This window comes from Sceloporus occidentalis, unplaced genomic scaffold (genome assembly GCF_023333645.1).
Source record: "Sceloporus occidentalis isolate IW3139 unplaced genomic scaffold, rSceOcc1.0.p SCAF_47, whole genome shotgun sequence".
NCBI lineage: Eukaryota > Metazoa > Chordata > Lepidosauria > Squamata > Phrynosomatidae > Sceloporus > Sceloporus occidentalis.
In genome coordinates, this window is record NW_028317027.1 from 4,144,297 (window position 1) to 4,204,800 (window position 60,504).

The 60,504-nt window shown below is 38.0% G+C and overlaps 2 protein-coding genes across 2 annotated transcripts; both read right to left on the reverse strand.

Annotated features, from left to right (window-relative positions):
* Positions 1 to 2,304: 2,304 nt before the first annotated feature.
* LOC149289242 (interleukin-1 receptor type 1-like) lies at positions 2,305 to 38,299 on the reverse strand. Its single transcript, XM_089490897.1, has 9 exons — positions 38,209 to 38,299; positions 10,513 to 10,750; positions 9,758 to 9,941; positions 8,301 to 8,469; positions 5,589 to 5,724; positions 4,980 to 5,122; positions 3,728 to 3,871; positions 3,283 to 3,444; positions 2,305 to 2,672 (listed from the first exon to the last, which is right to left on the reverse strand). Exons 1-9 carry the CDS (start codon positions 38,297 to 38,299, stop codon positions 2,305 to 2,307), a joined length of 1,635 nt encoding a protein of 544 aa, XP_089347023.1.
* A 13,508-nt stretch (positions 38,300 to 51,807) lies between these two features.
* Positions 51,808 to 58,043, reverse strand: LOC149289243 (interleukin-1 receptor type 2-like). Its single transcript, XM_089490898.1, has 7 exons — positions 58,010 to 58,043; positions 57,278 to 57,539; positions 56,343 to 56,523; positions 55,678 to 55,852; positions 55,492 to 55,557; positions 53,930 to 54,062; positions 51,808 to 52,033 (listed from the first exon to the last, which is right to left on the reverse strand). Exons 1-7 carry the CDS (start codon positions 58,041 to 58,043, stop codon positions 51,808 to 51,810), a joined length of 1,077 nt encoding a protein of 358 aa, XP_089347024.1.
* Positions 58,044 to 60,504: the final 2,461 nt, after the last annotated feature.

Here is a 60,504-nt window from a genome sequence, read left to right on the forward strand (position 1 = left end):
GCATCTTCCTTGATGGCGAAGATCACCGGCAGCTGCGGCTGTGACCGCTCTCCGGAGCGGTCACAGCCCACCGAAAGGTAAGTGTTTGGTGTCGCTGGATGCCTCCTGATCGAGGCATTCCAGCGACACCATTTAAGTTTAGGAGGCGATCGTTGATCGCCTCCTAAACGCTTTTAAAACGGGCGTCCGCCGCCATACAAAGTATGGCGGATGTTGACGCCCCGTGGAGGGGCCAGAGATGGCCCCTTCGTGCCGATCGCGGCGTTGCTGAATGCCTCGATGTCGAGGCATTCAGCAACGCTTTTTGGGTGCAGAAAGCGAAAGTAGATCGCTTTCTGCACCCGTTTAAAGACGTGCCGGTCCTGGCACGTCAATTGTCGTAAAGCACATGCTTTTCCGTGTCGTGCCAGGACCGGCAATTGTCGTTAAGGGGTTAAGCTTCTTTAAAACAGGTAGTTGGAGCGATATATATTGCACATTGATACTCTCTGCTGTAGATCTCAGTGTTGCTGAATGCCTCGATCGTAGATCGCATTCTACACCTGTTTAAACGCATAACCTGCCAGGCACATCAATTGTCGCCACAGATGTTTTTCTGTGACATCTAAGGTATGTCAATTGAAGTCAATGGATTACACTAAATAACAAATAGTTTAGTTCCAGTTACATATTTGTAGATTGACAGGTGTACTTCATTGGTTGATGGCAGAGGAGAACACTGCAGGCGACCAATAGAGTTGCTTGTACGGACATTTAAAATCCTGACGCCAAAGCTGCTGCGTAGTCCATACCGCGTTAACCCACGTATTAACCCCTTCTACAAAAAACTTAAAAAAACTAAGAAATGTACACGAATATCCACCCGAAGCGAACGGGCGAATATTCGCAGAATAGGAGATTTTTCCACCCACGAAGACGAACACGAAGAGTTGGCCGGCGCCCAAGTCTAGTTTGGATTAATTGAAGCCAGGGTTTCAGGGAAGAGGTGTCTGTTCACTGATTTGTTTTGTCGATGTGGAGCAACAAGGGTGGAGATGTGTATTGCTGGCAGGTACTGCATTTAGTAGAGACAGAGTTGGTACACTTGACATTATATTACTATTTAATGCTTTAGATAATAACCTCCCAGAATCCAAGTCTACCTTCTAAGTTAAGTTATCTACCGAGTTCAGCTTAACTTAGAAGGTAGACTTGGATTCAAGTGATTTTGATTATTAGTTCTTAAATATCATTCAAATAGTGACGTTACTACAGGGGTCCATGCCTCTAGGGGGCCCAGGGCGACCATCTATGACCCCTTGTTCCTGTCTCCACGTACCGGTTCAAAATTGTTTAGAAAGAGACAGTCTGACCTGGAGAAATCTTTTGCACCAGGACCCTGTGGTTTCTAGTTATGCCCCTGCATTCAACAGTTCAGCTAGTAGCACATTTAGTACCCAATTCCTGTCACAATGACTCCTATTACTGCATTCTGCCTCTGTTAATGTCATCTAAATTCAACTAAAAGCTACTTTATGAATCCCAGGAAAGTATAATAAATGTATAGTGAATCACAAATTGAGTCAAGTGTTATGAAAAAATAACTTTATTTATGGCACACATCAAAATGTATATGCATCACACAAACATAATTTGGACCTTGGTGACTAATGTCTGTAGTTACCAGGCTGGTGTACATTCCATCAACATCAATGGTGTGAATTAAACGTGATGAACAGAAAGTTATATTGAGGTAGTGTACTTGGAATTATATATAAAATGTTGGGGCCACCATACAGTTTGTGCATTACATTACCTTGTAATCACTTGGTGACTACCATTTTCATTGTGTGTATTGTTGTACAATATATTTATAGCAATTCTATACAGACAACACACACACACATTTAATTCCAACTCCATCCAAATGTAAACTTGCAGTGTAAATTGCATTTACACCTTGATATCTGCTTTAGTGTTATCAACTGTCTCTTTTTTATAAGTACACCCAAATGCCTGAGACCTGTCGTTTCTTCACTCCACAGTTTGCATTTAATCTGAATGCAGTGTTCTATCCAAAGGCCATGTATTTATACTTTGTCTTTATGATGCGTAAGATTTTCTTGCATTTTAGTATACCCTGCTTAGGTATTTAGCCTAAAATGCACAACCTGCATATTGCATCAGTTAGTAAATTACCACACATGGCTGGCAGCTGAAGCTGGATAACACACGCCAGTTAAGAACTATTTTCCTAGAGATGGATATTCATTCTGCTGGTGTGATTGTGTTTTGCTTTTTCCATCTTTTCACAACTGCCAGTAATTATAAGCTTTCTGAAGTAATGTAACCCATGCCTTTTGAATGTTTCCGCTGTTCTGGTGGCATACGATATCGAATATTTTTCCAGAATTTTGTTTTGGAGGAAAGAGATGCTTCTGTGAATTCTCCTTTCCATTGGACTACACCTTGCTTTTGTTTGATGTATTTGATAGACTCTGGCATATTTGAGTAATCTGTAATTTTTTCAAGTTCAACCAAGATTACTTTAGTTTTATTTCGGATTAGAGCATCATGCATGGCTATATGTTGCTCAAATTCATTCTCGAGTCGGTTTTCACTGGTTGTGTTTCCTAAAATAATGATCAGTCTCCTGCTTTGTGAGATAGCTTCTTCTATTGCATCAGTAATGGCTGTAAAACATAAATGTAAAAAACAAAAACAAATTTGATTAGTTCACCCTTTAATGGGGGTAAACAAGACACTCACATGAATTAATGTGATCGCACAGATTGGTGAAGACAGAGATAACGTCTGCCATTCCACAATGTATCGGGAACTGGTTTTTAACAATGTTTTTAGTAGGATGTACTACTGTAATAGTACATACTGAACATACAAAGGGGTTAATAACGCATAAAACCATTAATTATCCCATTATGCAATATTTAGGAAAGAACATATAACACCTAAATAGAAAACATGTACTGAAGTTGAAAATAAAAATGCAATAGCTAATTGCAATCATTGTAAAATGCTATACATTTAAGCAACTATAAAAAAAATATGACGTTTTTATTCAATCTGTAGATCCATGAACATATCCACAGCCCAACAGCCAAAAACTCCAAACCTACTGCTGTGTGTGTGCCCTACTGGTGACCTAACTACAGTGTGTGCGCTGCTAAAATACCAACCAATTCAAACTGACCAATGAAGACAATTAATTAGCAGTCTGTACACATTTGGACTATTTAGAAAATTGTCCCTGTTTTGTGGCAAACACAATGTGAAAATACTTGCCTTGTCCCGGTATGTCATCTCGTCCAAATATGAAAAGCTTATATGAACACTGCCCCTCTAAAACCTCAGGAAGAACTTTCAGTACAAAGATATCCACAGTATAACCGATGTTTCCATTTGTGTTTTTAGGATACATAATGTATGCATCATATTTCTTTCCATCTGCAAAGGAATAGAATAACGTCAGAATTTAAATACTTTTACATATTTACTATGGTATTAGTTTTATATACAGTTTTATAAAACTAGGATAACATCCAACAAATACTACATGGTAATTAGCCGAAAAATGTTGAACTTTTGTCTAAGCTATGTAATTAAAACAGCATGAAATCTAACTTGAAAATCAATATTTGACAAAATATATGGCTATATAATTTATTTGCTTTGTGAAAATTGTAAAATATTTTATTAAAAATAAGAAAGAAAAAAAAAATATATATACCTTTTAGATTTGTTTTAGCAAAGCAGGAGCGACGATAAAAGAGAACAATGTCAACTTTGAAAATTTTGAAGGCTATGACACAAATAATGACAACAAATACCAACGTAACAAAGAATGCAATTAAGAAATTCTGGTAATTGGGATCTGTAAATAAAATAGAATAAATTAAAGTTAGAGACAGTAAGAAATAGCAACTGGTTTAAAATATATTGTGCATATATATTTGAGGTTTGTAAATAAATATGTGACACATCAATAAGTCCATTAAAAAGTTTTTTCTGTAGTACAAATGGAAGATCAGGACTTTTAATATTTTTCTTTTTTATCGTTAGAAGTGTTACATAGCACTTTGTTCTGATGAGATTCAAACCCACTTCTCAATCACATGCAAAATGTGATTCTTTCTTAGGTGTTGGATGCTTTGAATTTGAGTACAGATTTTACAGTAATAGATCTGTCTGCTTTTATGATCTGGTAGTATGGAAGGTTTGATCTATATATTATTATTATTTCATAAATAAAACTGGAAAATACTGCAATTAATATTTAATTAGTACCCACGTATTTGTCACCAAAAATTGTGTGCCTACTGTATCTATGGCTTGTTAGGACTTCATTTTAACTGTCATTCATAATGTATTTCTTTCAAGATACTCTTAAGAATAATCCCCAGTTTTGTCCTCTACTTCATAATTAAGCTTTTTTACTAAATCATGGGCAATAAAATAATGTATCGGAATGCGGTACACTCCAAGTGCTATTCACAACTGTAAAGAGCACATTTTCGCATACAAGAAGTCTACTAGATTCTGTAGTCATAGCTACAATGACAAACAAATTTAATAAATGTACTACCCTTCAGGATTGCTATAAGCAGTAGTCATGACATCATTTACTGCTGGTTATGTGACATTATGTAAATGATCAAAGACTGACCATGCTAGGAATTGAGTGGCGTTTGCACTTTAAATGTATCTAAATTGCCAGGTAAAGTTAATCTTAAAATATTGATTAGGCCCTGTCAGTCATATACATTTAAGGCCTCTGACTCTTTGGAATTTAGAACGTTAACGGTATCCTCTTAATAAAATATGTTGGTTTAGTTCGTTTTTTAACATACAAACAAAATACAAAGTTTACATACAACATGATCTAACTTCACAGGAAGAAATGCCACGAACAATACCCTAATATATTTTGAAATCAGTTATATTTAAGGCAAATAAGTAAAAAAAATATATAAAGGGCTTACCTGGATGCTTAAACATCACATATGCAGTACTTTGTACTTTGGAGTAAATATTACAAACAAATTTCCTGTCATAGTCTTCTTCTTTAACCTCTGTGAAGTTTAGGTCTTGTGAAACTGAGCAACTGTCATTTATGAATTCACGTCTTAAAGAAAAAAAATAGGAAAAAATTATATGCAAATCTGGTTAATAGCAATATACTCAACAGACAAACTGTAAAACACAATTACATTATTGCATTGAATTATATATAAAAATATCTTACTGGTTTGGTTTATTTCATTTTATAATATCATTAATATGAATCACAATTGGTATACATCAGCAACATAAGCCGTGTTTCATATAAAACACTGTTCACTAACTTTTGTGGCATTACTAGTTAATAGTAAATTCTAAATATTAAAACTAGGGTATAACAACTTTTGAATGCAAGTGGCACATTTTAATAGATAGCCAGACCTATTAGAAAAGGGATCTTCTATACACTTTCATTATTTCAGTATGAGTTTTATACACCACATTAAAGCTATAAGCTAAAAAAATATCTAGGTCTTTAATATCATGCTGTACGTTTGTTATTTAATGCTGTAAAAGTGGCTGATACTTACTTTAATTCTCCACTTATTACTCTTTCATTAAAACCCTCATAAGAGTCGATGTAGGAATTATTGAACGACCAGTACATATGTATTTCAGATCCCCGTCCTTTGCACATCACTTCACATGTAAGGTGAACAGGAGATCCTAAGATAAAGAAAAACTTAATGTGTACAATAAGATAGGTACAAAAGCATTTTTATGGTCAACACAATGTCTACATGCTTATTATTGTGACAGATTGACAGACAGGGCTACCAAGGTACTGATGGGGCCGCTGTACCGGCAACAGACTCTAATCACCTGGAGCTAAAACCGGACAGCCTGTTCCAATGACCGTGTAAGTCCCTTAGATTAATATATTATGGGACACTTTTTGGTCCCATCAGGTGTAGCTTCCAGTGTCATGGAGCACTCTGCATTTCTCCACTCCTTGTTTTCTATACCCGTTATTCCTTCTTTTGAGTTTCACTGACCCTGGGCTGTATCTCAAGCCGCCAACCCCTCCAGCACAACCTTAGCTGAACCACTGCGCCCCCTATTGTACAGTGTAAAAATATCACCCCAAGATACCCAGAGATGGCTCCAGCCTGGCTTCCAAACAAAGAGAGCACAGGGAGGAACTTCATTGTATAAATAAATCCCAATAACAGGATTGCTGCCAGGGGGAAGATTCAATAGCTAAGGGGGATTAAAGGTTGGGTTGTATACGTGTATCTGTTTATCTATGTTACTACAATTCTGGGGATATATAAGGCTATGTTTTGCAACAATAAAATGTTCAATTTGTTCTTCACAATCATGGTGGTCGTGACTACTTTTGTGATCTAAGAAAAAGATCCATCTATTAGCCTACTGAGACTGGAAGCTATCCTGAGGAATAGGCGACGGGTTACTAGGGTATTCATAGTACTAACTAAGCAACCTGTTACACTTATGTTTAGCAAATCAGTATTATACTGGTAACACTGTAGCCAGGCACAGTATGTTCTTGACTTTCTGACTGCTTTATGGTGGCAAATGTATAACTTAGCATTATCGTACAGGTTTTTTTTCTAAGATTAGCTTGAACTATGCGATTTGTAAATATGTATTTGCCAATATGCATTTGGGGAGTTTGCTTGTCTTCATTTATGTATACCAGTGTACAAGAAGTACACAGGGAAATCAGTAACAGGGAACAAGCTTCAAAAATGATAACACATTTGAGAAAATGATATAACCCTGCCATGTGGTGACCTGAACCTGAAGAGCCACAGAACCCTAGCTTTAAGAATAATACTCACCCAATGCAACACTTAAAATATTATTTGTTGGACGTACAATGGAAGGAGGACTGCGGATTGGAATGGCTAAAAGGAAAATAATAATAATAATTAATAATAATATATATATTATTTTTTTTTAAAAAGCAAACATTATTGTCACTCAAGTTAGTGGTAACTGAACATTGTAACAGTAGGAAGCTCCATACAAGATCAATTAAATGTGGACCGATTGACAGGAACATTACATTGGTTATTGCTCAAAAATCAGTACATACAGTAGTCTAAGAATTCTGCTTTGTAAAGATAACCTTGAGGATTTTACACTATGATGAAAATCACACAGACTACTACTTTATTGCATCCTTATTGTCTTAATGATTGTTTTCAAGGTATAGTATATAATGTAGTAATAACTGGAATATTTGAAATTTAATGAAAAAAAGTAAGTAAAAGGTACTAATACTGTAGAACAGCCAAAGAAAGTACAGTTTTTATATTTTTATGTAAACATTTTTATTGTGTCTTAAATATAAAGACATGAGTACATAATAACTGTAGTAGGGGGACTGCAACTTTATACAACATGTTTATATTTATTGCTAAACTGTTTTTTTTTCAGCTGCACTAATACACAAACATAAAACATGTCTACAGTCCATTGCACTTCTATACGCTCACAATAATTTGGATTAAAGTGTTATGATAAAATACGCAGAAAAACAACAACATAGGATAGAGAAAGAAAATAAGGGTGGGATAGAAAGTGGTACTGTTTCTGCCTGGTCCTAAGTTTGTAACAAATTATACCACAATATTGGTAGATCATCCATCATAAGATAAAATAGCAGTGTGGCAGGTTGGAAAACAAGTGTACAGTAAGTGTTTGTCAGCAGTCATAGGAGAATAGTGATGATGAGGGTCAAGCTTGTTCCTAGTTGTTGACTTAATGGGAAGCTGTGTGGGTCATGTGTGTTGTTATGACATGTAATATTTTGTTTTGTATTAATATTATTGAATGAATCCATCATGATGGTCCCTGCACAACAAAACGTTTTTGTTTTATCTATCCACTCTCTTTAATCTGATTCTTTAATTTAAAATAAATATATTTGTTATACTTTTTGTGCATGTTCTACATATCAGGGGATACTCAGGTTTCAAGGCCAGACCAAGTTCAAACATATACCCAAGTACCTAAAGCACACCAGCCCATTTGATTTCTACAACTGAACAATTAGTGGCTTACCATGCAACTGCCTTATGGCTCTATGACCAGCCCTTGCCCACCAGAAAAAGTATCATAAACAAAAGAGAAGAAATGAATAAATACCTGCTCAGCATTAATGTAGGTGAGAAAAAAAGTGTACATATAGATTATAAAAGAAAAAGGATGCTTAAAAATTGTTTCAAAACAATTATGTGAAAACACTCTATAGTATTTATTTAAATTACTACCTTGAAGGTCCAGATCAATGGAACGTGAAATGGTATAACTTGTACCATTATAATTAAGTGGTACTTCACAACTATACTTTCCTTCATCTTGTTGTGTAACATTAGTTATAGTTAAGAATATATTCTCTACAAAATATTTGTTGCCATTGGTGTCCAGAGGAAGGCACTCCTGCATAGACAGACAGATCACAATACATGTTAAAGTACTACAACAACAAAAAATGAAGGCATTATTCACATCTGTTATGTTCATACCTGGAAACTCTCCGAGTTTGGCCCAGAGAACTCTTTGAGAAGCGCTGCATTTCAAGGTCTCTGGGTCAACTCCCCGGAGCAGGATCTTGACACGTCCCACTCCCCGCCCATTCCCCCCATTTAAATGGGGGTGTTTCCCATAGTGTCAGCAAGAACGCCCACTGAAGCCAGTGGGAATGTCCACTGACATCCGGGGGAATGCTCCCGATGTCAGCAGGGACTGCCAACTGACATCGGCTCCAGGTAGCCATAACCCGCAAGTTCATGTCTCCAGCTCAACAAATCTTATGAAAATCTCATCTGTGTATGCCTGTTCACACAGACAGCACAGCACATTGGTACTATATCTGCAATATACTTCCTATGAAGATGAAAGCAGAGAAGGTGTATCCTCTATACAAGTTAAATTGATCAGCAACATTGGAGCAAGAAATAATAGTTACTCATAATGCTTCATCAATCATATTATGTGCTGTATATCTTGTCTAACATGCAGGGTCAGCTGGATGCAAATGGCTTTGGAGAATGGAAAGACATCTACGTGTCATAGAAGGTTACACTAAAGAGAAATAAGCATAACTCATAATTTGGAAAAGAAAAACGTGAACAGCACAGGGTAACACTAAAACATATTATGAACAAGCTGCTTACACAACAGTGTCATATTTTTTTTGTACACAGCATTTATGTAATTGTACAAACCACTATTTCCGTTACGTTTGATCATTTCTCTTTTCAAATCATATATGCACACACTAGAGTATTCTTTAAATTTCAATATAAATAATTACAAATAAACAAATGTACCTCACCATGGTTCTATAGGGGTAAGAGGTCGTAACGTATGGCACATATTTCCTTTAAACCTGACAGCCACACAAAACTAATATTTTTTTATTTCTACAAAACCCAATGGAAAGGAAAATGAAACAGGACCAGCCCATAATACAAAAGATAGTTTCATAAGTCAATGCACCACGTAGAGACTTTTCTTCTTATAAAAGGGCAGTGACTTGCTTTGTTCTTTATGTCAGTTTGTAAACATGAAGATTTCTCAGGAACAGTTAAAGCTGAAAATGTCACATTTTCAGATGCCCTTTATAATAACTAAATATGGCACTACCAAACATGTCAACTGTACATAAAAAAAATCACAAAAATATATATACATTTATGACATACAAAAACATAAAAATAAATACCTTAAACCATTTTATATTAGTATCTTTAACATCAATGTAATCCTCCAATTCAGGACACGGGAGTTGAATGTTTTGTGTGATTTGTTCTGTAAATGGGTACAAGGTGCTTTTGTTATAGCATAGGTTCTCATCATACGTAAAAACGTCTACTTTTTTATGCTTTTGGATGCAGAATGTGGAGTTTCTGGAAGAAAGAAAAAAAATGATTAGCCATTGCACAAAGGATCAATGAATTAATCTGGCAATGAAAGGGTTGATTTATGTTAGTGTATTTAGACTTCTCTGTTCATAAGTTATCAATTTTACATGCGCTAATTTCCTACGGACCCTACAGATTTGCTTTAGTGTGTTTGTTTACAATAGCTTTCCTTTAGATTTTATATTTTAAAATTGCAATCCATACTTTTTTCAGCTCTTCTAAATACAATTGAGGTTTAAGGTCATTGAGTGAAGCTTACTGTCTCTGACACAGCATTAAAAATGTTAAAAATTTAAAATGCCAGTATATGGTTTCACTGTGCACTCGGCTACCTTATACAGGGCTCCCTATCTTGTAGCCATTCCATCTTCTAGCCTGCCTGCTAGACCTCTAAGAAATTATGGTGGGAGTCTTACATGTCTGCATAACACTGGGTAACAGTGCAAACAACAACAAAAAAACAAGTTGCTAGTTAGGGAAAAGTGTTTCAGCTCTACAAGTAAGTGTTTCATAGTCATTTTTCTCTGTATCACAATCAGTCTTCATTGATCCTTACCTTAAAACACAAGTATAATACTTTGAATCTTCTAGTCTTGCAGGGAGAAACTTAAGATAGTTTTGATTCTGATGAACTCTTGACTGTGTATTAAAACTAATTTCAGAGCCATTTAGATACCAAGTAATGTTAAAATCGCCTTCGTATAGCATGTATTTCAAAGGACAGTGAACATAAAGTGGCTCTCCTTCAGCAACATAGGACCTATCAAAATCAATATTTTCATCCTGGCATGTTTCTGCAAGACAACATATCAAACAGCTGTAATAAGTGCATATACATTAATGGTTGTAAAATCCTAAATATTTTATTCATCCCCCTCCGCCAATATTGGAATCCTTGGTAAATATGAGCGGAGACTACTGTGAAAAAATTATCTTTATTGTTTAACAGTTTGAACTTGTCTTCAACAAATACACAAAAATATTCTGCTCTCATGGATATCAAACAACACAGGCGTATCAAAAAAAGTGAAATATATGTGTGGCATAATTATTGGCACCCTTTTAGTCAATACTTTGTGCTACTTCCATTTTTTAAGATAAAAGAGTCTTCTCCCCAGATCCTTCAAATTTTGAGGCCAACTCTCCTTTTTCAGCTCACCCCACAGGTTCAAGTCAGAGGACTGGTATGGCCATGGTAGGGCCTGGATCTTGTGATATGTAAGCCATTGTAGTGTTGATTTTGATGTTTTTGATTTCTGTGTATGTTTTGTATCATTGTCCTGCTGGAAGATCCAACCACGGCCCATTTTAAGCTTTCTGGCAGAGGCAGTCAGGTGCTCATTTAAAATATGTTGATATTTCATAGAGTTCATGATGCCATGTATCCTAACAAAATGTCCAGGTCCTCTGGCAGAAAACATTAAAGAGCCGCTACTATATGGCTACCTCTCTGCAAAACCCACCTCTGGTGTTTATTACCACTCAAACCATCCTCTTCACAGTGTGTTGAGACAATATTGACACACATCCTCTTACAGGTTGATTCATAATATTTTCAGTTGACTGGAACTTCTTAATTATTGTCCTGATGTTGGAAATTGGCATTTTCAATATTGGCATTTTATGAAGCTCAACAACCTTTTGCTACACACACCATGGCTATATTCCTTGGTCTTACCTATTGACTAAGGGATTTTTAGCATATGTATGACCTAATAATTATATATCCGTGGAAAAAAGGAAGTCATGGTTGAACAATTTCCTCTTTCTAGTCACCCAGGTTTACTAAAAAATTTAAAATATCAATTGGAATATACTTTAAATCTATTTTTCATATGGGTGACACACATATACAGTCGTGTGAAAAATAAAGTTCCCCCTTTTTGAATTCTAGGATTTTACATATCAGGGCATAACAACATCTGTTTCTTAGCAGATCTAAAAATTAGCCAAAATGTGTGTTAACACAATGCCAAAGAGGAAAACCATCAGAAATGATCTTAGAGAAGCAACTGTTGCTGCCCATCAATCTGGGAAGGGTTATAAGGCTATTTCTAAGCAATGTAAATTCCATCATTCTACAGTGACAAAGATTATTGAAAAGTGAAAAACATTTAAGACATTTGCCAAGCTTCCCAGGAATGTACATCCCAGCAAATTCTCCCGAAGGTCAGACTATGCAATGCTCAGAGACTCTACAGGCCTCAGTTAGCATGTTAAATGTTAACGTTCATGACAGTACAATTAGAAAAAGACTGAACAAATGTGGTTTGTTTGGAAGGGTTACCATGGCTTAGGTTTGCAAAGTCGCATCCGAACAAACTGCAAGACTTCTGGACCAATGTCCTTTGGACAGATGAGACCAAAGTGGAGATATTTGTCCATAATGCAGAGCCACGTTTGAAGAAACCCAAACACAGAATATCAGCACAAGCACCTCATAACAACTGTCAAGCAGGGTGGAGGAGGGGTGATAATTTGGGTTTGTTTTGCAGCCCCAGGACCTAGGAACTTTGCAGTAATTGAGTCGACCCAGAAATCTTCTGTATACCAATGTATTCTAGCGTAAAATGTGAGGCCATCTGTCCGACAGCTACAGTTCGGACAAAGTTGGGTTATGTAACAGGACAATGATCCCAAGCACACCAGAAAAAAATCTACAACAGTATGGATGGATGAAAAAGAAAAGAACCTAGGTGATGCAATGTCACAGTCCAGACTTCATCCCAAATGAAATGCTGTGGCAGGATGTTAAGAGAGCTGTGCATAAACAAATGCTTGCAAATCTCTATAACCTGAAGCAATGTTGTAAAAAAGAGAAGGCCAAAATTCCTCCACAATGATGTGAGAGACTGATAAAATTGAAAACTTCAAGTTATTGCTGCTAAGGGTGATTCTACAAGTTATTGAATCATAAGGTGTACTAGTTTTTCACACATAGCTTCTCCATTTTGGCTTTATTTTTGTTGAGTAAATCATGACACAGTGTAATATGTCATGTGTTGTTCATCGGAAGTTGTATTTACCTATTTTTTATGTTAAACCATAGAATTCAAAGAGGGTATACTTTGTTTTTTACATGACTGTATTTAACAATGTTTTTGGTTTTTTTTGTAAACCTCTGTTGTGTTTGCAATTGTTTGATATCTTTGAGAGCAGAGTATTTTTTTAAGAAAAGTTCAATGGGTTAAACAATAAAGACAAATTTTCACAGCATTCTTTGCTCATATTTACCAAGTGTGCCAATATTAGTGGATGGCATTGGAACTGTCAGTGAGTCTACTGAGGTTCCCATACTAATAATGCTCAGATTATACCATGCAATTTAGCGATCAGAAACAATCCACATCATTTTACTAGAATTCTTTGTTATTCAAACATAAGTGGAATGGGGATATCGACCTATACATTAGGCTGACGCGATTCCCCAGCTTTCAATGTAGAGTGTTAAGATCACTGTCCTTGGAACTGAACCCCTCTTAACCCCTTCAGGGCAAATTATTTTGCTGCACTTGAGTGCAAAGAGTTTTTGCCACTTTTACTATATGTCTGTTAAACCATATGCATCTTTACCTTCTTCGATGTTTCCACATCAATTATATATCTTCTTTTTTTTGAGGACTAGTAGTGCCTTGTTTTTTGTTAAACTCTTTTTATCAATTTTTCAACAAAGAACAAAAACATCGTAACAGAACGTCACAGCTACTGTCTCAGAGACTTTAAGGAACAGTACACAGTCCCAGATAAGGGAGACAAGTGACACAATAACATAAAAAGAAAAACAAAAACGAAAACAAGCAATAATAGGATTGCCTTCAATGAGACTCAAAAAATAAATGCATTGATAAATGCATCAATTTGCATGTGATAAAATGCACTTGATCCAATGAAGAATGGATTCCAATGTGCATTTTAGATCAATTTATGGCTTAAGTTTTCCTTTAATCAAAGTTTTTATACACCATGCTTACACTCATGTGCCGTCCGCATCTATTGCATATTTTTTACCAGAAAAATTATGAATCTCTTTCATTCTGATGATGTAACATGCATGTTCCACAACCTTAGACATTCTAAAGTTCTTACTTGTTATTTCCAAAGAGTTAATATTGACTGACTGTACAGGATGTGGAAAGCATCTTGCTGAGAGCTGCAGGAAATGGTCTGTTTGGCATGACTGTTTAGACAGCTGGCCCGATATTTTTAAAAAATACCTTTTTACGGGATATATTTGAAATGTTTTACCCACTAAACTGAAACAACTATACAAGAGTTTACTTGTGCATCATTAGTATTGATAAGTGTACAGTATTCTTGATTACCAGTAACAGTGATCTGGAAAGTGGCTGACAGATTTTGTATATAGTAATTTACTTGTAACTATTTTTCACTAATTTTTTTTTTTTCACTAATTCTTCCCTAATTAACTCACAACATGAATACTATATATATATATATGTATAAACCCTCCAAACAAGGGCAGGGAATTAGGCCTTTAAAATTCTGCTTGCAGTACACAGACAGTAGCTGCACAGGTGGATCATGTAGACTTTCACTTGGGGTTAAAAAGTGCTGCAGTTTAGAACCTGAAGTAGAGGCCAGTGTGAGAAGTCTCCAGGTTGGTACTGTTTACTACCTGATTCCCAGTAGAACACTTATGGAAGTGAGTTGTAAACCCTCCTATGTGTGAAGAGATTTGTTTCCTTTTATTTAGTGGTTACGGACAAATTGTGAGTCTCCGCTGTTAAGAGACCATGTTTATTTGTCTGCACAGTGAAATAAAACAGGCTTTATTTGGAACCATCTGTGTCCTGTCCTGCTGTGAGAGTACCCTGCAGAGACACACACTACCACCATATATATTATTGTAATTTGGTTATACTACATAGTTTTATATGCAGGGGTGGACTGACCAATCGGCCATACCTGGGCGGGGAGCGAGGCGTGTCCAGACCCCGCTCCCGCTACCCGGAGGGTTCGGGTCTTGACACGCCCCGCTCCCCGCCCATTTTTCCTTGAAATGGGAACAAAAGCGGGAACTCCACCGACATCAGTGGGAACGCTGCCAACGTCATCAGGAACTCCCCCAAAGTCAGTGGGACCGCCCACCAACGTCAGCAGGACCGCCCGCTGACGTTAGTGTGCAGTCCTGGCTGCGTCCAGCAAGGGAAGGCTTCGGGTAGCCGGAGCCGAGAAGTTCCCAGGTATGCCAATGGCCCGTGAGGGTCAGGGGCAGGACCGGACTGGCCAACTGGAAAACTGGGAGATTTCCTTTTGAGCAGCTAATGTCTATGCTATGCCTTACGAGGCACCCGCAGCTTATTGTTTAAGGAGCAGAGGTGGCATAGGCAGGTTGTTTAGGTAGCAGAGGTGGCATAGACAGGCTATTTGGGGACAGAGACAAGCTGTTTGGGGACAAAGACGGAACAGACATGTTTGGTGGAACAGATGGCACAGATAAGCTGTTTGGGGGCAAAGGTGGCTCTGTGGGACATGTTTGCTACATTTTCCCTACATGGCCCTGTGGTTTCTAGTTACGCCCCTGGTGTGACGTGTGGGCACATGAGCTTTGACCATGCAATAAAATATATCGGGCTGGTGTCCAAATATTTCCAGGGCTTCTTTTTTATTCCTAGTCCGGTCCTGGTCGGCTGGTCCGCAACTGGTCTGCTGTAGCAGGACTGGATAGGGAGATCATAGATCTCACTGTTACTGGCCTAAAATCAAGGTTGCGGAAGGTCTGTATAACATTCCCTTGTGATGGGCGCTGGCTTCTTTTGGTGTGCACCGTTATTCAATGTCATATCCCAGCACTCAGCACTAAAGCCATGCCTACTGCCAGACCACAAGCCCATTTCTTAAAGAAGACAGAAAAGTAAGAAAAATAAGAGAAGGAAGATGCGAAACAGATTATGACAGAAGAAGAAAAGGTAGAGGACGAGAAAGAGGAACTCCAGGAGAAGAGACGCGGGAAGGATAAGGAAACATTGTAAGAGTGTTAGAATGCATGAAGCATGTATGTGATGGCCCTCTGATAGTGGTGCACAATAACTCCCATCTCTGATGAGAGTTATTGTGTACTACCATCAGTGCCAGGCTCAGCATAAAGTGATGGGAGTTAAGGTGTAGAGTGTACTTTAACTCCTATCACTATATACTGAGCCAGGCACTGATTGTGGTACCACCGACAGTATCTGGCTCAGTAAATAGTGATGAAAGTTATGCTATACTACCATCAATGCCTGGCTCAGTATATAGTGATGGCAGTGATGATGCACCACTGTTAATGTATGACTTAGAATAAACTGATGACAATTATGCTGTATCACCGTCAATGTCTGGCTCTGATTATAGTGATGGTAGTTATGCTCTACTGGGATCAGTGTCTGGCTTAGTATAAAGTGATGACAGTTATGCTGTACCACTGTCAATGTCTGGCTCAGTATAAAGTAATGGCAGTTTTTTGGTCGATATGATGATTGCAGTGCACTACATGCATTGATACGTATAAAAAGGTAACACTTCACTTTAAGTACATTTTTGTTTTACATACGTGCTCTGGACACCATTGTGTACGTTAATGTGGGGGTATGCCTGCAATGTTCCTCTGTAAAGATAAATGCTAGTTTTGCAGACCTCCCCATGCATTTGCAAAGGGGAGACAACAAATGTTTAATACAACCTCTCATCTTCCTGCCCATGGGTATGTTTTACTGAAATGTATGCAATCCTCTGCATAAAAAAGTAGGGCAAAACTGCTGTGTTGTATCAATAGGTAATTATCCTCTAAGTAGCTGCTGAAAGCCTGCTAACCACCTGCTTACCTGCTTTATTTGAAGCCAGACATGTAAGAGTTAGGAGCAGGATATACCATGTCAATGTCATAGTAGGAACCTACAAGAAAAGGTATTTATGGTTAGAAACATTCACATAATGTCACTTATTGCTTGGTTGATTATAAATTGTATGACACATATGTACAAAGACATTTCACAACCACATTTAGGTTTATGTAAAGGAGCGAGCGCATATCCAGACACAAGTCCTGCACATGTACAGTACCTATTTTACTGTGAAACATGGTTTGCATTTGTGCAGTAGCCTGGCCTTAGATGAGGTGGGACATAAAGTGATTGTAAACACGTTTGAGCAGGGCCCTCCCCAGCTATTTCTGTAAGTCAAATTATTGTATGTTGTATAATTCTTGTCAAGTCCTGTTTACCAATTGCACAGTGCTGTGGAATATGATGGTGCTATATAAAACATTAATAATAATAATAAATAATAATAACAATGTTTAATATGATCAGGGCATGACATCATGAAGGAAAGCTGGATAATCTACCATAAACTGTTTTATTCTATGGCAACTGTTTTTGTTATTTATTTTATTTTGAGGAAGAAAAATAGTTGGTATGAAGTGCCCTTTTTTTGATCCAGTGTTCCAGGGTCTTGCACTAAAAAAAGTATATTAAAAAATTCCATGGGTTGTTTGTTAATAAGCCAGTTTCTAAAATTCCTAAAACATTTTTGGCATGTAATTCTAATGACAAGGATCTATGCATACCCAGTACTTACATATAACATTTAGGTTTATTCTACACCATCTCTTGGTAGTTAAAATATCACCTCTAATGCTACTTGGATGCACAGGGTTTGGCTGTAAATGCTTACAAAGTTTATTAATCTACAAGCAAGTCAAAACTCCTGCATAGAAGTTGACTGTGGAGATGTAATGCAGGCCATTGCATGGGGGATCTCACGTCTTCTTGTTGTATAAGTGAACCCTTTGGCACTTAAGTCACCTGTTGCTAATTACTTTTCTTTTTTACCAGAGATGCAAATTCTTATTCTTATCGTATGAGTGCATTATGGCCCATTATGGCACATTTACTGGCAGTCCTGCAGTATACAGAAATCAACTTGATACACGTGGCCACAAAATGTGAGAATGTAGTAACATAGGCTGTAAGGTACCAGGATTATTTTTCATCACCAGTGCGGCCCAGTACAAAACTGGCATCTTAAAATTTATTTCTGTTATATTTTAAAGCAGATATGTTTGGAGAACTAGGACATATGTATGTGACATATTTTTTCTTTTATGACCCCACTCCATGAAACCTGAAGGCAGGGTTTTTTAGGGTAATGTATTAAATAGAGCTTTGTAAAATAAAACATGGTTTATTGACATGGTATTTAGCAAAATTTTACAATCTTTGCAGAATAATGGCAGTGGCTGTGAAATGCATTTTTGTTACTGTCCTGTTTCATACTTGTCAACATCAAGCATGCTTAGCAATTTACACTTAATCCAGTTACTGCTTGAAAACAGCATTAAAACAAACCCCTTTCCCTTTATTGTTTTTCTCCCAGAATAAATAGTAGGTGTAACTTTTATACGTAATAGCTTTTTTCTTGTCAGTAATTCAGTGGATAAGTAATTGTCTCTGGCGTGAGCAAACTTCATTAATGGGAGATAATTATCCCTCTGAAGCCCTGTTTTCAGAATCCAGCCTGATTCCACACCAGAATGAGTCACCAAGATGGATCATACCATCCAGCATGCAAGTCTGAAAATTGTCCCTGAACCCATAAGCCCCAACCCATAAGCATACTCTGTCAGGTCACTTTGGTTCATTGTACTGCACTTATGGATGTAATTTTACGCCATACAATACACAAGACAAAGAAGACCATGGAACCTAATCACTGCTTGGTGGTACAGAGCCTCAGAATCAGGACTGTATGATTGATATCTGGAGAGATTCAAGTAGTGCGACTACATTCTGCCATTTTTACAGGACATACGTTTCACATTTTAAGTGCTGCCGTACAGTATGTAGGAGGTAGAAAGGGCAGCACTTGAAAGTCCCCATTAGCTTCATAATAATGGGCTAAAACTCAATGAGGTTTTGCAGTATACTGATTCCAACTCCCAGTTGATTTCAACTCCCAGACTTCACTATATATTTCACGTTGTTGACAGGAATAAGGAACACTGATGCTTCTTGTATTCATATTTTTCTATTTTATGCTTTTTATGTTGTGCACTCCTTTATTTTTGTATCTGTATTATGCTACTGCATACAGTCTATCGCTTCTGTCTTCTCATTCCAATTTTGCACATGCCAATGTGTTATAACGGTGTAGACTTTTCAACCCTGAAGTGGATTTTTTTTGTATTGTTCTATTCCACAAACACTTGAGTAATGTAGTGATTCAGAGGAATCCTATTCCTAGTGAAATATATGAGGTCAGTAAAATCTCCAACCTTTGCCAAGTAAATATGTAAATTTTGGAATGGGAATCAAAATCTCCAGGGAGGATTTGAAGTTAGTGGTTGAGTTACATTTTGTAAAGGGACTCAATATACGGTATATGTTTATTTCCACTACCCCTCCATCAGACAGAGTCATTTCCAAATTTTTGGATACTTTCTTAAAGGAGCAGGCATGGTGTTGCAAAGATGCACTTGAGTTGCATTTATTTTACTTACCCCCCCAGGAATCCCCATAAATTCATGCAAAGAAATCTCCACACAGCTCCAAGTTCTTAATTGCACAGAGTATATTTGCTGATGTGACTGCAGGCAGATAACTGGGCAGCTGTTCTTTTCCTTACAATCAGAGGGCCATGTAGTCTCTACTTAACAACTGCCAAAATAGCTGTTTACAGGCTCATCATGTTACAAGATAGGTAGTGTGAAGCTTCATCTGCCATCACTGCACATATGAAGTCGTTATCTCTGCAAGTACCCCTGCTCCAAGAGAGGCACCGCATGCACCAAGTGAACTCCCATATGGGACCCTAAAACACCCAAGACAACAAACACTGTGTTCCTGCTATGGGATACAGACTATTATATAAATCAAAGAAGCAGGTAGGGAGCCTTTGCCAACAAGTGCCTTGGGGCAAATGCCACTGTTGCACCATTGTTAATCTGCTCCTGTGTGGCACTACTTCATCAATTAACTAATAGAAGAATTGTGATGCATCATGATATCCAGCACACTGAAACCATAACTGCATGCAAATACATCTAGAAAACTTTGCCACAAGTGATAACATCTATGATGATACTGTCCTATTGCAGCAGAGGGTGTAAGAGACCCAAAGTTTTGCCTTTTTGGAACCGGTTATCATTATCAAAGATTTCATGTCATGAGCTTCATGTAGCACCTAACCCTGATAGGAATGGGCTTCACTGCCAATGTGTTATAATGGTGTAGACCTTCTAACCCTAAAGCGGATTTTTTTGTATTGTTGTTTTACACAAACTCTTGAGTAATGCAGTGATTCAGATGAATCTTATTCCTAGTGAAATTTATGATTTCCTCTGATTTTATCATCACCAGAGAATAGTTTAATATGGACGTCAGTAAAATCTCCAACCTTTGCTATGTAAATATGTAAACTTTGAAATGGGAATCAAAGGGAGTATTTGAAGTTAGTGGGTAAGTGCAACATTACCAAGTTAAGTCATAAACTTTGAAAAGGGATTCAATGTATATATTTATTTCCAATACCCCTCCATCACACAGGGTAGAGGCAGAGTCCTATTGCAGCATAGGGTGTAAGAGACCCAAAGTTTTACCTCTTTTGAACCGGTTCTACAACATTGGCTAAATATTCATCATTATCAAAGATTTCACGTCATGAGCTTCATCTAGCACCTAACCCTGATAGGAATGGGCTTGGCTGTGGATTTAAACCAAAATTCTATCTAACATAAAGCTTTCTTGTATATAAACACAGGTAACATTAAGAATAAACTGTGCTAACAATTCCCTGCATTCTTATGAGTTCTTTTTTAACACAAGGATTTCTCTTCAGTGTGTTACAAAACTTTTTTTTAGGTTATATTTGCCAGGAGGACTAGCATATTTGCTCAGTATTATTGGAGTCATAAACCAGGGAAATATTCTGTTTATTATTATTTGTTTACCCTGTTGGTTACATTTTGGTTTAAAAAAGGTACACTGATTTGAAGTAAAAACATGAAGATTTATTTTACTTGCGCAAAGTATTCGTTAGATTTGGTGCCATTAGTGCCCACTTTGCATTAGAAATTGCTCTTGATAAAAGGTCCCCTTTGTTTCAGAGATGGTCGTTGGCATGTTTTTTTATAGATATAGATATATATTTATTTATTTTTTTTTTTTTCTTTACAAACAGTGCTTTACTTACTGGAATCTGCCTGCTGACATTTGTCCAGATTTTCTCAAACTCCCTGTGCACTTCTCATAGGGACTGGTTGAATAAAGCAGCAGCTTTTACTTGCCATCCACATGAAAGGCTGCTATATGTTACAGTGAATTTACAGAAAAGCAAGAACAAATTAAAAGTGAATTCACTAAGCACATGGCATGTTTATCCTAAAATACAAGTAAGAACTGTAAGCTCAGGGTCTCCTACTTTCCCACAGGAGTCAGTAACCGTGCTCTGCAGATAATGTGCTGAAACTTTTAAATCTCTTTTACATGCAGTCTACACCAGGGATCTCGTGAGTGATGGAAAGAATATCCTAGCAATTTATGGCTGTCATTAACATTGTAGCAGTTTACTTGCAAAGACCTGAAATCTAGGGAACTAGGCCCTTAGACTTCTTAGTTGGTAGGCTACATCTCTAAAGGTTTGTTGATTACATACTGATCTATGAAGGGGGCATCAGGTCTGTACAACAATATGACAATTTCTACAACAAAGTTCTATGTAGCACACAAATTTAGTTATGGTTACCACATCAGCTATGGTTTTCCCAGGTTGAATTTAATGTGCTATTGCTTATCGCACATACAAAAGGCTTTGTGGCAGTATGCGGGATATACAGTTTTACATAAAATGTAATAAAGGATCAGAATTTTTGTACAAATCTCCATGTTTACAAATTATATCCCCTTCAGTGTCTTTAAAAGAGTGGCCATTGTGTTTAATCCTAGATAGAAAGATATCTTTTTACTTGAATCACAGGGTTATTTGAAGGCTAATATTGGCACATTAGGGGTGCAAAGTTTTGTAGTTGTCAGAGTAATGGTATTGTTCTTGCTAACAGCTCCACTTTTATCACTTTTCAACAAAATTGATTTTTTATTTAAACCCACATAATCTTTGCAATTAGCCATAAAGGGTTATTTAATAACCCACAGTCAGTTAATTTAGATGTGTCCAGGGTATGCATGCTTGGTGTTGCTGGACCTTTGGATTTATTCAATAAACCCTGTAATCCCCTGACTTGTGCTGAAAATGAAGATCACTAGCTAAAATCATACTCATGAACAAATCACACAAAAAAAATCGGATAGTACACATTAAAATCATACATGCAGCACATAAAAACCACTGGAATATAGAAGAAAACCTCCAATTGATGTTAACAGGTCATCGCCACAGGTGAAGCATATTACAGCCAATGTGGTAGAGCCACTGGTGTCAATCCTCTTGTTCTCTAATGTTTAGTTTGGTTTGATGTCGCTTTGCTCTGTGTTTATCAATATATTTATTTTGCTTTTGAGGCTAATATATATGTCCATGTACTAAATTTCTAAAAAAACCCAAAAAAAACAAAAACCATTGCTTTCCTGTGTCATTAAAGTGAAAACAAATTAAAGCGTCCACCCCTGTGAAAGTGACTGGGAATGTGGTGTGGTAATAAATTGTTCTTTTCCTCTTTAGTAGAGTTTTTATAGCTATAATTTATAGAATGACACCAAAAGGGTTAAATTATCCCTGGTGTATTGTGGTTTTTTCCTCTGTGCCTGTGTAGGATGTTTACTTCAGCTTCCTACTGTGCACTGAAACACCTTGTGGCTTCCCTAATATTTATGGTCTAAAATTCATGTTTAAAAATATATTCAATTACGTCAAGGTGCATTCCTTTAATTGCTTACTTTTGTTTGTTTGATTACATTTATTTATATAGCACCAGCGGATTCTGTAGCTCTGTTACTATGAGTGCAATAATTTAAATCAGTATTTACATCCCACAACCACAATTAAACATTTAATGAGGGAACTGAATTCCAAATCATGCATTTTTTAACCACTGTTGCCAATTACCCTGAATTAAGATTTAGATAGGCCATTGAATACCTGCAGTAATGTATTTCAAGTGACTTAATGCAAAATTACAAGTAAACTGTAAGTTCTTGAGGCAATTAACGCAGTAGCCAGTTACCGTATTTGCTCGATTATAAGACGAGGTTTTTTTCAGAGCAAATGCTCTGAAAAATACCCCTCGTCTTCTAATCGGGGTCGTCTTCTAATCAGACCTCAAATAGAGGTCTGATTAGGAGACTAAGATCCAGATCCCCCGCACCGCTGCAGGGGACCTGGATCCTCCTGTCTCACCCCCCCCCCATCATACACACACTTACCGGTGCTTCCTGCTGTACTGCCGGGGCAGCGGGTTGACGTCTACGCGATTCGCGTAGACAACGTCCGCTGCAGCCGGAAGGAGGTGTGGCTAGCAGCGGGGGTTGTCTGCGTCCGTCGCGTAGACCTTCCCCGACTGTCAGAGATCAGAGTTCCCCGCACCGGAACCGCACCGGTGCGGGGAACTCTGATCTCTGACAGCCGGGGAAAGTATACGCGACGGACGGATACAAACCCCCCCTGCCAACTCCACCTCCTTCCGGCTGCAGCGGAAGGCGACGTCAACCTGCTGCCCCGGCTGGAAGCACCGGTAAGAGAGGGCTGAGAGGGGAGAGAGGGAAGAGAGGGGTGAGAGGGGTGAGAGGGGGGGGGAGAGAGTGTGTGTGTGTTAGTTAAATGGGGGTATAGGGTGTGTGTGTGTGTGTGTGTGTGTGTGTGTGTGTGTGTGTGTGTTAAATGGGGGCATAGGGCATTTCTGGAGTGGCGTTAAGGGGGCATTTAATAGAGCACTCTGCCTCCTGAAATGCCTTATACCTCCCTATATGCCACTCTGCCCCATAATATGCCTTTTAACCCCCTAAATGCCAGAGTGGCATATAGGGGTATAAGGCATTTCTGGAGGCAGAGTGCTCTATACAATGCCTTTTAACTCCCTTAATGCCACTCTGCCTCCTGGAATGCCTTATACCTCCCTATATGCCACTCTGCCCCATAATATGCATTTTAACCCCCTAAATGCCAGAATGGGATATAGGGGTATAAGGCATTTCTGGAGGCAGAGTGGCACATAGGGGGTCAAAAGGCATACCATGGGGCACAGTGGCATATAGAGGGTTAAAAGGCATATCATGGGCCACAGTGCCATATTGGTGTGGCAAGCCTGGGGGCAGATGTGCGTAACTGGGGGACAGGTTGGAAAATACAAGGAAATAAAAACAAAAAAAATATTTTTCTCAATCATAGCTTTTATTTAAAAAAATAGTTTACATGAATTAACATTTACTGGTAAAACTTTTTTCCTTTAGGGTCGTCTTATATTCAGGCTTTTTCTTTTTTTCCTAAGTTAATATTCAGATTTTGGGGGGTCGTCTTATAATCAGGGTCGTCTTATAATCGAGCAAATACGGTATTTATGAAATATCTATAGAAATATAATGTTGCGGGAAACCGCTAGTCTGGGACTCATGGGCTTAAGGCCATTTATTACACCTATTGGAGTTTCGTCACACAATTCATCACTTTTTGCCTGCCTGGCCTTGTCTCTCACCAACTGGATGTACCCATGTATTAAGCATTAAGACTCCCAGCACCCCCTGACACATCATCATCCTGCACAGCATTGAGGAACAGGCGGTACCTATATGGGATGAAGGATGTGTCCTCCCTGGGGTTGAAGTGACAGTTTTTTCTAGCTATCACTCACGGTTGTAGTTGTTTCAGGGATTCTGGAGCCTTGCGATCACCTCTTGTTCTCGGAGTGTGGCTGTATATCTGGTATCATGGCTGGAAGTAGTTCTCTTCCTGAGTGGGAGGAGAGGCTAAAGATTTCGACATCCCAGAACTTGTTTGTACAGAATTATTTCCCAGCATATCCAATCCAAGCTACAGGCTCGTCTGGTTGACTGCCAACAGCCGCATTCCTCTCAGTGAATGCAGGTTTAACTACTAGCATGACAGAAATCTGTTCACTGGAAATGCTTCTATGAAACGGTTATTTAGCCAGTTCCTTATTTTTCCCTTACAGCTGTTTTTTGTTGCAATTGTATAAAGCTGTTTAAAATTTGAACATATTATTTAATAGGGAAAAGGCTTATATAATGTTTTGTTAATTTATTGTTAGAAATTCCTCTATAAAATCTATATTAGGCTAATCTCCCTGTACCTTTCCTTGTCTACTAAGCTCCATTGTGATCAAATCTGTGGTAAATTTGTTAAAATTTAGCTTTACTGTTAAATATTTTACTGTGACAAATAACACTTTGGATACCAGATTTAGGGAGTAATGCTCTGCACAATTGGCCTGGCATCCAAAGAGTTACACAAGTAATTGTGACACGGTATCTCAAAATGTTTTGGCGTACATGTTCATATTCATATCCAAATTTAGGGATTACAGCACCTTTCTCAGCCAATTCCTTCTGCCTCTCCTTTCGTCTCTGGTGTAAATAGATATCACAATGTTTTATGGCTCACAATAATGTATAGAAACAGCGTGAATGGGTTTACAAAGTTACCAAAAAAGTACCACACAGTACTTTATTGCAGTGTATGTATGACAAAGAAAAATAAATGGGCTGATGAACTTTTCAGAACACTAAGAACACTGATGAGAGTGATAGGAGTTTATAACCCACTAAAGGGGTTAGGTATGGAAGTTTATTTACTACAAGAATAAGTTTGTTTAGCATGATTTTAGAATTTAACCCTTCCTTATGTAAGCTTACACTTTAATATTTTCCGGCCTACATGGTTAAAACACACATATTGTATAGGTTTACTAAGGGTTTAGAAACTTTTCCAAAATTTATTTTTATTTAGGAAATAATTGGGATATAATTACTTTTCTTTGTTTCATTTTTACCATTATATCATGTTATGTGATGCAAAGTTTGCCCTTAACTAGATATCTATGAATCGCTTAAAAAAATTGATTTCCCTAGTTAAAGTTTAAGCTGTTTCTAAGGTTGTCTCCTAAATGTAACTATAGCAAAAATACAAATATTAGTCCACTCTTCCATTGCAACAAATGTGTCCATGCCCTAGATTCAAAGGATTAATAGCTTAGAAACAAAAATAACCAAACAATGTATTTTCATCTAATCTACATAATGTTGATTTATTGTGGAATCAACTGTTAATGTGCAATATGATACAAATTATCAAGTTACATTGCATAATCATTTCTCCAAGCCTGGAGCTACCAAACTCCCCTATGCACACACATTTGTCAGAAATATAATAACATTAACATAGATTTTTATGGAAAAAAAGGTTCTAAACCATATGAGATCCCCCACATAAACTCAAAGTAAACTCAAAAATACTGTGGAGACCCACAGTGGTGGTCGTTTCTGTGAAGGGTCTTGTTGAGGGTGTTTTGAGTGGCTTGTAAGTACTACAGAAACCATTGGAGTGTGATGGAAGATGTGGCCATCATTTTATTTTAAGTTATGGTGATGCATTTCAAAATATTACTCCCTTCATTTGTCTTTAGTCTAATTATTCCCCCTTTACTTGTTCCATATATATATATATATATATATATATATATATATATGATTTTATCACCCATTTGTTAATCTGAAAATGTTCTCCCCTGCATTTGGCGCTTTTAATAATACATTTGCCTCCCTAAGCTTAGCTTTACATTTGCTCCCACAGTAGCTTTCTTTTTCTTTTATACAAGTTTATTGCCACTGCTGCCTTTATCAAAACATCTCTTAAATATTTCAATTTCTCTTGGATTCCATTTACAGATGTCCATGTCAACAAGGATTCATCCACATATCTTTCCATGTTAGCCTTTCTAAAATCTAAACTCTGTGTAATGCAAACTCTGTACGTATATTAACCATGGCTTTTTACCATGTTTTTGTGTTCTTGCTATGTCTTTATTCAACTTTGATTGGCCACTAATCTATTTAGTGCATCGCCACAAAATATATATTGTAAGTACGACTTTCTTCTGAAATAATAATTATATATATAAACCATCATTTAGTATGCAATATATCTAAAATGTGGGGAACATTAGGAAATCAAATACGTTTCACCTATAAAAACTATACATAACCAGTACAAATGGAAAATAAAACTCCAAAACTATATATTGGCGTTTGTACTGGTTTTGGAAACACCTCATGTACCTGCTATTTTCATTTATTTGGGCACTTACAGGGTTAAATAGGAATGACACGTATCGCTGAAAAAAAGAAAAACTAACAAACAAAAGTATATTTTTTTGAAAGTTGACTTCTCAAAGTATTTCACTAGGGGAGATCCGGGAAGAAGCGGACTAAGAAAGAAGATAGAAAATACGAGACAGTAGGGAGACATTCAGAGAGCATGAGAGAGAGAGTGGTAGTAAATGTGCAAATTTTGTCTACGATTTTTTACCCTGATTTTCACCCAAGAAAAACTTTTCTTTCTTACAAATAGCTTGTGGCAAGATGACGAGGAAGCTTAAGGAGATACAGAAAAAAAAAACTAGAAGTGTAGCCCATTATTTTTATTGTTTTTTTCCCTTTTATAATATGTGAATGCTGTGGCAGAACCTGACAGGGAAGAAGAGACGCCATCTTAGGATGAGTTAAGGCCTATTCCCCATCCAGCAAGACCAAGTGACTAACTAGCAAGTGCAGGACCAAATCCTGATCTGTTTTGCCAATAGGTTGCCTGATATAAACCAGAGCTACAGCTTAAGGTCTTCCAGCAAATTCATCTCTACAGAGAATCTGCTCTCAAGCCTTCCTGCAGTTAGCGAGGACTGTATCCAGGCTCCATCTGAGGACATCAGACCAGGGAAGTAACATCCTCATTACACAAAGGATATTGCTGTATATCTACCAGGGCCCCAACGTGCACATCACCATTTACTGGAGCTCCTGGGTGGGCAATTATCCAGCTTTGGGTGGGCTATTGGGTTTCTGTATTTTTACAGTATATATATGTATTTCGGCACTGGGTTGAACACACAGTTACTGTGAACTGCCACTCTCAGGACAAATCTTTATTTCCTGTGAACACTGTTACTGTATGCATCTGTTCCCCTATATTACAGTAAAATAGGTTTAATCTGTTTATCAGTTATTGTGTACTTATTAGTGCTATTGAAGAGCCACTTCTCAGTGAGTGGATTTCCTGTATCTAAATAAATCACTGAGTGGAGGCACTGAATGCAGAATTCAAATATGTCCCAATCTCCCTCACTAATTGCGGAGGCTCAGGAGCCATATCAGCGCCAAGAAGCAACAGGGATTGTTGCTGATCCTTACCCTATTTTCCAAGGGAAAGGAAAAAGGGTTACAGAAGGAAAGGTTTTAATTATTTTAGAAGTAATCATTTAAGTGTCAGAACCTACTGGGACATAGTGTGCATAACAGCTGATAAGTGTTTTCAATATTTACCTATGTCAATTGTACTCATGGTTTTTCCTCACTTAATTTTATTGATATAATATTAATGTTACAAAACATGATTGTATTTTTTGTCACCATCTGCTGCTAATAGAGTTGAATGCTCTTGTCTAGTATGAGGAAATCCTTAAAATTCTTATCTTAGCTATAGGCAAGTTCTCACATACTTGAGATGCATGTTGTGTTGACCACAAATTTCGTAATGAGATCTATTATTTTAAACCACACATTGTGCAATCACTTTTTGAAGTGTTTTCATACGTATTTTGCCCTTCATAGCAAAGATTGAATCATTTATATAACAACTTACAAAATATGTTAAAGAACCACAAGAGAGCTACCATTTCAATCTTAACCGTTTACAAGGGTGCTATATATTTTTGTTGCAATGGACAGACAACAGACTTTTTCTTCAAATGCCCAGTATCCAAATTATGGGATGATGTGCTAAAAATGTTTGGAAGGTGATGTAGAGGATAGAATATGTCATTTGTTGTGCAGTATAATAGAAACAAGCGTATTTTCAGGACAAGAGACATCTAATATTAGTCATTATTTCTTAATTGAATACTTCTGTGAATTTAAGTAGCACGTGGTTGCAAGAATACGTGGGTTTTTAAAAAAATATCTTTGTCCTAGTCACCCTTTTAAGATAAGACCTTTAACCCCTTCAGTCCCCTATGGACATACCGGTACGTCCAAAAAACGCATCCCAAGAATCCCCTATGGATGTACCGGTACGTCCTGCTCTTCTTGCAGCAGCATGGACACATCCTGTTTGACAGCCTGGACAACTGACAGCAGAAGCCGGCATTGCTGACTTTCTGCTGTCCGATCTCATGTAACAGCTTCCAGCACGAACGGCGGAAAACTGTTACATTTTTAAACGCCGATTGCGCGATCAGGCATCGGAGGGCAGGATTTCCCCTGCAGGGTCTGTCCAGACCCTTCTGGGATATCCGATCGCTCCGATGAGGCACAGACACTGTCTGTCTGTGGGGACTTTCATAGAGAACACAGTGTGATCGGTCCAGGGGATCGCAGGGAAGAGAGTGAGAAACCATGTTTCTCACCCTCCTCTCATGCAGAAATACAAAACGAAGAAAAAAAGAAGGTTAGTGATTTAAAATAAATAAATAAATACAATATAAAAATATAAAATAATACAATAAAGAATAATAAAAAAAAACAATAACGTGAGCTAAGTGATGTCATTGTGAAATCACTGGCATTAATAACATGTTCAAGATGTCTCTAAGAGGACCTCTAACCATTTTTTTTTAAATATATAAAAAAATAAGAAAAATAAAAATAATTTTTTTTAAAAAATATTAAAAAGATGAAAATAATAAAAAAAGAAAACCCTTACATCCCATTGCCCTAACACAACTAAACACTATAAGCCTCCTGCCCCGTTCAAAACCACCAAACCCGTTAAGCCATAAGCATAAAAATTCTACACCTTATAGTATGTTCCCTATAAATGCTGGGAAAGTATGGAAAATCTCTATAAATTAGGTATTTCTGAAATCAGGACACCTGAATTTATAAACTTGGAGGGGATTTTCCATCACTTTACCTAATTTTGTGAGGATTCAGAGGGAAAATTTATAAAAAGTTAGGTGCTTTTTTCTAATTGTCTCTAGTTTTTACTAAATTTCTCATCCTAGATTTTCAGCTAATCATCTAATTATGGTATCAAAAGAAAGCTCTATCTCTCCTTGAAAAAACAATATATAGTTTACATGGGTACACTATTCACAGGAAAAGAGAATAATCGCTGAACCAACATACCGCAAAAATGGCAAAATTGCTCCGGGACTTGAGGTACCAAAAAACCCTGGGATTAAAAGGGTTAAATAATTACCTGATTACACTGCAGTAATCAATGAAGGAATAAGGAGTTATGTATAAAGAGTTTAGAGTGATGAGTACAAATAAGTACTCTGTTTAGAGTATAAGATTAACAAACTTGGTGGACTGGTAACAGAGAATGTAGTGATTATTGAGACCTGGTACAAATAACTTTTAAAGGTTAATCTGATACATGATAAGAATGAGAGCCTAGAGACAGTTGCGTGAATAATTCATGTTAGAATTTAGCAGCAACAGCTAAAGCCAACATTTATGAGAAAGCATTATGAAGACACATTTCATTGGGAGTGTATGTCAAAACAGACTGAAAAAGGAGAGTATAGGGGAAACAGGCTACATAGGGCGAGTATGACGATGCAGAGACCTGCTATAGGCAGCCAAGTGGCAGCTAGCCAGAGTGAGGTCTATGTTCTGCCTATGACAACCGATGTACGCGATTTAGCAGGGTCTTATCAAGCTGCTGGAGAATCTGTGACGTGCACAAGCTAGCGTGCCTCTGATGTGCAACAATTGGCAGGAAAATCTTGGTGTCGTATTTAAAAACCCAGAACTGCTATTCAGAATCGCCCTAGTGGTATACATATCTGATTAATCAGATATGGGGACATGTCATGTGGCATCAGCTTCAATGCCCACTGACATCGACTGGAAAACCCACTGACATCAGTGGGACCACCCACTGACGTCAGGGGTTAGTCATGGCTGCACCCCCCCTCCCCAAGGGTAGGCTCCGGATAGCCAGAGCCTAAAAGTTCTCAGGTAAGAGTATAGGGGAGGTTATAGAGGGTATAGTGGAACAGGCTGGGGAATTAGAGAGACAAGGGAGAATAGGAGAGACAGGCTGCAAAGCGGAAGAGTCTAAAAGGATGGTTTCTTGTGTATCAACAGATTACCTTAAATGTGGGGCCCATAACTTATTTTAGAAAACGTTTCATTCATCATTTACACTACATATGTGATTCTTTATAAGAATAGTATACCTCCAAAGTGTCCATCTTTAGGAGTAACTGTTCCTTTTGGGAGCCAAATGCCAGTGTCCCTCTTTTTTTTCTAGGAGCTCAGAATGCTTGCTGGGGATGAGTGTATCACAAGGTTATATGGGCCTAAAAGTCACATATATATTCAATTATAAAAATTCTAGTAAATACCTTTGCTATATATATATGATATAAACAGCTAATAGCAATGCAAGACATATTGGTAAAACCCTAACCATGTCTCTAATCAAATCAGCTAAAATAAGTGTTCTCTTTTGTCACTTTAGATGTTGGTAAGTATGGAATAGTGCTATGAGTTTAAATGACAGGGGTATTTCCTCAACAAGCAGCATATATGATAGCGTGATAGGCTTCCCAGTCAGTCAAGTACTTTATGTCCCTATTTGCTTCCTTCCTGTATTTATGAAAAACTCATTTCCCATTATCGAAGCCGCCTGACAAAATGTTTTGATCTCTTGTGTTGCATTGTTCAAAGCTATTTTTTATACAACTGCAGGTTCCTTAATCTTTTTAGTGCCAAACACAAATGACATACTCATATCTCCTAAATGACTCTTTGCCCATGTCACTACAAATGTAGTACTGTGTTCTACAGACCCAATGATGTGTGTGATCAAAAAAGTTCTTACAATAGCTTCATTCTTTGAGGCCATTTACTAAAGCTAGAATTGGAAAAATAATTTTGGTTTCAACTCACTAAATTTGTTATGCATTAAAAAGGCCTCTCCATGGCAGGTTTCTCTTGTGAGAAGGGCTGAGCTTGCCCTGTGTAGTGCATTGTGGTTGGAACTATCTTAGTTTCAACAGTAGTGAACACATGAAACCAGGGTCATACTTTTGGTTGTGTAAGAGGTTGCTGCCTTGAGCCCAGGAGACCCCATCTCCAGCTAATAAAATGTATAGATATGTATATGGTATGCAGGATAAAAATGTACAGCTTGTAACAGAGAATAGGTGATGTGATAAAAATATTTTAATCCAATGATTTTAAAAAGTACAAGAGAGTACTGTACATTTCAAAGTATGAAACATTCAGAAAATATGCCAATATCTAAAACTAATCAGGGATCCGAGGCTTAGGCCGAATGTAAGGAAGTTTTACTTTCCTCAATGAGTTGTAAATAAGTAGAACACCCTTCCTGCATTCCTGCTGGGGAGAAAAGGATGGGCTTTGCTGATGCAGGCAGTGGGGTATTCTCGATGGGGCCAACTAAGCAATTCACCTTCCAAAGGGTACCAAAGCTCTTAATGGGCTTTTCAAAGAGTGAGGAAGAGAGATAGTTTTAGCCAAACTGATGCAAGCTTAGAGGAGGGAGACATGGTAGGCACATTGCTTAACTAAGGGTTAAGTGTGATTCATTCCTCTAATACCATTAGTTTGGGCATAGGTGGGCTCATTGTTAACCCCATGCCACTCTGGATTGGTTGGGGGGACTGTCATGATTGGGTTTGGAGCATTAAGAGCAGAGGGTAGTCCAAAACGATGTCATGAACAGTCCAATAGGTCATGGGCAGACAAACGGGGTAGTCCAATAGGAAAGCCAAAGGTCAAGTGATAGAGACTCCAAAAGAGGGCCTGTAGCAAGGAGAGCAGAGAAAAACGGGAATCTGGAGTCCAAGAACACACAGGAACCAAAGTTCTGCAACACTGGAGTAAAGTGGCTACAGTCTGAGGGGTTTTTATAGTGCTGCAGGTCTCTACTCCTCCCCTGTGCTGGACAAGCTCTTCACTAGATTGGTTGCCACAGAGGAGTGCTTCCACAGCACGTGGTGGAGCTTTTAGGAGGTCTGCACCAACGGAGGAGGACAGCTGGGGAGAACAGGTAAGGGTAAGAGGGGCATGACAGGGGCTCTCCCTCATTCAGACAACTCATCCACATATTAACTCATGCTCTCCCTCATTCAGACAAATCATCCACATATTAACTCATGCTCTCCCTCATTCAGACAATTCATCCACATATTAACTCATGTTCTCCCTCATTCAGGCAATTCATCCATTTTAAGAAACTACACCCCTTGGAGCTTCAAATGAGGGACTACATGTATTTCTAGGACATAAGTTGAGTGCACAAATAATGATGGAATATGTCGCTTTGGCTAGAAAATATGTTTTTTCTAACCATAGCGACATGTTCATTTTTGTCTTGCGCACTCCAGGTTTGTACTAGAAACACATGCAGCCCCTCATTTGATGCGCCAAGGGATGTCGTTTTTGCAAATGTGTACTTTTTGTGCCATAATTTAACTTCCTACGTGAGCAGTAATGCCACGTCAAGGCTTCAACCCTAATTACTGATCATTCACACGCCTTTCATATCTCCATTCACTCGCAGAAGCACACACCATTCTTTCCCGTTACAATCCCAAAGAAATTATGGTAAAGGGAGAAAAAAAAAATCACTTTTACAGCAAAAATAAGTTTTGCAGTAAAAATGGAAGGCGCTCCAGGGATGAGATGGTTACTCACGTACCGCACGGGCTAAATGGCTGATTTTAATAATATTTGCAGTTCATCAGGATTTCAAAAATTGCCTCCCTCTACCGTTGGCTAAATTTAACCCCATGATCAAAGGCATAATAGGATTTAAAATTAGTATTGGCCATTTTTAAAAAGGGAATGTAACTTTTTATAGCTATATGATCACTGTGGTAACATTGGCTACCACAGTGATCATTTAGCTAGAATACTTAAACTTTTTTTAAAGTTAAACTACATTATGTTTAAATAATTTAATTTGGGGGTCTCTAGGCAATTTTGATCTTTTTGTATCTGCCTTTAGAGACCCACAAATCCATTTTTTTTACATTTTTTTAACTTAATATTTGTTATTCTTTTTTTACAATCTATATACCGTTGGAAAGGTGAGACGATTACCTTTCCAACGGTATATGTTGGGGGTATGTAGCTGCTTAGATGCCTGAGATACAGGCATCTAAGCAACATGCCCCCATACCTCTTTAACTGACAATTGTCAGTTGTTAATAAAGTTGCGCGGTGACGTCATCGCGTCATTGCGCGAGACGGCACCGGGCGGATCGGGTGGCCCCTGTGATGCCCTTCAGTTTGAGGGGCAGATCGCCGGGGTAGGTGGTGATGGAGGTCCACAGACCTCCATCAAGGTAGGGTAGTGCTACTGACGGGAAGGTGCCGTCGTTAGCACCTGACTGGGACTGTCCTGGGTGGTTACAAATTCGGCGGGGGGCAACAGGGGGGGCAAGGAATAACCTAGGGGGGGGAATTGCCCCCCTGTAGCGACGCCACTGTCTGAAACCAATCACTATCACACACGCTAACCCCTCTGTTCATTTTATGCATACATCCTCTTTTGCATCCCGAAACAACTTAGCCCTGGTTACTGTTACAAGAGAGCTACTGCTCCCTCTTTTTACCCCTCCTTTTGTTTCAATTACCCATACTAATCCCTTAGATTGTAAACTCATGAGTGGAGCCCTAATAAGCCCACCATTCCTGCCAGAAACTTTGTGTAAAAGTACCATATGTTTAGATGGCAAGCTCATGTTCAGGGTTCTCAACTCCTGATGTATTGGTATGTATTACTGTATATTTCTTATGTAAATGCTCATAAATTTAATCAGGCGCTGATGAAAAGGCCCCGCTCTGTGAGTGTGCATGGTCCACTGCTCTAGACACTTCCACTTCACAATAATAGCACTTTGTTGACCAGAGCAGATTTAGAAGGGCAGATGTTTCACAACTTGTGGCAAAGGTGGCATCTTATGACAGTGCTACATTTAAAGCTACTTCAGCATAAGTCATTTCATTTGCAATTTTTGTCTATATGTGCTTGAATTTAACACCTTTTAGCAATGGGTATGACTGAAACAGCTAAATTTTTTAATTTGGAGAGGTGTTCACATACTTTCGTTCACATTGTCACCATGTTGAAGAGTATGTTTCCAATGTGAGTATTTGCACAAGGATTTGAATAAATGATTAAACATACCCTCTCTTGTAGTGTAATTCAGTTTTCAGTATTCAGTTTTACATTCTTGCACAATTTCGGTGTTTTATTCCTTAGTTTTTAATTTTTATATCATTAGGTATCTTTTATGTATGCAGGGAATGTAGGTACATATTTTTGTAGAAAATTATCTAAATATTCATATATATTATAATTTATGGAAGGAAATAAAAAACTGGTGTCTTAGGAACTTTCTCATATATATAATTAAATCCATTTTAATTAAGGACTCCCCTCATCTGGTTCTTTCAGTAAAAGATTATATAGACTCATGCTATATTCTTTTTGTGGGATTTTTAGGGAAATTTTTTTAACATTTCTTTGTTGCCTCTTATTATTAGCCTCTTTCAAGTAATATTGTCGACCCAAACTAAAAGTAATGCTGCCATTGTCTGCCAATTTTACTACCAAATGATTCCTTGTTTTTAGGGATTTGAAAGCTTTTTGTTCTTGTCTAATTAAATTAAATGTATTGTTTTTTGTTCCAGTTTTGTTCCATTCTGTTTCTGAGCTCCGAAGGTTCTCTGTAATGGAGTGATACATAGTTACATAGTTACATAGGCTATAAATGTCCCCTTTATTTCTGGTACAACCCTTAAACGATCTTATTCCAATTTTGCATACATTCTTTATCCTCTTTCCCAAAGGCTGGTATTTTCTGTATTCTTAAACCTCTTGGTGTTATATTGAGTTTAGGTACTGTTGTAAAACACAACCTCCACCTCCTGACTTCTTTCTCTGAGAGTCTCTAGGGGGGTTCCCTAAGAAAATATAGTCTTAATTTACGTGTGTGTTGTTCCCTCCATGATGAAAATATTGGGAATAAGCTATATAAAATGAGGTAGTAACACAATCCCATGTGAAAACTGATACAGTAGGAGAGAAAAATATCACCCCAAAACAGTAGTATCAGTGAAAAAATTACAAAAATTCTTTATTCTTCCCTGACATCATATACTTAACAATTGAAGCTTCAGTTAAATGATGATGTTTTAAGAAAAGTATCACTGGATGTACAGCCCAGGCTGTCCCAATGATTAATGTAGATGAAAGCTTACTTAGTGAAGGAAGAGGACCTTGTTGAAGCATACATAAGAATTAAAAAGGTTATGCACCCTAAAAATACTTATTGACAAACTTCACTTAATACAACATTAAAGCTAAATTTCCCAGTGACAAGATTAGGTACAATAGTTAACCCATCATGTTTGTACCTCATGCATTCTGTTTTTTTTATCTTTATTTTATATTTGGAGACAAATCTCCCTGTTCTGTTAGATACCAGGGGAACCTGCCCCTGGATACCCCTTCTTCTGTCCCTTAAATCTTTAAAATCATATTATATAATTTTTCTCGACGGGACATACACTTCTGTGTCTGAAAAGTGAAACTTCTAAGACTATATGCTTACCAATTCCCACAATTCACATTCCAATATCTCCTTCCCTCAGCCAGGGCAGTGAAAATGGGTTGTGGGTAGGTATTCCAGCATGACAATGACCCAAAACACACAGCCAAGGCAACAAAGGAGGGGCTCGAGAAGAAGCACATTAAGGTCCTGGAGTGGCCTAGCCAGTCTTCAGACGTTAATCCCATAGATGTGGAGGGAGCTGAAGGTTCGAGTTGCCAAACGTCAGCCTCGAAACCTTAATGACTTGGAGAGGATCTGCAAGAGAAGTGGGAAAAAATCCCTCCTGAGATGTGTGCAAACCTGGTGGCCAGCTAAAGAAAAATCTGACCTCTGTGATTGCCAACAAGGGTTTTGCCACCAAGTACTAAGTAAAATGCAAATCAATTTATAACTCATTTGAAATGTGTTATTTTGGATTTTTTGTTGTTATTCTGTCTCTCACTATTCAAATAAACCTACCATTAAAATTATAGACTGATTATGTCTTTCTCAGTGGGCAAACGTACAAAATCAGCAGAGGATAAAATAATTTTTCTCATCACTGTACACGAATAAATCAGGCAGAAATACAAAATCACGAGGGAGAGAGTAGTCAGGCAGGCAAAGGGTCAATATTTCCAAGATCAGATCATAGGCTTCAATGCTCAGTAAAGGACCACGACAGGGTATCAGAGCAGAGCATTTCTGGGATTTTAAATCCGGTGCCAGCTCTAGTCCCTAGCTCCCCTAATCCACATCACTGCTTTACCTCCTGCCAGTAAGTACATTCCTCTGGGGGTCTCTGCGCCGACGGGCATCAACCTGCCTACCGGTAGCGGGACCTCCAGACAGATCCTCTTGTACCCGGGTGTCGGTCCGCCGGCAAATGAGACTTGAAATGAAGCCTGCGGGCAGCAGCCTGCCTGTCAGTGCCAGGACCTGGGGTTGTGACAAAAAATATATATGTGGGGTATGCTTGTAGTCGGGGGATGTTGCTGAACATAAATTGGGTCATTGTTCACTAGTGGACCCTACGATGGAAAGGAAATTCTAAGAAAATTGCAGGTTTCTTTTAGGTCTTTTACATTATAGCACTAAGAATTATCATTTTTGCGTACCATTTCAAATGAAAGCACTCGTTTTTTCTGGAAAATGGAATGTATAATTTGTGTGGGTACCTCAAACACGGAAAAGGGGAATCTTAATTAAACCTATATATGGTAAAAATGACTTAAAAAACACGAGCCTTAGGGTATTAACTATTTTTTTAATCTATCAAACTAAGATGAACTAAAGCTTTGACACCACAAGTAGATGCTAGGAATAGGTGGTACAGGGGTGTAATTACACACCCATGCTCACACACACAATTACACATCCATGATCACATACACACACACAGACAATTACGCATCAATGCTCACATATATATGTATATATATATATACAAACACATATACATACAACTGAACTCCCTCCCATCCCCCCGCTTACCTCTCACCGTCACCGTTCTTGCAGCTTTATCTCCAGCTCCTCGCACCTGTTTCACCGCAGGGTCACATGACGTAACATGACCCCTATACATTCATGTCTACCTTGCCGGTTCAAAATTGTTTAGAAAGGCCCCTTCCTGGTCCAGGTTGGAAGGGCCCTTTCTAAACTAGTTTGGATTGGTATGAGGAGACAGGAACAAGGGGTCGCACCTCATATGATTGAATACAACAAAAATCATTCTGTCTAAGACCAAAACTTCATGTTCCTTAAAAAAATTTAAACACTTCAATAGAAGAATTTTGAGGGAGTGTTGTCTTTTTCACCATATAACTTAATATATTGAATTATTGGTAGTGTTCCAAGAATATCCAGTTTATTAATAGTTATTATGACATAAAAAAAACTAGGGCAAAGTTACTACATTAATTAATGTACTCTTGTTTAAGTATTTAGGGTTGGCAAATATGAGTAGCCTATATTGAAAGGTTAGTTTCTATAAATAGAAGCTCTTCCTCCTCTTGTTATGCCTTTTAGATCAAAATCAGTACCTTCAATTGCTAGTTTTGCATAACCTGTCAGACAAAGTAGTTTATCAAGTCTAGGCATGCTCAAGGAATGATTTAAGTTGTATCAACAGAATAGTTTGTGGAACAGACTCCCTAACAAAAGGGAGTGTAAAGACAGAGATAAGAAAAGATAAATTCTGTGACCAATATGTAAATTAAAATAACCCGGAAAGAAGTTACTATTTTAATCAAACAAGTCAATCAATCTGACTGCAGCCCAGATGGAAACGCTCAAAAGTAAATTCCATAGCCCGGTTAAGTTCGACAAAGCGCTGGGGTTAAAAGTGCCTCCAAGATGACACCACACCACGTTTGCTAGGTAGAACGCTCCAAAAAAAACAGGAAGTGTTTTCATTGATGGTTATGGCTGTGATTGATGGGTCCAACAACCTGTGGGTTTTTTTTTCAATACTTTCTTCACTCTAACCTATTAGCATTTACAAGGGGAAGGACAAGCATTAAATATGAAAGTGTGCTGATACGCAGTGGCGTCACTACAGGGGCAATTGCCCCCCCTGTTGCTCCCCCACCTAATTTGGAACCACATGTCCCGGATTGCCCGTTTGTGTGTTTTTGGTTATCAGTGTAGCAGAGCCTGTCCTGGTGTGTGTATGGGTGTTGGTGTGGCAGAGCCTGTCCTGGTGTGTGTGTGTATGGGTGTCGGTGTGGTAGAGCCTGTCCTGGTGTGTGTGTCTGGGTGTCAGTGTGGCAGAGCCTGTCCTGGTGTGTGTGCGTTTGGGTGTCGGTGTGGCAGAGCCTGTCCTGGGGTGTGTGTTTGGGTGTCAGTGAGGCAGAGCCTGTCCTGGTGTGCCTGGATGTTGGTGTGGCAGAGCCTGTCCTGGTGTGTTTGGGTGTTGGTGCAGAGCCTGTTCTGGTGTGTGTGCATTTGGGTGTCGGTGTGGCAGAGCCTATCCTGTTGTGTGTGTCTGGGTGTCGGTGTGGCAGAGCCTGTCCTGGTGTATGTGTGTTTGGGTGTCAGTATGGTAGAGCTGTCCTAGTGTGTGTGTTTGGTCATCTGTTTCCTGGTACTTAATTTACAGTGGGAACTATTTCATTTTTACTTATGACCAAGTATTATGTTAGTCCAATAAAAAAAGTATCATTCCATAGCACATTACTTTTGGCAATATATATATATATATATATATATATATATATATATATTTATATATATATATATGTTTTTTTCCTTCAGAAGGAATCCTTTGGCGACCAGCACTACCGCTTAGCAGACCAACTTCCTCCAAAGCATGAATCAGCATATCTGACCAGGAATGAGGAAGCTGTCTCTAGCAGATTTTCAGGTTCAGCTGAAGGTACTCTCGTAGTAGGAGAACTCAGGCAAACCAGAAGAAGAGACCACCGTATGACTGGAACACTGCTTAGCAGACCGACCTCCTCCCAAGGCAGGAATCAGGTTAACTGAACAGGGATGAGTAAGCCGACTCTTGCAGACTCAGGTCCAGAAACAGGTATGCCTCATAACAGGCAGGAAGAGCTGACCAGTTGAAAGGACACCTGAACCAGCATAACTCAGAAGCAGAAGAGCTGAAAGCACTGCAATCTCCTGGCCTTTTGCCTGCGGCCATATGGGACTGGGTCCATACAGACGACTATAATGACCCAGAGTGCCCAAAGATGGAGTTCAGGGGGTATTGCGCAGTAATGGAGATGGACAGGGCCTGGTGCAGGGCGACTGCACTCTCCAGGGTGTTGAGCACCTAGGGTTGTGCGGCCACATACCAGGGCCCTGACATAGCAGCGGATGTTGTCCAGAACAAAACAAAGTGATATCCTGCAGGCACCCTGGAGCAGGCATGAGACATAGCTCTCCAAACGAATGTGCAGGATGCTGCAGGCTGGGAGTGGGGAAGCTAAGCAGAGTAACAGCAGAAACATAGCAAGCAAATGGGACAGAGTGAGCAAGGGGGACAGGGCAAGGAACAGGGAGACAAAGCAGGACACTTAACCAGACAAGACGTACATGTACAGAACACAACAAAGGACAGGGAAAACAAGGCAAGGAACACAACGGATGGAGTGAGGATCCTCAGAGGCTTCTCTTTTAAACAAACATAGGATATCTTAACTGGGACATGGGGAGAGGAGAGAGGAACCAAAATCCTCAGATGATTCAGGGAAATAAGCGCAAAGGTACAAAAGGACTGACATACATAAATACAGGACTCGCCTATGACTATATGATAACAATGGGAGATTCAGTCACATCTTACGCCAAAGTACTCCAATATTTGGTGGGCCTTAGCGCTAAACCCTACCTACTGAATTAATAATAAGCTGAAACTTAACATTGAATCTAAACACAGAACCAAGAAGGACATACCTTTAGACTACAGACTGAGACAAACATAACAAAGGGTGGGGCACACCTTATAAAGGAAACAGAGCTGAAGCTAATAGCAGAACTGAAACAAAGTGTCAGAAGTAAATGGCTCAAGGAAATCCAGGAATGGATCACAGCAAAGGGGGAACTGTAGTGAGACAGCGGAACTGTAGTGAGACAGGGGAAACTAGACACCTGACACCAGCCAAACCTCTTAATTATGGACAACACAATCTTTTTTTATTAACTTTATATCTATTACTCTTAATTGATAAATATTGGTGACAAACCCAGACATTTTACTGGCTCAAATGTTTTAAATGTAAAATCTGTTCCTGAGTAGTTTAAGTTTCATTCATTTACACTACCAGCCAGACCTCTAACTTGTGGAAAAATGTATTATATCTTATCATATATTATTAATTGATACAACCTGTTCCTAAGTAGTTCAAGCAGAAGTTGATTTCATGCTCACCCACCAGCGTCCAAAGCAAGAGGGACATACTCTGTGACATACTCTGTGTGACGAAACATACTCATCCCCCAGCTCTCCCCACACCTGGTGGAGCAGATGGATTTCTTGAAAGTCAATCTTCCCAAATTAGGTTACCCAGCATGCAATATTCAAAATGAGTGAGGTTCTAGTGCTGCTGCTCTATCTCTTTTCTTACTTTGGAGGATCAAATATTTAAAATTCTAGGGGCAATTCAGTCCTGTATCACAAGATTACATGTGCCTATCATCTGTGAGTGCCTGCTTGCCTAGGACCAGTGCCCTACTTCTGCTGCTTCTCTGTCTCTCGGGGGATCACTTTTTTTTTTTTTATAATATTGGGTAAATTCCTTACCTGAAAATGTGTGCATAAAAAAACGAAACCAAAATTTTATCCAAATAGATTTTGCTACAATAGATCAAATAAATAATGTTTTTTCCCCTTTTCTATGTCTTAAAATGCTAACAGGAGAAAAAATAATATATATAGTTTTTCTTTTGTTCTAATTAATTTTAGCTTTTTTTCAGAGAAAAAGAAATGTTGATACCATTACACAGGAGTCAGAATTGTTCCATCATGCATAATTCTAGATTGTGCCAAAACATTTACCGTATTTGCTTGATTATAAGACGACCCCCCAAAATCAAAATATTAATTTAGGAAAAAAACAAAACGCCTGAATATAAGACTACTCTATAGGAAAAGTTTTACTAGTAAATATTCATTCCTGTAAACTATTTTTCATATTTAATAAAAGCTATGATTGAGAAAAATATATTTTTTTATTTTCTTTTTTTTTGCCAACCTGCCCCCCCCAGTTATGCACATCTGCCCCCAGGCTTGCCACTCTGCCCCCAGAAATGCCTTATACCCCCTATTTGCCACTCTGTCCCATGATATGCCTTTTAACCCCCTATATGCCCCTCTGCCCCATGATATGCCACTCTGGCATATAGGGGGTTAAAAGGCATACCATGGGGCTGAGTGGCATATAGGGGGTTAAAATGCTTTTTTGGAGGTATATATATATATATACATATATATATATATATATAACTGCTAACAGCAATCTCACTCCTATCAAGCCAAGGCAGCCAGTACATGCTGGAACCTGGGGATGATAATAGTGGGATTACAGCCTCCCTATGCCATGCTACCACCCCCACCCCCCTTACACATCCATGCTATCACACACACTCATTCATTCCATTAATCACACATACTTCACACATTAATCACAAAAACCCTCCCCCACCCCTTACCTTAACTGCAGATCTCCCACTCGTAGACTTCTGCAGGGGCCCGGCTGTGCGAGCAACTTCTCTGGCCCCGCCCCCAGAGGAAGGAGGGGGGAGGCAGAGTTATGTGAGGTCTGTGCTAGCTTCCTGTTCTCCTGCTGCTAGAAGAGACGCTGCTCGCGACCAAAGCACCGGTAAGCAGCATGGCCCCAGCCAGGGCCGGCCCGACAATGGAGCCGAGTGGGGCCGCCCCAAGCCCCCTTTTTTTTTTTTAAGCGAAAGACAGAGAAAGGGGCTTACCAAGCTGTAAGGGGGGGGACGGAGGGAGAGGAAGGGTAGATAATGGGGGGGGGCAGCATTTTAAAATTCGCCCCAGGCGGCATTTTGCCTTGGGCCGGCCCTGGCCCCAGCAGAAATGTTTTTGAGGTCTGATTAGAAGACGACCTCGATTATAAGACGAGGGGTATTTTTCGAGCAAATACGGTTATACCTTCTGTACTTCTGGAGAACATAGTTTGTTTATACATTTATAACTCTGGAAGCCCCATAGGCCTAAAATGAACATAGGAGTGGCATGACTGAGGATGGCAGCCTGCCATTTTATGGGATTGTAGTGGGGACAAGGATCCAGACATAGGAATGGTTGGTCCAGCAGGGCTACTGATATCAGGAGGGTAGGGGTTTTCACATTCAGCTTCATGTGCGGCGTGGGTCATCGGTATGTCCCAAGACATGTTTGGAGGAACTCCTCGCTATGAGGCCCTATGTATCAGGCCCCTTACTGTGGGTCCTTTTTACTCTATTTAGATTGACAGAAATATCTGCATTGCATCTGCAATGAAAGTTTTCCTAAAGTCGAGTTCACATTAAAGGAACAGCACACATATTTTTAAGAGCAAGCATTACCTTTACATACATTGTGTTGTTTTTGCCTTTTGCTAATTGTCACACCATCTTTTCAGCACACATATTAGTGAACTGAAAAAATTAAGTTTATATAAAATCTATCGAAAAGTTAAGAAATAACATTGTCAAATACTTCTACATTACATTTTCTACTCTGAAACAAATGCCTCAGCCTAAACCTAAAGGTTTATTTAATAATAAGCCTGGCATATTTCTGGTACAAAAGGATAGGTTTGCCGCTACACTCAAGTGACCAGCCTGGCTGTTATAAAACAAATCAAATTCAAATCACAATTCTTTTTTTATGTATACAGTTTGCTTAATGTATATTGTTATGTGTTCTTGGCTATTGCGTAAATAGGTTGACAAGATTTTGTTTTATTTTACAGAATATAGAATTGGTAATGTCCAATTATATACCCACAATGTAAGGTTGCTAAGGAAACCATCATTGCTTGCAACAAGATCCATAGACACAATGTTTCACAATGTCTGTGTGTTTAGTGTTCTTTGTCTCTTTAATGTAGTTTTTTTTTTATTTGTTTTGGATAGCACTAGCATGTGCTTCATAAGTTTGTCAATTTTTCAGATATTGGTAGGGACATGTTGAGGCTTATGGCCTCAGAAACAGAAACACCAACCAACTTGACCAGGGACAGTTAAAATGAATGAAACATGTTTGGCACAGGTTGATTTGTAATTCCCAAATTTGGTAAAGATTGCACATTGTTGATGCGTGAGGAAATTAGTTTCCATTGCTGCATTACATCAGTGTAGTAGTAGATATCCTACTATATGCTATGACTTGTATATGTAAACTTTACGTAGAGTAAATATAACAAACTTACTCACAACATTTGGACATCTAATTTGGTGTAAAGGAAACTCTGCAATGTTGTGGTTGATTTACTAAATAATAAGTATTCAGTTCCTGAACTTTCTTTGCTCTGTACATTTTTGAGGAAGTTTTGTTGTTCTAGTAACAATGTGATTATTTAAAGAAGACTTAAATAAAATTTAATCTTAAAAGACTAGTTTTCACTGCATCATGTGTTACATGTGCTGGTTTTCATTAGAATTTATACTCCATACTCAGTGCTGGCCCCAAGGCAAATTCTCTCTGGCACCATTGTTGTGTGACTTCAATAGTAGTGCAGCAGCTCTGCATTAAGGATAGGCTGAAGCTTCACAATAGTAAGTAATCTAGTGCGGTGACTGTGTGTCTGGGTATGTTAGCCTGGTGACTGTGTGTGTCTGGGTAGGTTAGTGTGATGATTGTATGTGTGTCTGGGTAGGTTAGTTTGTGTGTTAGTGTGTTTGTGGTTTGGGTATATTAGTGTGTGTCTGTATGCGTAAGTGCGTCAGGGTATGTTAGAGTGTGTTGTTATGTATGTTTTCATGTTTGTTATTATGTTCTGGTGTTTGTTTGGATATGTTATTGTATGTCTGGATATGTTAGTGTGTGGGTCTGTTTCTTAGTTATGTTAGTCTCAGTGTGTGTTAATGTGTCTGGTTGTGATTGTGTGAGTGTTTCTGGATGAGTGTATTAGTATGAGTTTCTGCCCAGGCAGCACAGTGTCTTGGGCTAGCCCTCTCCATACTATATGTTTAGTAAGCCTGTCTTTCCTATTTTTTTGTGTGTGCATTATTGGAAGTACAGTAGTGTCTTCCTCTGGTACCAAAGTGAAAGGCACTGGGATCTGCCAAATTTGCAATAGATGATCAATGTAGATGATCAAGTCTACTCTACATATTCCCTTTGAATAGTAAAGTCTAACAACAATGGTTAACATGGAGGAGATAAAAGACATGGTTTCCCCTGCTTCGGTTATTTTCCTTCACCTATAAGTGCTTAGCGCCAAGGTTTTGCAGCAAAAATTGACAGAATGACCCAGGAGGGGCTATATAGCAGACACTTAACAAATGGGAGAAACCAGGGTGAGACCAAGGTTAAAAATTGTGGAGATTGTGGGGTGAATAACAATGGAATTTTCCAGGCAGCATCTGTCAAAGCAGGGCCACTAAACAAGAATAGATCAGAATCAATCAGGCTGATCAAACATCAACAGTAAACATAGTAGGAAAACTATTATTGAACTTAATTTGTTTTCACCTGTATGAGATCTACTGTTCTCATTCGAATTATTTAGCATTAATCATTAATAATACCATCATTATTTCTAGGAAACAAATCAAACGGAGCATACTGTGGGTGGGGAGGTAAATATTAGGTGTAACTTTATAATGATTCATTTAATGAAAGATAGACCTGCAATCCCTTAGAGCTGTCAGTGATTCATTGAACTGCAGCTGCTCACCGATAAAACACAGAGGACACATTCTGAAAATATTACCAGCACTTAAATGCAAACTTACAAATTTACATTTTCAATAAACATAAGTCTTTAGTGAGCACGTAAACTCACCTGTTACAACCAGACACCACATTAAATGTAAGTTCTAAACCAAGAGAAAATGGTTGGGCTTCCAAGCCATTTATATACCTCACATATTTAACCAATATCAACAAGAAGCTCAAATAAAAAGAGAGAGAGGAATAAACTTTCCTCCTCCAACCAAAATGTCAGGTCACCATTTTTATGAAAAGAAAGACATTCTGTGAGCTTTAATAGAGGTTGGTGGCTACTAGGTAAATAAGCTTACAGAGTTAAAACAGGGAAGGACCTTGGCTAATTCAAAGAGGAATTTGGAGACATTCTGTATAATTGGATATATTATTATCACTTCTGAGTTTCCAAGAGCAAATGTGGGTTTTTCTGACTACTATGTCAAAAATTAAATATTGGTTTGTCACTTAAGGATATATTTATTGTAACTAGATGTGTATTATCTTTGGGGGATTGGGTGCCATATTTAGTCTGCAGTCACCCAATTAAATTACAAACAAATGCTTTCAAAATAGAAATTAGATGGCTTTGATTGTTATAAAATGTCTCTATTTTATTTATTTTCTTCAATCCTCCTCGTATTACAAGAGCAGTACATTAAAAAAATGCATCTGGCCCCAGAGGTATCTTCACTACGGTAAGGGGAACCTAGTTAAATCACCGATGATGTCCGCTAATGAACTCCCCTGCTCATTTGGTGCAAATCTATGAATGTATAATGTAACAGACTGTCATTTATGTTATAATTTGTTGAATGCATGTTCTGAGTTTTTGCAAGTTTTAAATGTGGATAGGGTTTACACTGTCCATGTTGCAGTGGGAAGGTGTTTGGGGTAGGACTGAAGGAAATGGTCTTGGATATGCTGGTCATAACAGTCATACTGGTCATAACAGTCATACTGGTCATAATAGTCATACTGGTCATAACAGTAATACAAGGGAGCCAGCATATTAACAAGAGTTATCAGAGTCCATCCTCATATACAAGGTTGTTTAGCAAACCCCCTGAAAAAGGCATAAGGTCTGTATATTTTTCACTTTGTATTAGTAATATGCAAAAGATAGATAATTTATGGATAAGTCATTAATGCATATTATTTGTATTTTGTTCAGCTCTTACGGTGAATTTTTGGAGTTAAAGGAAAGTGTACAATAAAGCTTCTTAAAAATCATCAGTAAAGTTTTGGCCATCATTCAGACGGGGTCTGCTACATATAATTTGTCTTAAAAATTAGCTACTAAGAGTTTTTATGAATTTGAGCCAAATATTCCTGTTTCAATGTCTTTATTTATGGTAAACACAACACACTTTATTTACATGTATGGAAATTGTACTCTTCATATTCAGAAAGGTACTACTTTCTAGGAGACATGAATATGACCCAGTTGATTAAGATCCAGTCTGCTCCAGTTGTGGAAAAGGGAATGTTTCCTACAAAAAACAAACAAACACACACACATTATAAAAGATTTGTTTAGTTCACTGAGTATTCTGGAAGTTCTACTGCATGATCACCATTTCAAGGGAAGGTTACAACTAGTAGCACAATCTAAATTGTATCACAATGAACTGTTTCTTATGAAAAAATTCTCAATAAATATTTATTTTCTACTGACAAACATTAAAATAGCAAGAAATTACAGCGCTGTCTGGTAGATTCCGTTAAGTACTGTGACCACATATGACACAGATATATAATTAATTTTATTTTGAAAAAAGAAAAATAACTTCCCTTAGGGATGCTGACCAAAACTAAACTAAAAGTAAACCTCTATCCTTCCTAAAGCCCCACTAGTGAAATGAAAAACGGTTTCATACATTTTCACAGTAACTAAGCTCAGGATTCATCCCCTTTTGTTATTCTGTATGAAGATCTGGCAGTGTATTGTAAATGTTGGTTATCATTGTATAGATAAACTCCAGTGTATTGTAAATGTTGGTAAATACTATTGATTTGTCTCCTTCCAAACTTTTGGTTATACCAAAAAGGGGGATCAAAGGAGGGACATACCCCATAAAAGCAGGACAATGGTTACCAAAGACTGGTGTAAAGTGTAACCATGAGCTTCAAGAGCGTTTATTTTATGCAATGGCATGTAATGGCTGAGTAACGGTATTTTTTTGTCTATACATTTAACAGTATTTAATGTAATGTAGGTGCTTGACACCATTAAAATACTTGTCAAAATCAAAAAAGGTTAACCATCACTGATATTGGCAGCCTAGCCTTTAAAAAGTTAACATCCGTGCTGTAGTTGGAACTAAAAAAAATGTTTCCATAGTCATTCACTGTTTTTTGAGATTATACTGTGTTTTCTTCATACATTGTTTAGAACGTGTGCAGGTAAATTTCTTTCATCTTTTACAATACAGTTTTTTTCAGTGTAACAATTTCTAACTATATAAAATACATTTTTATATTAAATTGTATTACCTCTAGGGAATGAAATAAGGTCATGGGAAAGGAAATGCGAGAGTGCACATTACTCTGTTATCAGAATAAACTTTAATAATGTCAAGTTTCCTTCAGTAAGTTATCTCAGACACGTTACAGAACTCGCTTTCTTCTTAATAAACAACACGATTTCCTTTCAATTAAAAAGGGGAACATTCCTTGATTGTGTTGAAATAGTGGAAAGTTGCAAAACAGCTCAGAACTAGTATTTACAGTTTACTACTTTTTGCTACAGTGCTACAAATGATGTAATGAAAGGGACTGGGGGGGCTGATTCCTCACTTTTTTGTACCTAGGCAGTGCTGGCCATCTCAATAGGCAAACATGAAATGTATCAGGGATGCAATGTTTCCAGGGACTCTACTGGCACCTAATACAGTCCATTTCTTGCTCATGCTCCACTTGTTGTATGTCCTTAAAACAAAGGGGGTTTTTTATCCCTAGTTTTGAGTACAAATCTAGCTTTGTGCCTAATACTGTTTAGGAAGGTAATTTGTTCAGCTGCTTATGATGTTACTACATTAATATTGGTATAATCAAGAGTTCTGAGAGAATGTTGGTGTGTCTGAAGGCCATTCCTGTCCTGCTAAGCAAAAATGTATTATATGAATCTCTTTGTAACAAAGGATTTAATAATACTTCCTTAATAACTGTTCCTTGAGAACAAAGGCACGCAATTACATTGCACTTTGAAGGAAGATTTCCCCATCACTGGCTCTGAGCTGACAGGTTAATGGCATTTAGCGCAAGCAGCGTTACATTTACTGCATTAAAATGACTTGGCATTTGCTTCCTGTGAAGTCAGTGGCAGAAAGCATTTATCCTTGTAATAGAGACCCTTGTGTCTGTAAGTCTCTGATGACCCCCCTGCTGTTATCTCATATACTGTAATCATTGCAGAACCCTGCTTCCTGATCAGTGTGTTTAGTTGGTGGGTATACCAATGGGGTCTGGAGGGTGAAGAGGGATTTTGCAGGTGAATTGAACATCTCACCTCCCTGATTTTGCTAAGAATAATCAATACTAAAACCCACTGTGATTGGCTGAGCTAGCTCTTTACTAAAGACCTCCCCTGCAGTGCCCACCAAGCCTAAACAAATTAGGAATGTGGTTTGTATCTTCTTTTTTTTGGATTTTGACATACTAAATTATACTATAAATATAACAGTGAGATAATATTACCAATTGTATCTTGTCCAGGGAATAACCTGTCTTGTGTTTCGATGTCCTGTATTTGTATATGGCAATTATTGCAACAATCAGACAAATCAAAGCTGCTGGGACTGCTGCAATGTACCAAGAAAAAGGAGAGGCTACAGGACAAAAGATTAATTAACATGTTAAAGAATCAATATCACAAACAATGGAGCAGGTGGTTAAAACAGAAAAATAACAATTACATTAAACTCCGCTCATAAAAATGGAGAGTTTACCGTGAAAATTGAAGGAAAACTGAACCCAAACCTACTCTGAAAGAAAAGACTGTTATAATTAACAACTATATATATATATGAGTGCCTATGAGATTCTCTAAAACTTAAATTTAACAACTTAACAGTAAGTTAAGCAGGTTGATTTCAAGCGAAGTAATGCAAAGTTAAATCTCAAATATTTAACTATTCAAGCTCTTGTTTTCAGGGAAGTTCCCCAGGATTGGACCTTTATAATTCATAATAAAGCTAAACTTCAATTCTCCTGTAAACTCCTGATTTGCTTAATACGCCAAGGATTTGGATCTTGGGGTCCTGGAGAACTTGTACAAAAATGGTCCTTTTTATTGCGCTCAATTTGTTTTCCACACCAACACAAAAAACAACTAACTAAAAAAATAACAGTTTGTTGCAGATTTCTCTACATTCCTCCATGATGTCACATCCTTTTCATATTAATATAATATTTAAAATACAATATTATTAATATAATGTTACTGATCAGCCTTTTTATATGATTTAAATAAACATACTGTAAATGCTTATGTATAGTCTTTATACAAGCTGGATACAAGGAAATGTTTTTTTTTGTTTTAGTTAAAATTACAGAGTTTCTAATTTAATACGAACAAAAGGGAAAACAAACACTCTTTAAATTGGTGTTTCTCAAGAATAAAACATTAATCATCAGCAGTAGCGTACCTAGCGGGGGGCGGGGGGGGCGGTCCGCACCGGGTGCCGCTCATCAGGGGGGTGCCAACTTGCCGGCACCCCTCCAGAGACGGACAGTAATGTCCGCCGCTGGAGGAGCAGGCTCGCAAGGGAGCGGTATCTGAGGTCTTTAACAGACCTCCGGCTCCCTTGAGTGATTTTAAGCCGGGTATTGAAAGCAATAATATTACAAGTTATGGATATTAGATTAATAGGGACAGAACGTTGATCCAGGGATTTATTCTGATTGCCATATTTGGAGTCGGGAAGGAATTTTCCCCCTGGTATGGGGCAATTGGCATCTGCTTCATAAGGGTTTTTTGCCTTCCTCTGGATCAACACAGTAGGGACACAATATGTATATAGGTTGAACTTGATGGACTTTGGTCTTTTTTCAACCTTATGAACTATGTTACTATGTTACTATGTTACTTTAAATAAAAGTGTTAGATTTTTTTTTTTATGGTACGGGGGGGTCATATTCGGTTTCGGCCAGATAAATGCTGCATTTTCGGTTTCAGTCCAGATTTCGTTTCGGTGCATCCCTACTACTAATGAAGTGGTAGGTCTACACCACATCAATGTTTGCCTTAGTATATAGTGATAGGAGTTATGCTGCACTATTGTCAATGTCTGGCTCAATGTATAGTGATAGGGATTACGCTGTACCACCGTCAATGTGTGCCTCAGTATTTAGTGATAGGTGTTATGTTGTACCACCGTCATTGTCTGCCTCAGTATATAGTGGTAGGTGTTATGCTGTACAACCGTCAATGTCTGCCTCAGTATATAGTGATAGGTGTTATACTGTACCACCGTCAATTTCTGCCTCAGTATATAGTGATAAGTGTTATGCTGTACCACCGTCAATGTCTGCCTCAGCATATAATGATAACAGTAAGTGTTATGCTGTACCACCTTCAGTGTCTGCGCCGGTATATAACGGTAGAAGCTATGCAGTCTTAAAGTGTGTGTGGGGGGGGGGGGGGTGCCACATACAGGATCCGCCCCAGGTGCCAAATACTCTAGGTACGCCCCTGATCATCATTAATTAAAGGCACCGGGAAAAAAAAAGTTATTGTTTTGGTCAAATGTGTATGTATTAACTAAATGGCAGGTTTTTTTACCTGCTTCTCTTATACGTGTCGGAAGGACCTCTTTGCCATAATCGTTGCTAGCCACACACATAAAATTAGTGCTGAAATCCTCTTCTTTGACCACTTTAAAAATCAGTGGCAGTTCAATGTAATGGCCATCAGTTTCTGTCGTTTCTCTGAAAGAAAAACACATCTATCATTAAACTATCATTATGTCTTTGGAAATATACATCAAGTATAGTATCTGGTTAAGGAAACTACGCAATATGTGCGGTGAAATATGTATGTACATTTGCTTATTTTCCAGTTGTTGTTTTGTCGTTCAAACACTATTCCTTCCTTAAAAACACACTACATTTCTTTTAAGGTGAAAATGTATCATGCTTTTAACACAGTTGTAAAGGCAATTGATTTGAAAAAAAGGCAAAATTATTGACATTTTTATATGATTGGCACTGGTCTTGCTTAAGTGCATTTTCTGCGAGCAATGTGATTCCCACGGAGCCCCTAGAACAGTACTCTATATCAATAGGGATGGGGCAAGCGGTGAGGCCGCCACCCCTGAGCCACCCTTCAGAGCCACAACAAGGCAGGTGCGAGATTGTGATCTCCCCAACCAGCCCTGCCCATCAGACAGTTACCCCAGTGTGCACCGTGAGCGCTGGTCTGGGTAGCAGGTGCCCTCTGAGCAGGGCCGGTTTGGGAGATCATAATGTGTCTCTTATCGGCCCAACATTTAGGGAGTGCGAGGTCTGTCACTTCAGACCTCGGCTTCTGTGCTCCCTAATCACCATGTGCCATATGTCACATTAAATATACCTCACTGAACTACTGGAGTGCTGGGCGACTTTAATTTTTATATCTTGGGGTGCTGGTGGAGCCCAGTTTAAGCACCAGAAATATTGGAGTGTTGTTCTGCTATTTATACATTGGTATATGTGCCATATGCGTCATATCCCAGCGCACTGCACCAAGTGCCCGCACTTCCCACTCCCATGACAGGATGGAAGAGGGGAAAGGGGGCTAGAAGATGAGGAGACAGGGTGCTGTAAGGGCAATTGTGACACAGTATGTTTGTGTGTATGGGCAATGTATTTGTGTGTATATGGGTAGTGCATATGTGTGTGTAATGTCTATGTGTGTATATTTAGGTGTGTGTAAGGGCATTGAATGTGTATATGCATGTGTATGGGCAGGCATTTATAAAGACAGTGTATCTGTATATGTGTGTGTAAGGACAGCGTAGGGTATATGTGTGTATAATGGCTTTATTTCTGTTCAATAAATCATGACACAGTGTAATATATCATGGTTTTCATCTGAGGTTGTCTTTACTATATTTTTAGACAGATGATTGAATTCTATAGTTTTGCACATCAGCACATAATAACAAAGAGGGTGTACTTTATTTTTCCCATTACTGTATGTGTGTATGGGCAGGCATCCACTGCCCAACATCATATCCTGGCCTGCCAGACTCAATGCAGCTAGATCTCCCCTGCTCTCCCCTACATGTTCACACATGTGCATATTTCTGTTTCTTTTGACTAAGCCTTGACTTGCATGTTTTTTGGTGGGTAGGGGCTCCAGTACATTGCTTTGCCCAGGGCCTACAATGCTGTTAAGATGGCCCTGCCCCCACAATGTACACCATACTGCTTGCGTCTGGCAGATCAAACCAGGGGGCTCTGTAAGCACCTGGGCCTTCAAATAACCTACTCTGCCTTAAGGACCAAGCTTTCCCTCTGTCACTGGTACTCACTTGATCTTAGTCAAAATGCCAAGAAGCGATGCAGGTGAGTTGAGCTTGGAAGCTGCTCACAAGCATGATTCCAGTGTCTGCCTCAATTTCTGTAGCTCTACATCTGGTTCACCCAACTCTAGATGTGGATAGAAAGATAGATAAATGTACATTCTCACAGATACCCAATGAGTAATTGCCTTGGTACCTTCCTGTACAGTATCTAAATTTCCAAGCAAAAACATTCCACAAGTGTACTATGGCCACATTACTTTTAAATAAGTCAAATAGTTCTGATGTATTTTTTAAAATCTTTTTACTATATACTTACTGCAATGGTCCTTCAAGCACGCGGCCATCTTTAAAGAATTCTTCAATAAAGGTTTTGTTTGCTAGCCACCATACAATAGGATTGTTTCTCCCAACTCCAGTAAATACTTTGCACGGAATAGTCAATGTGGAACCTTTTACACAAAGGAAAATCATTATTTTTCTTTTCACAATGATAAACTAATTACATTATTTTTTTTTCAATGTATGTTGGTATTTTTTCTGCAACACACGCATGTTTGATGCACGTGAGTAAGTTGTGAGACTTAGAATTCTTGTTAGTCCTTATAACTAGAAAATAAATGGTTGAAATAAAATAATAATAATTAGGGTTAGAGTTTATAGGGCCATTTTTAACGATGGCTCAAACTTAATTTAGGATTCCATGGCAGCTGTTCTTTGGGTCCTCTAAACATGTGACAGGAGCTTGAAATTTGTAATGCTAGCAGCGTAGATGTTTACCCTATATATTATTATCAGCAGGCACATAAAGCCCCAAAGAAGAACCAGTAATGGAGAGGTATGTGTTGGTGTTTGTTCACAATCCTGGAGTAGGTTTGTCTACTGCCCTGAAAGCTGATTAAAGTACAGTGCTGTATTTAGATTGGTCTATGCAAGGTCTCCTCTATCTCATGCATCTTTGCTGAGTGCGTGGAGATGACACCATATCTCGGTGCCCTGCCTCCGAAGATAGCACAGCCTTGGTAGGGCTGAATTTGGGATAACAATTGGCCAGTGACCGATAAATGGCCTTAGTGTTGCCACCAACTGGATACATGTGGCCAGACACTGCCTTTTTGTAGCATGCTGCTGTGTGAATCAAATAGTAGAGGCACATTAAAACAGGCTCTGCCACAGAAGCAGCAACAAAGGTATTTGGGAGGTGCCATGGCCTCATTAAGCATTTGCCCAGGTTGCCTAATGGCTGTTCGGGACCTTAGCTTGGGGCAGGAGACACTACAGTCAATTTGGCACACACTCCCTTAGTGTAAATGAGTTAAAAGGGAAAACTTTGACCAAAGAAAAAATTAGAACAAAACGCACACCAAATTTGTCAGCTCAAAAATCTATAAGCACAGCAGAGTATGAAACCAGTCATGGCATCCTAAATACTATTTCTATGTAGAAATGCAGGTAAAACACCACAAAAAAGGATATGATAATTTCTTTATTGGAAAGCTGCATCTTATTAGTAACATTTTCAAAGTTGTATATTATACATGGCTCAAGTTCTGGAATGTAATAATTGCAAAATATGAGGAAAATAGGAAGGTAAATCTGTGATCCACATTGTAATTATGTTTATTACAACATTAAGTAAAATACATCAGACCCTTACACTTAATCTAATAATGGATATTATCAGACTGCACCAGTGTATTGTATGTTACACGGAAGAAGAAAGTGTAGTACAAATGACATTTGTTGTAATCAAGGTTTTGTCATATCAATGTACAATTTTTTAAAAGTAGACACCTTTTAGGTCTTGGTTTCTCCCGGGTTGTTTAATGTTGTTATATAAAATGTCAAAACTTAAAAAAAAAAAGATAACACAAACCTTACCTAGGGATGATGCTAAGGTCTTCTGGCTGGGCTGCAGAATCACTGGATGCTCTCTTTTATCTGGAACTGAATATAGCAAAGAAACATAATACATTGTTTATAATGTTGCATTAGAAAAAGTCTTCATGATGGGCTGAAAAAGGGTTTCAATAATAATAAATGAAAAAAATATCTTGATATAATTACCAACAGTATGAAGAGAAATGATTCTGGAAGCTGTGTACTCTATTTCCCCATGCATAAATACAAATTTACATGTATAATATCCTTCATCTTCCTTTTGTACATGTTTGATGGTAATAAATGTGGTGCCATCCAATAATTCATATTTCTGGTTCTCTTCTGGTAAAGGTTCTCCATCCTAGACAAACATATGTAGTTATATAAAAGTAAGTGTATTTTAACACAATCTAGGTCTAGGTAACTTGCTTAACACAGGCAAATGCTATAACCAAATATTATGTCCCATTTTAAGAATTAACAAATACAATTTTGTGTCACTCTCTGCTATCTCAAATAACAAATCCTCAACCCTTTCCATATTGCAAAGAAGATCAACTGATAACACATGCAACAATTTTTTTTACCAGAGTCTGGAAAACAATGTTTCAGACTTTTACATGCTAATATCCCTTTTCTGATTGGTTATCTATATTTTCAAATTCAATAAGACAGAACTTTCAGTTCCGTCGTTTAAATAAGTTGTGTTAAGGGGCTTCTTCTCCATGTATGTATAGATATCCATGTATAGATAGATAGATAGATAGATAGATAGATAGATAGATAGATAGATAGATAGATAGATAGATAGATGTTTTACATATAAATATAGTTACATTTACATTTCTTACCTTGAACCATTTTAGCTGAAAATTAGAATAACTATCAGTGAAGTCACCTAAATCGGGACAATACACCTTGGAACTGGAATCTTCATAGGCACTTTGTTCATATGCAATTTCAGCCAAAGATACCTCTGTCCGATCTAGTACATTGACAGTCATTGCTACTTCAACACAGAATGATGAATTTCTGAAAGGTATATGATTATATGAAGTATTTTTCACAAACTCATATAAAATATTCCTACTTTGGTTTTATCATTTAAATACAGAGATATCCCTGAAAGACCTCATGAGATGTATAAAGATATTGTTTATGTTAAGCACAAAATTAGTAAACTATAGTTGTAATTGCCTAGTGAAAATAGTAAAATGGTTAAACTCTTGCCCTGTTGCTAAACCCATTGTTCAAAACTACCAATACCTTGTTTGTTTGTGTGTTCCTATCAGTATAATTGTTTTGGAGATATCTAGTCTAAAAATTAAGCACTAGTAAAGCTGAGATATATCCCAAAACGTCTCAAAATTAGCAAATCCGATAAATTTCGCTTCCTGAAGTATCCTATCTACACGTCCTATTCTCACAATGGTTGTCTGAACCAATAAACATTAAGAAATAAGCTAATTAGTAGGAATAGTAAATTATTCCCATAGTATGCAATAAAGAGAAGCTTCTAGTACAAATTTATTGTTTATTTTAATCTGTAAATATCCTTACATTTGTTTATTTAGTGTACTGAAGTGCAACTGGTTTGGGAAAGCACCATTTATATAAACAAAAAATAGCAGCAGTTCTGGGGCAATGATCTAAAGCTTATAAAACATCCAAAAAATATCTTCAGACCACACAGCCACTATCTAGGACATAGCCCAGTCATTTTTTTTTCTTTCTAATAATCTACAGGTTTTCGAAGCAAATGCAAGATAGGGAATAAAGGAAGTACCTTAGAATACAAGTATATACTCCAGAGTCTTCTTTTACTCCAGGGAAAAACCACAGCAATTCTTTGTTTGGCTGAAGATGAGAATCACTCGCAACCGTAACACTTTCAAAGTATTTTTTTGTCCAAACCAGATCAAGAGAATGATCAGAAAGCTCTGAGAAGTCAATTTGAAGATATTGGAATGCTGGGCACCGGATTGCTGCAGCTTCTCCGTTCAGAAAATAATACCCCATGAAATGTGTGATTGAATCCTGGCAATTTTCTTAAAGACAAACGAACAGTAAGAGTTACTGGCACATTCTTATGGCACAAGATTAATTAATGAATAATAAAAACATAGTAATAAAATTTAAGTTAAAAACAGCAAATCAAACATGTTTAGCTTTTTATTGGACTAAAGCAGGGTTCTTACCAGAAACTTACAGAAGTTTAAGTGGCTCTTAAAAAAACAATTATAAAAACATTACTTTACATTTATTTACATAACACCGACATATTAAAAGCCAATTTAGAATTGACAATAACTAACACACATTAAGAAATACTGGTAGAGAAGGAGAAGAAGACCTTGGCTCTTATAAGCTTATAATCTATTGGGTGGCTGATGGGGAGTGAGACAGTAGGAGAAGGGGACTACTTCACTAAAGATGGCTTTCTTAAAATACTTACATTAAAAGTAAAGTTTCCAGAATTGTTTCCTCAAGAGTTCAGAAGAAAAAAGTTTAGATTTACCGGTCTTCACAGCAAAAGCACAGTCATTCCTCATTGTTTAAGACAAAGTTGTCTCATATGCTGCTGGAGACCAACTTCTGCAATACAGACCAGAAACAAGACCTCAGGCAGAAGTCAGCATCAACAGGTAAGTAAACGGGCCTTTTTTCTGAACTCTTGAAGAAAACTTCTGCAAACCTTACTATTCTTAAGTAATCTTAGAGATATCTACTCTCATATAAGAACTGACTGCCATGAAAAGGTAATCTGTGAACAATGTTGGGCTTTCAAACAGTGCAGATGTACGTCCACTTGCGCCACCGAGTGCAATTATACCAAAGCTGTCAGCTCTGAGCCACCAGTGCTGGCAAGTAAAGAAACAGCAAGTATACTTTAACTTTATAAGGGTCACCTTGACTTGTCTCCATGTCCAAATGGTTCTTAAGTGTTTAAAACTTAAGTGGTGTTTAGGTATGGACTAATAAGGTCAGATTTTTATTTTAATAGCACAAACTAGAGGCTACAGAAAGGGGAGAGTCTATGTTATTAGGATAAAATGATCTGTTAAAACAGAGACTGTGAATAAAATCATAATACCAGACAGATATGACTTTAATGAAACCTTGGAGTATCCTGTTAAAGATGCCATCAGTCTGCCCTGCATAGATGGGCCGTCTTAAGTGATGGATTCAAGGAAACATTATTAACCCCAAATTCCAGTCCTCAACATCCAAACGTAACTTCTTGTTTTAAAACCTTCATATTTAGGTCCTTCCAAAGGTTTATTACATAATATGTATCAATAACTTGTCATATCCCAAAAGGGAATCATTTGCTCACAAGTGTGCTGTATAACGTTCTTCTATTTAATATGTTTACAAAGATATGTTTTAATCCATACCTGAATTATCCATATGGGAACCAGGATAGGCAAGGGACTCAAGCAATGAGGTAGACATCACTATGAACGGGAGCCACATTTTTACTGATTAACATAAAATGCTATGGAGAGAGCGTATGACAATGAATTAGCATCAATGACAACCACATAATACAATTCCTTTTGTTATACTATATATTATAAAAAAAAATGAAAAAAATACCAATGAAAACACAAAACAATATGTTCATGTAAGTGTAAATGTTTATGTAAAACATATACACAGACAAAAGAAAATCATGTTTGGATAGATTATATGATTGCCGAAGTCAATGTAATAAAAGAAACAAAAAGCTCCATCATGCAAAAGCATACATTCATAATGCAATATGGTAATAATAAAACCTTAAGGAAATTTAAATCTGCCGTCTTTACATATAATTTCATAAGTTTACATTTTATGAACGTAGTCTGGTACATGCCACATGAACTAAAAACAATAAACCATAAACATGTCATACCTCTTCCCTAATGAAGAAAATGTAGTATATAGATATTTTTTAATTGAGAGAATTAGTATCCAAGGAACTTTTTTCTTCAATGTTTCTCAACAACAGGTTTCCTCCAGATAGGTGTCCTTCGCCTAGACCTGTTTAATACAAATCATGACGGGTGCAGTACAACAAATGTATTTATACCTCTTGAGCATATAGTGGAACTTCCTAAGATATTTCTTAATCAATAGTGTGTCTAAAATAGCGCAGACATTTCCGGCATCCACTTTGATATCCTGATTTCTCAAAGAGGGAAATGACAGTGGAAAACACAGAGCAGGTTCCTTATTTGAAAAGTGAAATGATGTATGCATGTTTCCATTACAATAGAAAGTAAAATAAAAAAAATAATAAAAAAATAAATAAATGGCAGTATTGTTGCCTATTAAAATTCTAAATGCAATAGCCTTTAAACCTTTAAGTGTCTTAACTACTGCTATTACTGGGGATGTCGAGGTGTAGCTATGAGCCAGGCTCTGCGTTCTGTGACATGCCCTCCATGTTATGATGTTATCACATGGCATTCAGTCTCCACGATTTATCCAGACTGGCAGGAATCAGAATAAGAGCTGTACCAACACTCTGTTATCCCCTGCAAAAGCCATCTCAGGTAAATACACAAAGGGGAGGAGGGAATGACCATTGACCGTGAGGGGAAATGAAGGGAAATCAGGTCATCAGAGTTACAGTTGTAAAGCCAGGGGGCAATATCCAAATGTAAATGTACTTTTATATTGGGGGCAACAGACTAGTTCATAACAAGTCATTCTTTATTAGATACCGGGAGGTTAGAAGGGCGATGTACATTTGTGCATCGGTTGCAATGCTGAATGCGATTAGGGACAGGTTTGATTTTCAAAGTTGAAAACACTAGTCTCCGGTCTACCAGATAATATTTTTGGAATGGATATCTTAAAGGGGCAGACTATTCACCAAGAATCCAGGTGTTATACTTTTAGTGCTGCTATCCATACATTGTGTTTTCAACCATCTAGCTGATAATCCAGGAAAATGCAAGTTGAACCCCAGTGTATATCCTGCATTTGACCCAGCCTGTTAACATGACCTTGGTATCAACAACC

What these genes read in the sequence shown, in the direction of transcription:
- LOC149289242 (XM_089490897.1), bottom strand. Translation starts at nt 38,299, where the DNA reads ATGTATAGGGGTCATGTTACGTCATGTGACCCTGCGGTGAAACAGGTG. An exon ending in CTAATATAAAATGGTTTAAG is followed by an intron (nt 8,470 to 9,757) that starts GTATTTATTTTT and finishes CTGTCTATGCAG; the next exon opens with GAGTGCCTTCCTCTGGACAC. An exon ending in CATTGATCTGGACCTTCAAG is followed by an intron (nt 5,725 to 8,300) that starts GTAGTAATTTAA and finishes TCTTTATCTTAG; the next exon opens with GATCTCCTGTTCACCTTACA.
- LOC149289243 (XM_089490898.1), bottom strand. Translation starts at nt 58,043, where the DNA reads ATGAGGAATGACTGTGCTTTTGCTGTGAAGACCG. An exon ending in TGCTTTTGCTGTGAAGACCG is followed by an intron (nt 57,540 to 58,009) that starts GTAAATCTAAAC and finishes TTTGTCTTTAAG; the next exon opens with AAAATTGCCAGGATTCAATC. An exon ending in GACCTTAGCATCATCCCTAG is followed by an intron (nt 54,063 to 55,491) that starts GTAAGGTTTGTG and finishes TTTGTGTAAAAG; the next exon opens with GTTCCACATTGACTATTCCG.